We start from the raw sequence: 72089 nt of genomic DNA, 5'->3' as shown, positions 1-72089 counted from the left end.
CCAGCATGCAGATTGACTCCATGAAGACGGTTTCTGATGGTTTGTGTGGCTATATTTCTTCCAATAATTGGTTGTAGGACCCTTTGAATTTCTGTGGCATTAATTGAAGCGTCAGCTGGAACAACGGTAAGTTACAAAATTTTCATTCGGTGTGTTTCCATGTAATAATGTTGTATGTCATGTTTTTTTTATTTTATTGGGTTATTTTACGACGCTGTATCAACATCTAGGTTATTTAGCGTCTGAATGAAATGAAGGTGATAATGCCGGTGAAATGAGTCCGGGGTCCAGCACCGAAAGTTACTCAGCATTTGCTCATATTGGATTGAGGGAAAACCCCGGAAAAAACTCAACCAGGTAAGTTGCCCCGACCGGGATTCGAACCCGGGCCACCTGGTTTCACCGCCAGACGCGCTGATCGTGTATGTCATGTTACCTTGCTATACAGTACTCTTTGGCTTGCAACTGTCCATCAATGCAGTACGTGAAATTTGTCCACTCAAAAGTTTGCTACCCCATAAGAACAACGTTGTACTTGTACACAGTTTTGCAGCTCCTGTAAATTTTACCAAATGTAACTTATAACGTTGTTCCAGCCGACGCTTCAATTGTAGGCCTTCTCTGAGCTAATAATTTAATAATTGAATGTAGCGATCTTGACCTGCTCTAGTTACTCATGGCCGACATTCGCGAGGTCTATCAGAGACTGATTGTCTTGGTAACGTCTCCAGGTCTTCAATACATCACTAGGAGAAAGTCTAGACATTGAGCTGTTTCCCAATATGATAGGCCTTCTACGTACATTGCAATAATGCACATTCGCATAAGTCAGCATTGTCAGACAGAGCCTAAACGGAGCAGAGCGCTCCACTATAACTCGTTGCGTGCTCCGTTGCTTCCACAGACATAAGCAAGTTCACGCTCTGACTGGGCGTCTCTAGCTCCACAACCGGTTTCAGAGCTTACAACTCTGACACTACTGGCGTAAGTGGTGGTAGTCTATGTGCCATTAGACTACTAATGATTTAATGATAATATTATAACAGATTAAAATATTTTCAACTTTTACAACACTATTCACACTTATGGATAACTTCACTTATTTGCAATATTTGAAGCTTATTGCCTATTAGTGTCTTATTTTTTTTCATTAGTATTGTTGAATCAATAACATCGAAAAGATGTTAATAATGAATATAAAAACCAAAGAAGAATGCTATTATATTTGTTTATCACCATAACACAGAAAATGTGTTTCCAAACTTTTTGTAATGTGGGTGTGTATAAAGCCCTATATATAATAATTATAAGTCCTGGTTTTGGTTTTTTATGAAGTTAATATTATTATTCCTAATGTGGAAACACTTAGAAAAAGTGAGCGGAAAACTATCATTGTTCAGATTTATTATATTCACTTACGGATATCGGCCAATTGGAAATGGTAGTCAGCCATTTTGTGTTTGATGTTTATAACACGGATAGGAACTGTTTGGCTCTAGTTTATGCACTGACCTCTCATGCTGTATCGGCATGATCTTTACGTGAATTTATTTTCGCGTGTACATTCCAGATCAAATCAAGCAGTTCCTTTCATGCTCAGTTTACACATCTTGCATATACGAAGGTTAGGTTTAGTTAGTTTAGGTTTTTATTAACCAAGTCCGCGCAAGATCCTGTCGCGAGCCGCATGTGTATAAATCGATGTTTGATGACGTCACATTAATTCGATATTCGATTGTTTTCATTTTGTCTCTGTCACTTTGAGATTGGTTCTGGTGATGGAAGTTGTATGTAATCCCCATTTCAGTTTGGTTGATAGGGTTTCCCCTCTACTCACACTCTTTACCACCCGTGAAGGGAAAGATGCTACTGTCTATCTTACTAACGTTCGACTAATTGAATTTGAACATAGTGGAAATTCTTATTATTGAAAATGCTTACTGGTAATCTATATTTCGAAAATCTATACTAGGCGTTTGTATTTCATTTTACTGTTGTCTATATCAACTGGCACATTAAAAAGCTACTGACAGCAGAAGATAAATGTTTTCTTCGCCGCTAGTTGCTACTCTAAGCATACACAACGCAACAATCTGCACTGTGTCATTCCCCCCCCCCCCGACTTCATAATATAAACTAACATCCCTTAATTTAAGTAATTAATTATTAGTTGAAAATACTGTAAGAACGACACTAAAATATACTGAAACATGTAACTGTCAAACATCTGTGTCACTGTATTTTATATCCACTTATGTACTTTGTTTAATTTTTTATTTTCTTGTGTGTACAACTTGGGGGGGGGGAGTGCAGGTATAAGAGGTAACAGCTACCAGTCTGACTGACGGACTCAGGGCAAGTAGAAGGGGAAAGAAATGCCTTCGCATCCTCTCATCTTGCATAAAATTGCATTTAGTTCTAAGTCTCATTATGGTGGTTTGTGTGGTGGTTGTATTTACGAATGTCGGATATTTAACAGAGTTATGTTCAAGAGGGCATATCCAGATCATCATGAACGCATGTATTGGGTTTTACATGGAAGTGGGAGAAATGTATCCACATCTTCATTAATGTGAGGTAAGTGATCGTAGTTTGCTATTTACTGACTCTTTTGTCGTTGACAGGTTATATTATATTAGCTTAGGAATGTTAAGTTGATCGTTATTGTAAATTGAAATGTAAGTTTGAAATTGTCTATATTTAAAGTGTTTTTTTTTTTTTTTGGTAGGAGACGTCGTTGCACATAGGCCAGTTTTACACTAATCCTAAACATCTTATTAAATACTGAACGAGTTCTGAATTATAACCTAAAATAAGACACTTTCCCCGACACTTATTCATAATAAGGTGAAACGAGCAACGCATTTTGTATTTTTGGTTCAGAGAAAATACTTCGTTTAACCGTGGTCTATATGCAACAACGTCTCCTAGCAAATTACCTTTTTCTGCGCGTTTTCATTTTTTAGGCAAAAATCGGAGGTTTTTGGAATTTATTTTTCTCGAAAGGACAGAATCACACACAGACAGGGGCGACCGGTCCTTTAGGGCAAATATTTCGTTCTCCATAATTTTTTTTCGCATTTGAAATACGTAAATTTTGTTCTGGACAGTGTATTGGATTCATAATTGTCTCAGTAAATTTCGTCACATTACGCAATGTGTCGGTAAAACGTCAAAGATTGTATGACACTAAATATTGTGAGCTTGGGTCCACATCAAAGGGCTCCACAACTTGAATCACTTTAGCGCTCAACTGCCATTGTGCGGTGCGTGCAATATCGCATTCGCTACCGACGGAAATTCACGAAGTTACCCTTACGAGTATATGCTTCATTTGGGGCACATCCAAGCTGGCCCGCCTGATGGGTGGAAACAACTGTTGAAGATATGTGTTTTGTGAGTTGCAGTGAGTTAATTCTAGAAAATGCTTGTGAGTTTAAAATATTTGGGACGGTAAATATCGCAGTACAAATTGATTCCATGGTTAAAATTTCAATTCAGAAACAACGAACAGGACACAAAAAAATGGATATATATTAGGGAGAATAATTGATTCTTTAGTATTTCGCGGAACTCACAAATTATCACTGAGGGGTCATAACGAAAATCAGGGAAATTTGTTAGACTTATCTTTACTTGTCAGCCTTGATAATGTATTGGATGCACACTTAAGTAAACAGTACTTCTGTTTTTAATATACTTCACACACTATATAAAATGAATTATTAGTACGTATGACGTATACATGGAAGATCTGAAGCAGGACATTAATTCTATAGATTTTGTTGCTGTGCAGGCTGACGAAACAACAGATATAACCTGTAAAAGCCAATTTGCCATTATTTTGAGATACATAAAAGTTGTAAATCTGTGGAAAGATTTCTTTTTTTCAAAGAAGTAAACAATCGCATATCTAATGGTCTGAGCAAGGTTCTAAAACGAAGTCTACAACCTTTCAATTTTTTTTTTTTTCTTTTTTGCAAATATTACTGGGTTCACAACATTTTTCTCCACTTCACCTAAATGCAGATGCAGTGACTTACCGAGATCTGCATGCAGTAAGCGCATACCAGCATATCAACCGTTTTGGCAACATGATGGAACTTTCAGTCCTGAGTTGTATCCTCCATTAAGGGTAATAAAGTGGAGCTATTGAAATGTTTCGAAAAGGATTGAAGAGACAGATGACTCGAATGGGCTGATACAACAGTGAGAGAAGCTTTTGGCCTAAAAAAAACTTGTTAAATAATAATGAATTTTTGTTTTTTCTAAATTTCTTTTATGACTTGATGAAACATGTTGATATATTATACAATACAATACTGATGCAAACTGCAAATAGATTGAGCATATCTGATGCATTACAACATTTTGAGTCAGCTTTAATGGAAATAAGAGAGAACACTAACAGATATGAAATAAATGTCGATGATGAAGAAGAATGTTCACAGAGTAGTTCAGATGTTAAGCAATTACAAATTAACGATATATGTCTTCAACTATCCGAAATACCTCGAGCTTTTAATGACTTTTTTTGTGAATATAAGTTTTAATTTAGCGAACTTAATACCAAAAAAGGAATCTTCACATCTGCAGAACATTCATACAGAAAAGGATTCGTTTTTTCTGGAGCCAGTTTTATATACTGAAGTTATTGAAGTTATAAATAGCTTCACGCATAAAATAATAAAACAAGAGATGGATTAACAAGTTCTATTATGAAGAAATGTAAATCTTCCTTATGCTTGGCACTTTCTTAATTTATTAATTACGCATTTCAATTAGGTTCTGTCCCTAGAGGTTTAAAAATAGCTAAAGTGGTTCCTGTCTTTAAAAATGGTGATCCTACAAATTATCGTCCTATTTCAGTATTGCCTGTTATTTCTAAAATTTTGGAAAATGTATGAAAGAAAGACTATATAATTATTTTACAAGAATAGAATTTTTCTACATTCATCAATATGGTTTCCGGAAATCATCATCTACTTTAAATGCTGCTGTTGACATGGTTACTTGTAGAGAACAAGTTATAACGAAAATAAAATTCCAGCAGGTTTATTTATTGATCTTAGAAAAGCATTTGATACAGTTAATTATTCAATTTTGTTGCGTAAACTGGAATCTATTGGTATTAGAGATATTGTTTTACAGTGGTTTCGGAGTTATTTAAGTGAACGGTATCAATATGTCTCAGTGAATAACTTGGAAAGTGATACTCTCTTACTATCATGCGATGTGCTGCAAACATCAATTTTGGGACCTCTTCGCTTTCTAATTTATGTCAATGACATAAAATTTCTTCATTTACATTATATTATATTATTCCGAAAGAATTCAAGTTTAATGATTCTGTAATACAAAAAGTTGCATCAGTTAAATTTTTAGGTTTGATTGTTGATGAACATTTAACATGGGATAAGCACATTTTGGCTGTCTATGAGAGAATTGCTCCAATGTCTAGTATTTTGAAAAGGCTTAAAAGATCTTTGCCTATATCTTGTCTCTTGAATGTATATTATGCTTTTATCCATTCTCATTTAATGTATATGTCATATTTTGTTTGGGGACATAATAAGAAAATTTCTTTGAGACCTTTACAAATTATTCAAAATAGAGCTTTAAGAAATTTATTGGGTTTTCATTATTTTACTCCAGTTAAATATCTATATCAATTTGCTTTCGTTCTACCAGTTGAATCAATTATCAGATTAGGTGCTGCTATTTTCATGTACAAAGTTATTAACAATTTAATACATAGTAATATTATATTCCAATTTCTTACATACTAATTTAACAAGACAAAAAGACAATATATTTTTTTCTCAGCATAGCTCACCAACTTATGGAATGAAAGGACTTAACCATTTTTTAACAACAACTTTTAACCAACTTCCTTTAGAATATAGGATTTTACCAAATTGCCGGTGTTTTAAGAATTGTTTAAAAATACGTTTTTGGAAAGATTATTTATTTCATGATTTCAAACTTTTTCTTCTTTCTTCCCAAAACTTTGTTACAGTATCTTATTATTAATTGTTCTTATTTTGCTTTCTTTCTTTAATAAATTCTTGTGTTATTGTTTTTCACAGACTGTAGTTTCATGACTTTTTCAATTACATTGTATAACATATGTATGTGTTCTTGTATAGTCCTACATATGAGTTATCCTTGTTGGGGCATACTCAATAAATAAAAAAAAAAACGGCGAGTTTAATGTTGAATTTGCGTTATTATGTAGTTGGTTGTTTTAGTTATATTATGATGAACTAATTTTTATTCAGAAACAATTAACCAAAACTAAATAAAAAATACCGCAAAATTTGTGAAATATTTGGCCCCACCAAAAATGATCACGAGCCGCCGCTGTATATAATATAATAATTGTAGGCCGAAATATGAAATAATAGTATTCTGTACGTTAGTAACGAGAGACTAGAACTTAGGTCAGTACGCCTAGGCTACATTCTTACCGAATGATACGATTCTGTGGATTATGTTAGTACAGTCTTCTATATTTAGTGTAACTTATTTACTCTAATATCTCACAAATAAGTGATACTAAATGTTAACAGAACTGTAAATGGGGTTTTCTACAGCACGCGACACCGAAAGAAAGCATGAAAAAAGTGAGGAGTAAAAGGTCTAATTTTCAGAGGAAAGATGGTTTGGAACGTGAACAATTGATATAGGCCTACTGTACTGTAGAACGTCAGTTGACTTATAAATATATTAGAACATAGCTAAACAATTGAAAAGAACTGATTGGTGTAGGTAACCTAAAAGTGATTATTTAATACGTAAAATAAAGAGGTATAACACTTCAAAATCAACGCAAAACTCACATTTTATTTCATTTAGATTTATGCAAGGCATATCAAAAAGCTTAAACTGAACTAACCTAACCTACTACAGATTCCCGCAAAGAAGAACTTAGAAAAAGCAAGTTGGGAGTTTGTGTCGCGTCCTATAGAAAAATCTTGCTCTTTTAGCTCATGTAAAACCTTCCCTCAAACTGAACACGATCTCCACAGCATGTTGACAAATACAGAAAATTAGCTACCCATATTAACTCTAAAGTTGAGAAAGTCTCAACAAAATCTCGAAAAATTGAAAAGCCTCTGGCCTAGAACAGACAGTGCTCTCTCAACTAGGACAGCGCTTTGATGCACGATCTTATCTGACATTTCACGTAATAGGGAAGTGATTTTTGGAGAACGGCAACTATGGACAATCCCTGCGCAGAGTATGACAGGCTTCCACTTAAGCTCATTAGCAGTTCCCTTTCAGGTACAGCACAAATTATGTGTAAGCATTCTTTGGTTATGGAAACCCCAATTTTCTTTCTAAGTGGTATAAAATCTACAACATATAGCTTACTGCTGACATTTTCAGTATTCTTCTCTTCTTCCAAAACTCACACGGACCCCTATTTCGGGAAAATAATGCTAATGTTGTAAATACCATTTCCAAACGCTAATTGCAAGAATTGCAAACTCCCTCTAACCTCACTCTACACTAAAATCTCTTATAGTCTAGAGCAGCGTTGCCAACAAGATTCTTAAAAACCCGCTAAGGCATAGAGCAGAAACCGCTAAATTGATATATTGTAAATGTAAAATAAGATTATTTTACCGCTGTTGGTGTTAAAAAAGATCGTTAAACCCCTAAATGAGCCAGAGAAATTTCACAAATTTTATCCGCTAAACTAACACTGAAAAACGCTAGGTCTAGCGGAAAAACCGCTGTATTGGCGACACTGGTCTTGAGGCTTGTTGAGAGCACTGCCACTGCCGTGGGGGCGTCTGAAATATACTATGATTCAGACGGCAGTGATTGAGAGGCTCTATGACGTGAGATCGGTACATAGCCAACGAGTTAGAAAGAGAAGACTATAGAGTGGCCATGTTGTCCTGACAGCGCTCTTTGCGGTGCCACCGCGAAACACGGCAGATCTGAGCTAAGCGCCCACCTTTGTAAAAATTCGTCTGCTTACAAAGTTGTATAACGGAGGTAAGAACTACAAATAAACGAAGAAAAAACATTCCTGTTGTGTGTGCTCCATATAACTGCAATGTCAAAAGGAAAAACACAACTGATATATCATATTTCATGTACATTTCATGAAGTTAAGTCTATAGTTTTGTTAATTAGCAGCATTTTTTTCATGCATAAATGTGTAACAACGCCCGGCATAAACAAAATAAATGGTTCACTGGTAATGTACTTAAACTAAATACGGATAAAACCAATACAATTCTGTTTCAGACCCAGTGAAAAACAAATAGCAATACAATATTAAAACTGTATTTCGACACCGGCATCCTTTATTTCTGCTCCTTCTGTCCTTACTGCTTATACAAGAAGACGATGAGCTGTAGCTTATAACAAGTAGGCCTATTTCGAAGACAAACGATTAATCAAATAAATGGTTCACTAGTAATAAAGTTAAACTAAATACGGATAAAACCGCTACAATTCCGTTTCAAACCTAGTAATAGCAATCAAATATTAAAATTGTATTTCGACACTCGTATCCAAAATAACGCAAAACTCTGGGGTAGGTCGTATTGTTGTTAGTATTTTGACTGGAAAGACATGAAAGAACATAATTGAGCACCCACGTGCAATAATGGGGTAAGTATGAATATATTTCGTAACTACTTACCCCATTATTTTACGTGGGTGCTCAATTATACACTAATAATTATCTGTGGTGCCACAGCCCTTGAAAGGCTCAGACAGACCAGCCGGCTGTTGGCCTCACGTTCACATTTCGATAATAATTATACTTTACTGTAACAAAAAACTGAAAGCGTGTTTTGTCATGTTTCACCCACGTTACAAGCTTGGAGGTAAAGGTTGTTTACTACAGATAGGGCCTACGTTCATTCTATATCTTATGGTATAGTAAATAGTTTTGCAACGTGTAGAGACTGGGAAATCAATTTAATAAAATCATCCGAATCATACACGTTCATTTTATAGGCAATCTTGCAGGTCGCATTTAAAAGAACCTAGGAATATTAACATAGTCTTCAGTATATTTGCTAGGACTTCTTGTCATACTACATGACAATTTTGCTTAGGTTATTCTTTTAAGCATTCCTTCTAGGAAAAGCTCAAGTGTTTTAAATTTAGCGTACATAAGTTTAGATTAAGTTCCTAGCACGTATTTGACGAAATACTAGGTTTTTCCACTTCAGTTTAACTGATTTATGCAAACGAAATTAAGACAGCTGACGATTCTATTGTCAGTTATCACCACGCCCACTTTGTTTTGGGCGCATAAGTTCATTACCGACGGTCGTTCAATTTTCTTCACACATGGCGCCGCAATGACCACTCTATATCTTTCTCTTTCTAACTCGTTGTATATAGCCCTCATGACTTTGCTACAGCAAAAAGAGGGTAGAAAAAAACACAATTCGTCCAGCTGACTGCAAAATGGTGGGCAAATAATATTGGCTTCTATTACTCACGGGCGTATTTTGCGGACTACCGGGGCTACCGGCGGTAGCCCAAGGAAATTACAAAGGAAAAAGTTTATAATATAACATAATGTAATAATTTTGTATTATTAGTTTTACCATAGTAATTAAAATTAAAGTAACTGTTAGATTTATATGCGCTCTCTGCTCTCGAAAAGAAACAAGTTGTCAAAGCGGCATCGCTGGAGAAACCACTAGCTACGTGAGGTAGCCTGTGACCGTTTCGCTCATGCTGTCCTCCCCGTCCCCCCCTCGACCTAATGTTTCCATCGTGCACTGTAGGCGGGCGAGTTGCCGCTCTCGTGATCGGTTTCTTCGCAGGCGCGAAGCAGCAATAGCTTAGTACGCTAGCAAATGAATGTGATTGTGTTCTTGCAGTGCATTATTTTAAATCTGTGATTTGTTCGAGTGTCTAAGAGTTATATTAATTGTGAATTATTAAGTTTTTAATTTCCCAATTAAGTGATATTGTGAAAAATATGGCAGAACAAGTTTCTGGAGAGGTTTGTGTTGAAAATGACGGTGTAATAGAAGGTTTATTAAAAGTGCCTTTTAACCGTCGTACATACAACGAGAAAGTTGAAATTGTGAAAATGGAAAGACCAATTCCTGAGTTAAATTTGTCCATGGACGTAAAAGAAAAACAGCGAGAGTACACACGCCATTTCACTTCAACATCATATGGTAAGTGTAATTGGTTGTGTGGTACCTCTAAACTGTCTAAACTATTTTGCTGGCCATGTTTGTTATTTAGCCGCGAAACTAATGTGTGGTCAAAAGAGGGGTTTTCTAATATGAACTCCCTTCGAACGGCAGTCCTAGAATACGACAAATCAAAAGCTCATATTTGTAGTAGCATGAACATTGCAAACTTTGGGAAGACAAGGATTGATTTACAGCTAGATCAGCGAAAAGCTCTACACATCAACCAACACAATGCTCTTGTGAAAAAAAAAATCGGGAGATTTTACTGCATCTTATTAACGCAGTTTGCTTTCTAGGAAAACAAGAATTGGCTTTTCAGGGTCATAACGAGAGTGTGGAATCAGACAATAGAGGAAATTATATTGAATATTTAAGTTCCTTAAGTGAATTTGACATTTAGTGGCCAATCATTTTGAGAGTTCAACAGTATTTCGTGGTACTTCTCTCGCAATTCAGAATGACTTAATATTTGCTATACGTGGGGTTATGATAAAGAACATAAAACCTTTTGTGGCCATTGATGTTGATGAAACAAGTGACTGCTCTAATCAGAGTCAATTGTCCACTGTTTTAAGATACGTCGACAGTACTGCCAATGTTCAAGAACGGTTTATAGGATTCACAAATGTCAGTTCGGACAAAACTGCTGCTGCTTTGTTTCAGCATGTGGAAGGTGTTATAGGAGAATACAATGTCGGCAATAAGTTAATTGCACAGACATACGATGGTGCTTCAGTTATGGCGGGAAATATTAATGGCTTAAAAACAAAAGTTCAAGAAAAGTATCCTCAAGCACTATTTGTCCATTGATACAGCCTTGTTCTCAATTTAGTTTTGCAACAAACTACTTCATCCATTCCAGAATGTCGCATTTTTTTTCAAAACACTGTCGGGTTTAGCTGCATTTTTCTCATCATCTCCTAAAACATCAGAAAACTCAAGGAATTTATGAACAAGAAACTCCCAAAAGTAGCACCAACTAGATTGAATTTTACATCTTGGCTTGTAAATACAGTAAAGGAATACAGAGAAAAACGGACTGCTTTCTTTAAAAATACCATTTGTAATGACTCTGAAGAAAACTGGGATGATGCTGTAATTGTGCAGGCTCAAGGATATTTGAATTTTCTCACACAGTTTCAGAATATATTTCTTCTTGAAGTCTATGCTAGAGTGTTCGCACATACAGATGTGCTCTACAATATTCTTCAGACAAAAATTCTAGACATAGCATACTGCTTGCAAGAGGTATCAAAGTTAAAAAATACTATATCCGAGTTCAGACGTAGTGAGTTTCCGTCCATATAGAGTAATATGGAAAATGAAAATTCTTCAGCCAATACAATGGAACCACCATTAAAGCGAAGAAAAGGAGATGATGAATTGAAATACAGGCAGCTGTACTACAGCATACTAGATCGTATGCACATGGAAATTACTGACAGATTTTCTGATTATGGAAAGCTTCAGTTCACACATCTTCTAGATTCTCAAAAATTTTCTGCTTATAGAGAAAACTTCCCGAATGAGGCACTAAACAAATTATTTCAGTCCTATAACAGTCACTTTGATCAAGTACGTTTGAAAAGAGGAATTAAGTGTAATATATTCAGCAGAAGTCTTTGATTTTTCGAACAAACCTATCCATGAAATATTATCTGCCATATATGAAAACCAGCTGAACCAAGTTATTCCTGAAGTCCTTAAATTGGCAACATTAATTGTGACAATACCAGCTGCGTCAGCATCGGTAGAAAGAACATTTTCTGCGTTGAAGAGAATAAAATCCTACTGTAGATCAACTCATACACAAGAACGTTTATCCGGCTTGGCACTAATATCCATTGAAAAGTCATTTCTACAGAAACTTTGCAAGTGGCCCAACTGTAATTTCAAGGACGAAGTCATCAACGTATTTTCGTCCCAATCAAGACGTCTGGAATTCACATAAATATGTAAGGAATTTTATTATAGGGATTTTAAAATATATTTTGTGTAATAATAGGGTCAGTGGTAGCCCAAACCCTTTAACCAGTATACGCCACTGTATTACTGCAGTAATAAATTTAACCTTAAAAGAAACGAACATGTTAAATAGTTTGGACTTCTATGATGACATGAAATTATTATTACTGGACGATTTTAAAAATAATAAACGTTGCAAAAGACCAAAACACGCATTCCACCATGATGAATCGTGCAGAAAACTCGTAAAGCGGTGTTTGGAGTTGATTCACGGTTGAGGTATATATATATATAAACGGTCTTGCTGCAGTGCTCGACTGCAATGGCGGTCTGATTCAAACGCTTATTTTGTCTAGACTAGATAAAGTGACTGTTATTTCTGAATTAGATAAAGTGATTGTTTGTTCTGTGTTCTAAAGTGAAGCATATTCTTTCCTGTGAATTAGTGTTTATAGTTTCTTAGTTTTTACATAAGTATTTTCCTTCTTTCTTAATTCTTTCTCTAATAGAACTTGTGTTTGTGCGATAGCTATGCAAAATCCTAGATCTACTAGCTTGGACACTTGTGAAATAAATTATAATCTCAACACATTATGTGACATAGCGTTAATAAACTGCGATTCAGAAAATATGGAGATTAGTAATCAGCCTAATACTAATAATGATAATTTTGTTCTGAACCAGAGTCTTCTTTAGTTACAAGCCGGGGCATGGGTAGGTTTGGCAACGCAGAGTGGAGGCGGGAAATTTTAGAATGATATTGTGTTTGCTCATTGGTTTCGTTATACGTAACGCGTATTTTCTCAATATTACCTGTTGCACAGAGGTAAGATCAAGATTCAGAGTAGTGATGTAAATTATTACGGGTTCGAAAATAGTGTTTTATTGCAATCAATTAGCTATACTTCAGAATACGGCGTAAGTAGGCTACTTACATACAAAGGGTGCCACTTAAAATAATTATAAAAAACATGTTTTTATTGATAATACGAAGATAAATAAATAAATAAGTAAATAAATAAATAAATAAATAAGATATTCCTTGCACCGAAAATAATAAAATCAATAATGCAATAAAGACGTAAGTTCCTACGCAGTATTCTTAAGTTCCATTCAGTTAACAAATTTGTGGCTAGCAAATTGACAATGTTTTGCGGCTTAATGGTGTTTCATCTGTGAAAGGTTTAGGATATATTTTAATATTATCTTATGCGATTATCTATCGTGTTTTTCTACAAATATTTCAGATGCCTAGAAAGTGCTGTGTGCCTATGTGTCGTAGCAACTACACTTATAATTTAAAAAAAAATAAAAACATACTTGTTTTTTTCTTGATGGTATAAGGGAAAATAAATAAATACTTAAAGAAATGTTACTTGTACCAAAAATAAATAAAATAATGACGTACTTTCGCAATACCCTATTCCAATCAATTAACCATTATGTGGCTAGTATATTGACAATGTTTTGCCGCTTAATGTTGTTTCACCTCTGACATGAAAGGTGTAGGATACCATATGCATTTTAATTTCATGTGATTATGTCGTGCTTTTCTATAAATATTTCAGATGTCCAGGAAGCCAGTTTTAGTTTGAACCTGGCCAGTCACCATAACAATACTGTTATCCTAAATTATTTGTTATAAACTTTTTAAAATATAATTTTAAATAAATATAACTACAGAAAACAAGCTAAGAATGTGAATTACGCAAGTAGGCTTAAAATAAAATGTAAACAGAAGAAACTATTGACATTCCTATTATAATAAAAGTATAAGGATGTAAATACAGTTAAGCCAAGTAAAACAATCTATGAAAAAATGAAAACACATCCCTTCAACATAATACGTAACAAAACGCGGTGAATGTAGAGTATCCAACGCCCACTGAACGAATATTTCACTTTTATCACTGCCAATGTTGCGCTATAATCGTATATGCAAGGTAGGCTATAACAAAAACCTAAACTAACCAAACCTAACCTGTCAAAGAAGCAACAAGTTATACTAAACATGTGTAAAATTGGCCTATGTCTCTATAGTGGGCGGGACATAAGTAACATTGACCAAACGAACAAAGTGATTATATGCATCTACAAATTATAGATAGTTCTGACGTATAGCAGGCATTTCAAATCTTCAACAAAACTGCAACATTTATAGGATTACAAAACAGCTGTTTACAATGACTTTGAAAACCAACGGCGTAACTTTATTGATATAGCAGGCGAGACCCAACAATTTGACTAGAATTCTGATACACACAAACCACAAATAAGAATATAAAAATCTGGTTATACAACATTTAATAGAATAGTCAATTTCTTTGTCATCCATAACCTTAAAAATTCCCAAAGATTGCAACCATTTTATTTTCATTTATTGTCTTGTTTTTTTTTATCACCAACACGTATTTAGTTTATAATATATTAACAATTAACGTTTGGTACGACCGCATACATAATTCCATCGACACACACTTATATTGTAACATTAATTTACATTGAAAATCGGCATTAGCACAAACACGTGTACTGTACGGTCAGCCTCCGGGTGACAGTTAATTACAGTGTTGCCGACGTATGGCCCCGGCTTGTCTGAACCCATGTATTCTTTCCAATGACTCAACAATCAAACAAATGAAAATCAATAAATCAACAGATGAATACACACCAGCTAAGAAAACATTAAAAACAAAGGCTGCTAAACAAATAGCAACATCAATGAAGAATCCTAAACCTATCCAAACTCATAACAAATTTCAAATACTAACTACTGCCACGCCCACAGACTGTTATATCATCAGTAACACTACACCCTGCGTCGGCACATCTACAACTCCATCAAATATTAATCTTGCAATATGTGCAGTTTCAAAAAACACAACTTCTCAACCCAAACCTAAGAAACCACTACCAATCATTTTATTGACCAAAGTGAATTATTTTGATTTTGCAAAACAACTAAAACAATTTCTACGAGAGGAAATCAATGCACAATACTGCCCACAGGGCTTAAAAATCTTTGCTGCTAATAATGACGATTATAATGACATAGGTAATTACTTGAAAGCTAACAGTTATGAATTCTATACCTTAACTAATGGACAAGTTATAGTTCATAAAGTAGTTATGAAAGGTCTACCTGTAGAAACATCAAGTGATACAATTCTAAATGAACTTGTTTTGAAAAAAAATTCGGTCCAAAGTGTCAAACAAATGAAGAAAAAGATAATAGATGACATTTCTGGAGAATTAGTGTCCCTACCCATACCAGTATGGATTATCACTACATATCAAACTCCTGGAACCCCTGACATCCATACTCTAACAGGGCTTTTTAATCTGAACCTAAACATAGAAGATTATAGAAGTTTACAAGGCCCAATCCAATGTTTCAGGTGCCAAGGTTTTGGACACAAAGCTGTCACCTGTTTCGTCCAACCAAAATGTGTGAAATGTGGTAATGCACATTTTACATATAATTGTGATGCAGCCTCTGAAGCAATACCCAAATGCGCAAATTGCAATGCTCAACACACAGCTAATTTCAAGAACTGTCCAAAATTTCTAAAATATACTCAGGGAATACAAAACAAAAGAGAACAGAGCATTAATAGTTTTACTCTTAGAAACCAAGATTTCCCGCGTCTTCCAAATAGGAATCCAACTCCCTACAGTAACCACAATCAGGATACGCTTAACAAACAAAGGGACAATTCATCAACAATAGAAGACTTACAAGACATCTGGAACTTTACAAAAGATATTAGGAATTATATCCAGAAGTTTAAAAGTATAATGTCAAAAATCAAATCAGAAAATAATACTTTGACAAAAATCGGAATACTAATTGAAGGTCTTATAGATATCCTTGATCTTGGAAACGGCAGTGAATAAACCTCTGAAACTAGCCTATTGGAATGCCGATGGTTATGATATTCTAACTAATTTTCTTGAAGAGTTTGACATAGACATATTTTTAATTAATGAGACGCATCTAACAGCCAACCAACGTTTCACAATCCGAAATTATACAACATATCGCACAGATGGACCTCGAGGACATTATGGTGGCACTGCTATAGCTGTTAAATCAACTTTATATCACCGACATATACCTACACCTAACTTTACAAATCTTGAAGCTACATTCATATAAATTCCAATAAACAACTCAAACTTGCAATTAGGAGCTATCTATTACTCTCCAAATCTGAAACTTCTAGACAATGATCTAGCTTTGCTTCATGAAATGTTAAAAAACTACATTCATGCTGGTGACTTCAATTGTAAAAACCCAAAATGGAACTCAAGAATTATTACTCCGAGAGGAAAACAACTTGAGGCACACACTTCCCTGCATAAATATAACTTAATAGCTCCTTCACAGCCAACTCACTTTCCATACAATAATCTGCATATGCCAGATGTATTAGACATTGCCCTTGTCAATACTACTATTACACCTCTATACATTGAAACAATTTCTGCTCTGTCTTCAAACCACGATCCAGTCATTCTAGTTCTAGCTCACATTCCAGCTTCTTCTATATTAAAAAATGACAAAAGAAAAACAGTCGATTGGAAATTCTTCAGGGAACTCGTAAACTCTTCCGTGCCAGGCAATATAATCATTAAATCAAGAGAGGACTTAGATAAAGCTGTTCAAATCTACACCTCCACAATTAGCAGTGCTATCAAAATCGCAAAAACTGCATACAATAAGAACCCAGACACAGCAAAGAACCTAGAAATTCAAACTCTTTGCAAACAGAAACGCTTAGCTAGGAAAAAGTGGCAAATAACTCGAAATGAAACTGACAAAAATATCTATAACAATTTAAAAAACAAATTACACAGAAGAGCTTTTGAACTGAAAATAGATAAATTTGAAGCCGATGTCAAGGATGCTGCATCTTCGAATACTATCTGGAAAATAACAAAAAGACTTACTTCATCTAACAACATCAATAAACAGCAACTCATGCGTACTACAAATGGCATCAAATACAATCCACAAGATAAAGCTGAAGCAACTGCTGAATATCTAAAGGATCATTTTAGTGAACCAACTACTGACCCGAACTATATGATCTCAAATCAAGACATGATTGACAATATTAATAGAGATTTAAAAGTTCATGATACAAGTACTATTCCTCATACAACTCCTTCAGAAGTTAAAAAAATTATTAAGACTTTAAAATCTTCAAAATCTCCTGGACCAGACAAAATTAGTAACTTAGCTCTAAAAAAATCTACCAAAGAAAGCTATATGCCATATTACTAAGTTGTTCAACTCAGCATTGAAAACTCAATATTTTCCCTCATCTTGGAAACATTCACAAATCATTACAATTCCTAAAGAGAACAAGAACTCTATGTACTGTCAAAATAGAAGACCAATATGTCTTTTGAATACACATGGAAAATTATTAGAATGGATCATCCTCAAACGAATATTGCCTTATACAGACACCATTATTCCTCCTTGGCAAACAGCTTTTCAAAAAGGAAGATCAGTAACTCATAATGTAGTCTTTCTCGTAGAAGACATAACCAAAGGCTTTAACAACAAATTCTACACAGTAGCCATCTTTTTGGACGTTTCTAAGGCATTTGATAAAGTTTGGCATTTAGGTCTGCTGTATAAACTTAATAAATTTCTGCCTCGCTCATTAACTCACCTTTTCAAGTCCTCATAGATGGCCAACTATCTTCCACTTATATAGCAGAAGCTGGAGTTCCACAAGGCTCTGTACTTGGTCCTATATTGTACTGTCTCTACACTTCAGACATTCCGACTACTCTCAAAACTAAAACACTTCTGTACGCTGATGACACAGTTATATACAGTGTTAAATTCAGTCCTCAATATGCTGTCTCTGCAGTTCAAAACCATGTACTTCTATTAGAAGAATGGCGTATTTCTTTAAATCCAGAAAAATGTCAGTCAGTAATTTTCTCCAAGTGTTTAAAAAGACCTCGTGACAAAATAAAAATATGCAATCAAGAAATTCAATACAGTGACCATGTAAAATATCTTGGTATTACTCTTGATAACAAGTTGTTATGGCACAAGCACATAAAATCTGTAACAACTAAGAGCTCTCTTAGAATATTTCATCTTTACCCCCTGTTCAAATCTCCTGTTCTCAATCTAAGAAGAAAAGTTATGCTCTACAAAATGCTGATTTTACCAATCCTAACTTACGTTGCCCCAACTTGGTGTTATATTCCAAAAACAGTGTTTCAACCTCTTCAAATTGTTCAAAATAAAGTGCTCCGAATAATACATAATTCAGACTGGTACACAATAAATGCACAAATACACTCTGATTTGGATATGACATTTCTGAAAGACTCATTACGTGAACAAGTTAAGAAGTTTTATAACAGTGCAAATTCAAGTAAAAATCCATTCATCAAGCGTCTTGGCCAATACAATGCAAATTTCTACAAGAAACACAGAACACCAAAATCTTTTTAAGTGAATAACATGCACTTTTCCATAACCTCTGACTTCCTAAAATCTACACTAATGTCTCTGTGCCTAAGCGTTTTGACAGCTGGACATGAACAATATTTGTGCATGATTATTTGAATTTACACTAAAATACGAAAAGGTAGAAAACATATTTGTTTTGGAACTTTATCAATAAATTGCTGAATGTGAAAAAAAAATGCTGCAGTGCTGCACGTTTCGCCTAAAAAACGCACGGTAGACAAGAGAGCTATAATAGGAGCCGGAAAATAAAGAGAAATAAATTTTACTGTGACTGTTAAAGAAAAACATGATATTAACGATTATATAATGTAAACTTATTTTCATTGTTGGGGGAATCCAAACATACAACATACATTTTTTTTCTTGTACGGAGAAGGGACCTTGAGGCCTGAGGCTTATTGTGCTCCTCATCACCACTATTCTGTGAATGATTGGTTAGCCGCGCTCTTGTACTATACAAGTACAGGACGCTGCACAGTGACTTAATCCAGGCTTTGGTAGGAGTGATTACGATATATGAATTAACGATGGCGTCCAACGTCGAAAGTTACTCAACAAACTCAATCAGGATTTGAACCCGGGCCCGCTCGTTTCACGTTCTTATGGCAGTAAAATTTTTTAATAGCCTCCCTATCGAGATAAAAATGAAACTCAAAACATAAGATTATTTAGGGCCAAATTAAAGAAGTACCTAATTTCTCATGCCTCCTATTCTGTACGTGAATTCATGACATTCAACAACGCTTCATGAAATTGATACTAAAACTTTGTGTTGTACTAGACTAGTAGACTATATTGTGTAAACTTCTGTATATATTTCAACTAGACTGTGACTATAAATGGGCCATATTATAGACATTCTTAGCGCGGGCTTCCTGTGGATGATCAGCGAACTAACGTTTTTCGTATTCATAAACCAGTGTTCGCGATATGATATGAATCCTGTACCTACAAGCAACCAGCGGGGCTAGTTTAGCACGCTCGAAACGCGGGCTAGCAAAATGTCTATGAATAGCACCCTTGATTGATTGATTGATTGATTATAATAGAAGCTACGACGCTTACGACACAGTGGCGTAACCAGGAATTTAAAAAGGAAAGGGGGTTAAAGTTTCGGAACCATCACAATTGGCAAATTTGCTCTTAGCTTACATGCAATATATTTAAAAGACAATAATTATTGTTTTATGCTATGAAATTTAAAATCAATTTAGACTCCTCAAAAGTTGTTACCGGTACAAAGCCAAATCTGTTCTCTGTTGTTGGAAAGTGAATCAACAAACGCCAACCATAAATTGTTTATTCTAGTTATTGAGTAGAGAACGATAGCTTCATAATTTATTTGAAAATCATCAGCCAATTTAAAACAACTAATCAGTAGAAATATAAAGCATTTGTTATTCTAATTTCTAAATATTGGTCATTGTTGGTAGAAACAGTCAAACAATATTTTTATTCCATTATAATCTCAACGCCGATGGTGGATTGTTTCTTTATGCTTCAAATCTAATAGAATTTTAAAATATCTCTTGAAAAGTGGTGGGGGAGGCTTCAGCCCGGTGAGATCCCCTTTGTCTACGCCACTGCTACGGCATGATAAATATTTCTCCCTCCCTCACACTTCGGTACACCACCAATCTCTCGCACTAGACATCACCCTAGATCATATATATAGGACATGACTATGCACACCCAACTGTGGCAAGTTGGCAACGCTGCCAGCACCGGTATCGTAGTTTCCATAGACAAATAAGACCCCCCAACTCAATGCATTACCTTCAACACGCTATTGACGCGACGTCGAGACACTTGGCGGCAAAACATCGGAACTACATCTCGTTACACATAGCGGCAGAATGCGGAACTACACCCCTTGTTATACGGCCCGATCGGTATTACAGGTATCCATTATGCCAACAGAGCACGATCGGTACTGCAGATACCTATTATACCAACACATACTGGTATTTTTCATATCGCCAAAGGAGTGTGTAAATGGTTTATCAGTTTAAATAACATGTTTAACCACAATATTTATATCACATTTTTGTTTTAACATGTGAATATAAATATAATGGTTGAACATGAAACTGAAAACCATTAACACACTCCCTTTTTTAACACCATCATTTAACCCTTTTATTAAATTAATTGATCAAATTTGACTAATAAAAGTTTTTGCATCTTCTAGATCAAATATGTAATTGAGATACAGGAAGCGAATAGGATAGGATACTTCTCTCCAAAACACCTTAAGCACTATTTTTAAATAATGTTATGTATCATGTATTGGAAAATAAAAACAAAGATTGACTTTGGAATATTGACTTCGAAGTTATTATTGGTCAGTTATATAATTATAATTTGCTCTTAATTTTTTTATGTCAAACATTAGCTTGAAAATAGTCATAAGATGTTTTGCTGTGACATAGTATAACGCACGTTCATAAACATTTATAAAACACCACTTTATTTGTTTTACACCGTCAGAGCTGAACATCTATTTTTAAAAGTAACTGCCATTAGTTTAATATATGGATATTAAAAATCTAAGTACTCAATAATCACCACTGATAAAGAATACAAAGAAAACTATTTGTCTACAACAGACATAAAATTAACTTAGACTTTTAATAAAAACACCATTAAGAAATACAAGTAAAAAAATTATTTTTCATTCTCTGATGTATAGTTGATTTAAAACACTGAACATATTAGAAAAAGTGCAATACAATTTATTAGAGATAAGTCGATACTTCGCAACATTTCCTAATTTTGAGCTTTGATACTGAGTGTTTGATTTGGTTGTGGCCCCATTGCTCAAAATATGTTGTTGTTGTATTCTAATGCCAGGAGTTTGACAAAGTCATTTGACCTCTTGCACTCCAATATTTTTCGAAGATATTATCATGGCCAGCCACTGAAGCACAGATTTTGAGGTGTTCCGAATCCATTTCTTGGTTTGAGTTGCACAGTGGGCAGTTAGGGGACTGACTGCATACTATAATATCATAAAATAAGCATATTTTAATTTGTTTTCCATACTATTTGTATATAAACGTTAAAAAATCTATCTACCTGTGGTACAGTTAATCTGGAGAATTATGGAGAAATTACTACAGTAACATTTATTTACAAAATGAACTTGGTGAAATCTCTACAATAACATATATTTACACAATTAACTAAGTGAAATTACTACAATAATATTTCTTTTCACAAAATTAACTTTGTAAGTCAACACTTACCAAAGATTGGAAGTTAATGCAATTGCATAGGCTATATTTGTCATAAATATGTGAGTGAAATTTGAGTGGACATTTCAGAAATTTGTTTTGGATGAGGGAGTTTTATTTCAGAATATTGGCATATTTTAACATTAGTTTGCTTACATTAACGTAATGACAGCATACAATTAGCATATTTTAATATGTTTTGCATAGTATTAATACATATTAACTAATGAAAATCCAATAGAATTACGATCATGTGATATACAAATTAGCGTCCTTTATTTCACCAAATCAAAACTGTCGCCAGTGGCTAAATATTGGTTCTTTTGAATTCGCGGCCTTCGCGGGTATTGAAATTTCCCGCTAATGACGTCATTCAAGGTGAAGGGAAGTCTATTTTCTTGGCCACTAGGTGCCAGCCTAGATCAATGAACTTGGGTGCCAGTAAAGGATTTTGCCAAGCAGTTCAAAACTTGTGCAACAGATGGAAGAAGACTGCAATGGAAGAGATTCAGCTATATCACAGTCTAATAGATATATAGATATATATATATTAGACTGTGGCTATATCACAGTCTGTTGCTATCAACGAGTTGTCTTCTCTTTCTAACTCGTTGGTTGCTATATTTTGAGAACAAGGAGAGAGTTTAATCACTGTATGTACAGTATACGTGACAGTAGTTTCATGTTACAGTGAAATCACAGTTCGATCACTGTTCCACTGGTTAATGAACAGCTCACTCACCGGTGAGAAATCGCTGCTAGTGATTTTTTTTCCATCTCTAATTTATGTATGACTTTCCTTTAATTTTGCGCGGTAACACTTTCGATTCTGCGTCTCAGAAATTTGCTGGTTTGCCAGCTTGCAGAAGTGGCGTTTATGAAGAACTGAGAGCAGTGACAGTGAGTGCGACGTGAAATAACGGAAAAGGAGAAAGAAGTCTGGAGGGATATTTTTGAACTGTAGAAAGATATGCCTTGTTTATGGGACATTTCAAACGCAAATTATCTGAACAGAGATATGCGTAATCAGGCTTTAGAAATTCTTCTCGAAGAATACAATTTATGTAGTGCACACCATGCCAACACAATAGGATCAACGTTATCAATATGCACACCTATGTTTTGTCGAAAATATGAGAAGAGTTTAAATGTTTTCTTATTTTTAAGAGGTTAGGTACAGCTTACAGCAGTAAAATTTTGGAAATATTAAACATTTTCTTCCTCCATTACTGTATCTTGTACAATAACGAAAATTAATATGTATAAAACACTGTCCTGCTTACTTACTTACTGGCTTTTAAGAAACCCGGAGGTTCATTGCCGCCCTCACATAAATCCGCCATTGGTCCCTATCCTGAGCAAGATTAATCCAGTCTCTATCATCATAGTCCACCTCCGTCAAATCTATTTTAATATTATCTTCCCATCTACGTCTCGGCCTCCCCAAAGGCCTCTTTCTCTCTGGCCTCCCAACCAAAGACGTTATAATAGTATACAGCCGAGACTGTAGGGGCTTGCTCCCAACTAACACTCTATATGCATTTCTGGATTCGCCCATACGTGCTACATGTCCTACCCATCTCACACGTCTGGATTTAATGTTCCTAATTAAGTCAGGTGAAGAATACAATGCATGCAGTTGTGTAACTTTCTCCATTATTCTGTAACTTCATCCCTCTTAGCCCGAAATATTTTCCTAAACATTTTATTCTCAAACACCCTTAATCTCTGTTCCTTTCTCAAAGTGAAAGTCCACGTTTCACAACCATAAAGAACAACCGGTAATATAACTGTTTTATAAATTCTAACTTTCAGATTTTTGACAGCAGACTGGATGATAAAAGTTTCTCAACCGAATAATAACAGGCATTTCCCATATTTATTCTGTGTTTAATTTCCTCCCGAGTATCATTTATATTTGTTACTTTTGCTCCCAGGTATTTGCATTTTTCCACCTCTTCAAAAGCTAAATTTCCTATTTTTATATTTCCATTTCGTACAATATTCTCGTTACGGGACATAATCACATACTTTGTCTTTTCGGGATTTACTTCCAAACCTATCTCTTTACTTGCTTCAAGTAAAATTTCCGTGTTTTCCCTAATCGTTTGTGGATTTTCTGCTAACAAATTCACTTCATCCGCATAGACAACTGTCTTTCTGCTACATGAAAAAAATATTTTTACGGTTAAAAAAATTATTTACTTTTTTTTTTCTTTCTCAAAATTCAGTTCACTGGGCAGTGATGATGCGTTTCCCACATAACTCAGAAACTATCCAACATTCTGCGATGAAATTTTTTGTGCGTATTTATGCATGTCATGTCTACAATATGATGCAAGATCACACAATAAGTTTTAATGTCCTGTTGTAATGTTTTAATGAGCAGCATTTGTGGCCCGGGCTATGTCCAAGCGATACTCAATCTCCTGCCAAACACGCGAAAGCATCTCCGGTGTGACTAGTACTATTGCTTCGTAGATTCGGCCACGTAACTCTGCAATATCGGAAACAGGAGTGCGATACACTTCGTCTTTCACGAAACCCCACAGAAAGAAATCCAGTGGGGTCATGTCCGGCGACCGTGGTGGCCATGACGTAGGCCCACCTCTCCCAATCCAACGGTCAGGGGATGTGTCATCGAGAAAAGCGCGCACATGGTTAGCATAATGTGAGGGGGCCTCCGTCCTGTTGAAAAACTGTTTCTGGTGGTAGTTGTCGGAAGCGTAATTTCGCAGAATATCCAGGTATGTGTTACCTGTCACTGTGAGCTCTTGTCCGTTTGGGAACGACGTTGTACACGCTGACTGACTTAAGTTCATCTAGCCATAAAACGCATTCTGCTTCCTCTACTGTGGTAAACATTGTTCGGTTGTTCACTTGGTACACGCACAATTTGCATTCCTAGCTCTGAGAGCAAGACTGACTACATACGCTGTGCAGAATGAGCTTTTTCTCGTTTTCTCCTCGTGCAATGGTATGCACACGCGTAACATGATATTACGTAACAAAACTTATTGAGTTTCTCTTTCTAATTGTGAAAACATTGAGGTAATAACTGTAATCGTTTCAGATATATAATTACTTCTTTTTCGTCAGGTCTTTCCCGGAGACACTGTATTTTTTTTTCGATATTTTTTTTAACGTTAGCATCTCTTGAATATTGTTTTGTGTAGATTTTGGAATATTTTGCATACTATGTAATGAAGGAAGCTGGCATAAAATTTGAAGCTACATTGAAATCTATAATAAGAGGGCTATACGCAGTGAACTCATAGTATAGAGCTCACTGGCTATACGTATTCTTTGTCGTGGCAAGTACAGTGAAGTGTTACGGTGTTAGCAAGTGTATTAATACGTTGAAAACATGAATACGTTAAACGATTTAGTGTGTAATCTTTTGGAGACATCGTTCTCTCAGTGTTCTGCAGAAGATAAACAAGATATTTTAAAATACGGCAAACCGAAACCTCACATTAATATAACTTTGGAGCGAAGTGTAAGGTAAAAAATTTGAAAGCGATCTGAGAAACGTAATTTTATCCCTACGGATTTATTTGTTGTGTGTCTTTTTTTAAGGAAATGCATTGGTGAAAATCCTTAAATTTGTATTTATTAACCTACTAGCCGTACCCGTGCGCTCCGCTGCACACGTTAGAAATAAATATAAAGTAATTACATAATTAAAATAGGACATTTGATCCAGGGAACATTCGTGTTTGATAGATGGATAAATCGTGTAATATGTTACTTAATTTAAATTGCAGCCAAATAATTAAAATGCGATCATTTTGGTCCAGAGACCACTCATTGGTGCAATGACAATTCCTTTAACATGTTTCTAATTTTCACTACATGCAACCATAGTTTAATGAACATTGACATCATTTAGATTTAATGTGTATACTTTATTTTACTTGTTATAGATTTCCATTGAATTATGGTAATAACTTAATTTTAACCCTTGTTTTCTACGTATTCAGTAAATGGCGTTTGGCCCACTATGGTTCTGAACCCTTCAAATAACTTGAATTATATTACATAATAGTACATTACATATATTATATTATATTATATTATATTATATTATATTATATTATATTATATTATATTATATTATATTATATTATATTATATTATATTATATTATATTATATTATATTATATTATATTATATCATATTTTATTACTATTACCACAGTCTTATACATACAGTCGCCCAACTTCAACACTTTTTTTTGCCAACATTCGCGACACTAGCGCCCAAGCGGCAGGCAAGGCACTGGTCATAGGGTTGATACAGCCAGCACGTGCTTTAAAGGGATGCGAGATGTTATAATAACGTTTTAATCATGCGTCGGAATAAAGGCAATGTGTGCAATGACGAAAATTGCAGTAACAACAAGTTTAAATCTCCGAATTTGTCGTTCTTCAGATTCCCTAAAGACCAAGAGAAAATCATAACTCAGTCATAACCAATAATCCACGTTGTAGATAGCCTACGTATTGTGTTCTATAAAACATTGATTAGTTATCGGTTACCTATTTGTATGTCAGGAAGAACAGTTTAAATAAAAACAAAGTAAATACCTGTTACAGTATATTATTTTTTTTGCAGAGATCATATGTGTAAATGTGTAACCATTCCGATTTTGGATAATATATCTACAGTTTTTAATGCAAGTAATTCCATAATTTTTGTATTCGTGTTTTTTTCTTTATATTTTTAAAAAGTTGAATGTTATATAGCATTCAAGTAGGTATCATGGTATTAATTTTGCAAGAATTCATGGAGTATAGTAATCCTTTTGCAAAATATTCACTTCTTGAATAAATCCAGACTGTGTCGATAAATTTCTGATGTGTTGGTGTAGATTCATGTGGCAGTCGTATTAAGTTCTCAAGAAATAAAAGAGCCTTTTTAAATTTAATATAAAAAGCAATCTTTTCTGTAATAATTTGCATGACTGTTATTGGTGTTGATTTTACATTCCCAGTGATTATTTGAGCCGTTCAGTGCAGAAGTGGTGTAAGTCAAAAGCAGGTAATGAGGTTTAAAGTAAGAATTCTGTAAAATACAGCGCAAAGTAGCAATTAATATATCCTTCGTTCTATTCACCGACTATTAATAGTTTGAATACATTCAATATTAACTGCCACTTTGCGTTGTATTTTACAGTATGTTTACTTTAACCCCTAATTACCCATTTTTTACTTACATCACTTCTGCTCTGAAAATAAAATTAGGCCTACATTTTCTGAGTTAATTGAAGTTACAATTTTTTTAACAAAATTGTGTGTTCATTTATTTGTTCTCACCTACGTCATATTAACAGTAAGTGTATGTAAATTACGTATTATATAGGTAGGATAAGTTAAACTTAGGCATTATGTGTGAAAACTGGAAATGTAATGTAAAATGCGGTAAACTTGCCATAAAAATTTAAACCATAACATCAGCGCTATTTGTGACTCAAAATAATAAAGGAAATACAGGTTCTTAAGAAATGGAAAAATAATGAACTTCATATTAATGTTTAAATCCTCCCCTTTTCTTTATTTTCAAGTTTACCCCAATTTGCGGTATGCAAAATCGTTAATTTCTCAGGAAATCGGGAGAGGAGTTCACCACGCGATGTACCCTACGAGATATGCCCTACAATTCTGAAGCTACTAATTTTTACTCTTCTCACAGGAAATACAAAGTTCCAATGATTCATAAATATATTTAGGAATGAATGAATTAACCGACCACGCACGAACAATTATATTATTTCAAACCATGATACATGATCAGAGCCATGATTCAGTTGTAAGGAGCAGAAAGAATTACTTTTATTCCCAGCTTCTGAAACTTGTAGATTAGCTGCGTGTGAAATTCTTCCAGGATTCTAAAGTAGAATTAATAAGAACCATATACACTTATTGTATAGCATAAAAATATAAAATAAACTACGCAAAACCTGTTTTCTGTTGTGTTATCATAAGTCGTGTGCACACTTTTAACTTGCCTGCCGCTAGAGGGCTACTGTCGCGCCAGCTGTCAAATGTTGGCATATTTTATACGTATGAGTTGCGTGACTGTATCTATTAGACTGTGCTATTACATTACATTATATAAGAAGTTACTGTAATAACATTATAGCATTATGTCCATCTAGAGAAACTACACTTTCCAATGGTGAAATAATAATTAATTATACAAATCGGTTAATTTTGCTTCCGATATTACTTCATACAAACACAGAAACATTCTCTGTAGGCTATCTTTCATAGCTTTCGATTGTTGTGTCCAAGGCCCCTTATAGACGAAGTCATTTTTTTTTATTTCATTATACGGCCTTAGATGGCATATATTTTAATTTTTAAACTCATTTATCTCATTAAATATCAGTCCTATCAACATTTTTCAAGGAATAAAACTTATCGCAAATTATTTTTAAAGAAACTTTTGTTATGTAACATTTTTCACAAAAATCAATAATAAGCGAGATATTTCGATTTATTTAATTCAGGCACCCTTATAACACCCCTTTTAAATAATGTATTTTGAATGCAATATAGCATAAAATCTAAGTTACAACGAACTTAATATAAATACCAATTTTCATCGAAATCCGTTCATCCATTATCGCGTGAAAAGGTAACAAACATACAAACATACAGACAGACAGACATACAAACAAAAATGTCAAAAACGCGATTTTCGGTTTCAGGGTGGTTAATTATATATGTTAGGACCAATTATTTTTGGAAAATCGAAAATTACCAGAAAAATTTCGGCTACAGATTTATTATTAGTATAGATGATCTTCAAATTTCTACCAGAACATGAAAATGCCATGTTAATACAACACACCAAATTGCATTGCTGTATAATGTACTATTTCTGACATATTATTTTATAATTAAATTTTTAATCGCTAAATTTATATATTTCATCAATATGCAACATGCAATGAACAGTTTCAAATTTCTATTAATATTAAATTTAATAAATTTAATTTAATATTTCCCTCACAGAACCAATATAAACAAACTGTTGTTACTTAATTAAAGATATGCTAACTCAAAAAAAATCTTTTATATACAAGTTTAATGTTAAGGTCATCCTCTAAGATTTTATTTTAGGCCTGTAATTGATAATTAACGGTGCTTAATTGTTACATTTTATTTTTATAACAGTATTCATATTTAGTTCATTATTATATTTATTTGTTATTAATTTTCGGATCCTCGTGGTTATCCTTAATTAAGGCCGGACGATTTATTTTTCTTTATATCGCTCTGATTTTTTTTTTTTTTTTTGCATTTTATATTATCTGCCAAAGATTTTCAAAAATTATATGATCATTATTAGCACTAAGAAGAAAGCCCAAATTAGATTTTTAGTTCAGTATTTATACACAATTCGGTTGTTTACGACAAACTAAACAAGATAAGAAAGATCTTAATATCGTCATGTTGGATATGACTCAGGCTTAGACAACGTGGGTTTTGTACATCTAGAACAAACACTCAACACGCAGCCTTTACCGACTCGCCTTCGCGAATTAATAAAAACTTTAACCAAAGGAAACTTCACTACCATCCATTCTTCAGGCTCAAAGTCTGATGGTATCGAACTCAAAAGAGGGGTCTTTCAAGGATCTCCATTGTCCCCTCTCCAGTTTAATTTATCATTGATTTCATTATTAAAGAACTGACAGAAAAACATATCATTGACCAATTTGGTTTCCAAATTAATTCCGATTTAGACAGTCTTACTATATCAGCCTTTGTAGATGACATAGTTGTCATTGGTAAATCCATGAACGCAGCACAAGAGCTCGTTATGATGGTTACATCTTTACTTCAAAATATTGGCCTACAACTCAATGTCCATAAATCGGCGTCAATTAATATTCATAAAGGAAAGCTACTTGAAAAGGATTTGTTTCTTCACCATGACTCGTATATAAAGGCCATTGGACCAGAAGACACAATAAAATATTTAGGAATAACTTTTAATGATGAACTGCAGTTTAATTCAGAAGAATTGATAGTTTCCCTTCGTCAGGATCTTAAACTTTTAGTATCGACATTCGACACCTATGTTGCGGCCTGATCAAAAACTTAATATTGTTAATCAATATATCTGGCCCAAGCTTATATATCCCCTGCAAATGGCTCCCTTACATAAATTATCTCGAAGTTTTTTTGAAGATGTTGATAAGATCCTTCGAAGCTCTGTTAAAGACATGCTTTTCTTTCCGGATGATATTCCAAATAGCATGCTGTACGCTAGTAAAAAGCTAAAAGGACTTCAATTAATACGCGCTTCGTGGGAAGCTTTTCTTCAACATTGTAACATCTGTCTATCATTAATCAGAGCGTCGACCTGGTTAGCAAGTTGGTATAGCGCTGGCCTTCTATGCCCACGGTTGCGGGTTCGATCCCGGGCCAGGTCGATGGCATTTAAGTGTGCTTAAATGCGACAGGCTCGTGTCAGTAGATTTACTGGCATGTAAAAGAACTCCTGCGGGACAAAATTCCGGCACATCCGGCGACGCTGATATAACCTCTGCAGTTGGGAGCGTCGTTAAATAAACCATAACATTTAACATTTAATCAGAGCAGATAATCTTCATGTTAACATGATGAGACAGTTAGATGTCGAACTCAAATCGTCGTGTGATTCCCTCTGCCTTTCTTTTCCCGAAGACTACTAAAGCTACAATTCGAAATTTTCGAGAAGAATTGCGAGGTCGTGAATATGAATCATGAAAGACCCTTTCAGGACGGGGAAAAGGTGTTGGGATGTATAGCGAAGTAACAGCCACCAACAGTTGGATTGCAAACAAGAAAGGAGTTTCGACTAGTGAATGGATATCTAGCCTGAAAATGACAGCAAATTTAGCAGCTGTTCGTTCCGTTCCCGGCAGATCTCTCGACGGTACCGGTGCAGACATGGCTGCCCGGAGATTGAAACTTTAGCACACGTCTTGGGATTCTGTGAACAGGGATTGCTCTTGAGGAACTCTAGACATCATCTTGTAAGATCCAAAATTGCTGCCGCATTAAGAACTAAGGGCTGGATAGTAGAAGAAGAAATCTCCTGTCTAGCTGAAAATGGGTCAACAAGACGAGTTGATATTTTAGCGTACAATGCTGCCACTAAACAGGGCATCATTGTGGACCCCACGATACGTTTTGAAGTAGGATGTCATCAGTCAGCCGAGGTCCACCTTGAGAAGAAGTCGATCTATGAGCATACAGTCAACTATTTCAAGCTGAAATATGCCTTAATTCACGTTGAGGTATTCGGCTTGCTCATAGGTGCTCGAGGGACTATACCGGCTTTTTTCGAAGAATTTCGACGGAAATTTGTTCTGCCAACATCTTTGAGGGATGACATTGTGATAATTGTGTTAAAAAATCCTGCCCAGTTCTAATTAATCACATGGTGCCACATTAATAGCAATTGTAATGTTTCACGCCCTTTTCTTTGTTTCCCTTTTTTAAAATTCAATATCTACGTTTATACATGTATAATAATTTTTTTGAGGATATACTGAGTCCGTAAGGGCTACCCTCAATAGGGGGCAGTTTAATATTATTATTATTATTATTATTATTATTATTATTGTGTTATACTACTGTGGGTGGTGTCATGTGATTAGTCAGTGTGTCTAAGGAAATATTTTATACTAACCGTACCCGTGCGCTCCGCTGCACCCGTTAGAAATAAATATAAAGTAATTACATAATTGAAATAGGAAGTTTGATCCAGGGAACATTCGTGTTTGATAGAAGGATAAATCGTACTGTACTACGACTCTCGGATAAAGTTCTAGTTTAAACTTATCCGGCAGATGGCATATTTATCCGGAAGTTGGGTTGTAATTGCGTACTACGACTTTTGGTTATGTGCAATCTGGAGGCTAAACTTCCAGATTAGCAATCCGGAAGCCAGAGTGGCAGATAGGCGTTATCCGGAGGTTGGAACTCAGTGTTGAAATCAAGATGGCTGCACGTCGTACAACTGGTGATTCGAAGGATCAATTTAATTTTGATACTGATTCTGATGATAAGTTCTGGAGCAGATGCTTCGTTATATCAGAACAGCAAAACGAATTAGGCTGCGTCCAAATAATTTTGAAGAGTGGGATGACGAGAATTTTTTTAGACAGTTTCGAATAATGAAACCTACTACATGAAATCAATGATCAACTGAAACAAGACACAGATCGTAAGTACACAGTTAATAATAAGCTACACTATTTCGGTAGGTATTACATTAATATTTTGTATATAATAGCACTATAATAATTATTTTGAAGTACAGTAACCTGTAATAGGCGTACAGTAGAAGTGAGGTTAGAATGTTGCTTCATGCAGGTGTTCTGTTGCCCTTACAAGGTATTAAGGTGATTGATATAATAATATAGGGCAACCTACAATAAGTTTCAAAATACTTTTATATAAAAAATAATAACCGTATATAATATATCAAAATCCTTTATATGTTAAACTATCATTTCTTCACAATTGCGTTACCACTTTAAGATACAAATGTATTCACATATTTGGCTTCTAGTCAAGTCAATTGTACCGTAAACGAAAGAAAAATTGAGTGCCGATACCAATTTCCCAAATAAAGGTGGAAAGTTGCTGTGAAAGTGGAGTCCGATGGAGAGGTACGGGTAGGCGGGATCGCTCTATCGAGATAGAAGGGGTAGGCGGCAGGAAAGGGCAGCACATTCATTTCATTAACTGTGTTTCCTTACTAATTAAAGGGAAAAGACAAGTTTTCGTAAGATCGAGTTAGTGACAGGTTAGGTTAGTATGATTTGCATATATTTACAATTGTCTAAAAAAAAAAAAAAATGTCAAAACTACATCCAAACTTCTCTCTTCCAGGCTATCCTGTAGGGAGTCCTTGCCTTCTTTTGGTAACGCTATTGTAAAGATTTACCGGTAAAGGTGTAACCAAATTTATTGTTTATTCATTTTTCCAGAAATAATGCCTTACCTCCAATGGACCAATTACTACTGGTATTGAGAGTCTATGCCACTGGGAGAACATTGACAACAGTAGGAGATTTTTGTGGGGTCCACGAAGTTACAGCAGGAATTGTTGTCAATCGAGCTAGTGCTGCACTTACTGCTTGGTTTAATTGAAGTGATGACTTTTAATGCTTCATTGGGAGTAGTTTTATTTGCTCCAGTAATTAAGTGCAAGGCTTGTTTTTTTTTTTTCCGAGGGATTCTGTCTCTCTTTTTGATGCTGTTAAGAGTACTTCTGAATAGTATTTTAATACAGGTTTTGTGTACATATTATAGGTCTTGATTAAAGTTTTCCTAGAAATGTTTCATTTTGTGTCTGCTAGTTGTTTAATCAACTCTCCGAAGATAGATTGGAATACCAATAAGGCATCGCTCATGAGACAACTGTCAGGAGATAATGTGGTAGGGTGGCAAGTTCCCTTCTCCTTCCTTGCATATATCGCTCGCCAGTAGGAGTAGGCCTAACATATTTCACTAATCAGACTTAAGATATGCTTGCTATATATTATTATTTAACAAACTGTAACAGTTTATTGAATTTTAGACGTGACAGTTTTTCTTCATTTCCTGAAAGTTTTGGAATTGGCATTTATGTTTTGCAAGGGAGCTGTTTCATTCACGCTAGGCCTAGTGATTCATGTATGCAAACATATTCATATCGTTACTTTTTAAATATATTCTATTGCTTGGATCCCTCACAGTGATCTCTTAACAGGCTAATGCACTGTATCTGCAATTCAAATTTATTTTACATAAGCAAAATATGGTAAAACAACATTTTTCAAGAGGCACATTAATTGAAGCGTCGGCTGAAACAACGTTATAAGTTACATTTGGTAAAATTTACAGGAGCTGCAAAAATGTGTATGCGTACAACTTTGTTCTTATGAGGGTAGCAAACTTTTGAGTGAACAAATTTCACGTACTGCATTGATGGACAGTTGCAAGCCAAGGAGTATAGCAAAGTAACATGACATACAACATTATTACACGGAAACACACCGAATGAAAATTTTGTAACTTACAAAGTTGTTCCAGCTGACGCTTCAATTATATTCAGGTACTCTGTGAATGTGTACTTAAAACAAGAGAGATGGACTATAGCTGCAATTAAGTTTAAAATTTATTTATTTATTTTGTGTAAACAAAACACGACATTTTTCAGGAGATACAATAAGCATAATCATTTATTACATCCACTGTCTCATTATATATGCTATGGTACATGTCGTATTTACAAATTAATAATATGCAGGCTAATACATAAGAGTACATAGTAACTGTAATTAAACACAACACAAATACATATGCAAATACACAAAACTTGGAAAACTGTGGCAGAGCCAACTTCAGCTATAAGCCCCATTTGTTAGAGATCTGCACGGGCCATAATTCTTAGGCCCAGCCTGATCTGAACCAGACCCGAACCCAACCAGAAACCTTAGATTAGCTTATAATTATCACTTGACTCGAACCTAATCCTGAAGACTAGCAGATAAAGCAGAGACCATAGGGATCAAGAACAGCTGCAAGAGATTATCACTCCATTAGAAGGATGAGAAGAAGTAATCTCCCAGTCATCCAGGTCAAACAAATCTGGTCAACAAAATTAAACATATTTTTTGTTAAAACATAAAGAATGGGTGATTTTTGTAGCATTTACTTTCTGCCACTAATTGAAGATGTCCTTGTAGATGGACCACCCATTAAAGAGGAGGAAAAAGTAATGTAAAAACTCCAAATGTTACTTTTGATATTCCAAACCCCATCTCTTTCCAAACATGAGGACATGACTTACTTTTATTTCAAATCATTCTTTGTTATAATGTTAGCATCCAACTTTTAACTAATGTATTTTTTAAAGAAATCACTGTAATAGTATTGAAGTTCATGCATTTCCAACATCTCAAGTACAATTAAGTAAACATTAAACTTACAGTTCACAGATGGAGAAGGATTTTTCGATGTGGCTAGTGCATTCCTCAGAGGCTTGCTTTTTTTTTTTTTTTTTTTTTTTTTTTTTTAAGCATCCTTGGGGTGTAACTCGATCAGCTATTATTCCATTATCAGCTGAAATATTTAAGAGAGGGATATATGCTTATATTCAGACCTTTCTGGGTTTAGCCTACACTACCTACACTGAATAAACCAGTAATTTCACTTAGAACTTACTTTCATTACAATGTGTAGACACCCGTACAGTGGAAGACCTTCATCTGCTGCACCAGCTAACTCTGTAATATTTTAAGAGTGGAATTAACTCTTAAGATATTTAATTCTGGAGAAAGATGATGTTTTATCATAAAGGTGTGGACACTTCAAAGTCAGCAGCTGTAACAGTATTGTATTTTCTAACGTGCTATTAATCCAAACTCATTTTTAACAATAAGAAAGTAAAGCTGCAATAAAAAAGAGAGAGAAAAAACCAAGCAAATAGTTCTATTGTAAATAGAGTGTAGTCAGTTTCTGTTTTATCTTATGAAGAGATATTTTTCAGTTTTTCTGTACACAAGAAATCATTCACAAGTTTCAAAGTGAGAATCCTCACAGTAGAATTGAAATACAACTTAACATAATGTGGCCTAATCTGATTACAAACCCATTACGGAGAAATCTCAAAATAAATTCTTCAGTTTAGTGTACTTTCTATTTTAGGCCTACATTTATAAATTTCAAATTCCCACTCAAATCCCACATAATATTATAATACAATGATGTTTACTTTTTATGACATCCATTTCTTGTGACCATTTCATCATTATGTACAATTTATATTTTAACATTTTTTTTTTTTTAATTTTTGCATCTAATTTATCTACTGCTTGCTGCAGATTTCATATAGTATGTGTGTTAGTTTTATTTTCAACATGTTGGCTGAAAATGTGTTTACATGTTACAGCTATTTCAGATTGGAAAAGTAAGCATCATACGTAGAATGTGAAAGAACGTTTTGTAGTATAAATCAAATTACCTGGAGATATTGTTGGGATGTCCAGTTTCACTTCAAAAACTAAAGAATTGCACTGTGAACCTGAATGGTACTGTAAATAAAAAAGAAATAATAGTATTATAATGTAATACCGACATTAAATTAAATTTGTATAACAATTTTCAAGAATCTAATATTTTTTTTTATCTCTAAAGCTCATCATCTCTTCTTCTGACTCTTAATTCCTTACACACTAACCTCATTCGTGTTATTAGCTGCACTGGTATCAGTGGAACTTGGTTTAGTTACTACTTCGGTTGTAACAAAAGTAAGTAAATAAATAAATGAGTGAATGGATAAATAAATAAATAAAAAGAATTCAAACTTGTGTTATACAATTTCCTCTGCTTATTATTTAATAATTGTATAATTTAACATATAAGTGAACTTATGCATTGAATATGAATCAAAATCACTGAGAAATCACTCAATTGATAGGAGAATTAAATCACTTACCTTGGCTAAGTTTGGATTTGGTTTTGCTTCAGTTGGAGGGGCTCCAATTGTTTGTAGCCTGCATTGTCTCTCTGCAGCAGCAATTTTATTTGTGTTCTTTTCCAAGAATTCAAATTTGCTTCTCAGCTGTTTTCAGGTCCTTGTATTTGTGCTGATGTTACTATATTCTTCCCATGCTTCATTCTATATTACTAAAAAGGAAGTAAAACTAGGTTAATTCCATATGCAACCTACAACATTAGAAAATATACTGTATTTCTCTTTTTCCCCTTATCTGAGTTTCTATACCTAAATAAGCAAAAGCTTTTAATGGACGATTGTCAGTACAATATCAAACATATGACTATACTGTACATAGAAACTTTGGAAAAAACTTAATATCTGCTGTTTCTGTGTTATTTTACGAGGTGTTGAATGTGCATTACAAACAGATAACTTAGGCCTATTGCATTTTTGTGGAAACGTCTCTCCACCTCATGCTGTTCTTTTAAAAAATAATGTTAGGCCCTATCTGTGATCGAATGGTATTATGGGCCTAATACAAAATATCCGCCCATTTATTAACAGTAAAATACGTAGGCCTAACATACTGCAATATTGGTAATTTGCTAGGAACAGTGTACCTTGCTGTACTAATGTTGGTTAGAAATCCCAGGCCAAAGACATTATTATCAGTACCAGTGAACTTTTCTTTTTTAAACGAGTTATTGTGCCTTCGACCCATGATTTGAAGCCGTGAAGTACACTATTTCTAGGCCCTATTCACTAATAATGTAGGCTATACAACAAACTGAAAGCACACTTAATATTAATTGCAATACAAAAATAATTGCCACCTACACTTCTTGTGCAGTTACACATGAATAAAACAATGATTATGGAGAAAAACGCACTTTTGCTGGAACCCGCACCCGTCCTGTTTGGGCCTACTAATTAAAACCAAAATACTATCATATGGTAGGAATTATTACTATTCGAAAAGAAACATAACCTTTAAAATCTTACCTTTTGCTTCCATGTAAAGTTTCTTCATACAGTATGTGTAATTTTCTGTTCTTCACTCTGTTATTTTTTGGCTGGAGCTTCAGTATTATAATAAATAATAACAATAATGCTTACAATAAAACCTCAAAATAAATAGTATCATATAAACACGGAACATAAACATGAAATACGCGGGGAAAGGTATACCAACGCAATAAATTTCACTACATTTTCAGTAACTTCATTGCCAACGTAATAAAAATGTTACTATATCATCCGTATAACAATCCTGCAGTTAAAATCTGCTGGTAGTACAGAACAAAATATTTAACTTCCAGATTGCGAAACTGGAGTATACGAATCTGGAGCTTTAACAGGCGATCGTAGTACAGGCCCTTAATGTGTTACTTAATTTAAATTGCATCCAAATAATTAAAATGCGATCATTTTGGTCCAGAGACACTCATTTTGTGCAATGATAATTCCTTTAACATGTTTCCTAATTTTTATTACATGCAACCATAGTTTAATGAAGATTGACATCATTTAGATTTAATGTGTATATTTTATTTTACTTGTTATAGGTTTCTATTGAATTATGGTAATAACTTAATTTTAACCCTTGTTTTCTACGTATTCAGTAAATGGCGCTTGGCCCACCATGGTTGTGAACCCTTCAAATAACTTAAATTATATAATATAATATAATATTATATTATATTATATCAGAAGTTACTGTAATAATATTATAGCATTATGTCCATCTAGAGAAACTACACTTTCCAATGGAGTCATTCCACGTCAAATCGCACAGCAATAAAACACGACCTTCTCGGAAATGGTCGAAATTTTTCATGAATTCCAGACATCAAATAAGGAGATCCGTATTTTTTTTATTTTCACAATTATTAATTATTTGTTTAGTTATGAATATTTGAAGTTACGCAAATTATGCGCGCACTGTTACATAAACTCGCGTGGAACTTTGTGTCTACGTATAATTGAGATTTGCGGTTTGGCGCATTTGAAAGACGAAATACAACACTTTTTATTACTTTAGGCCTATCACAAATAAATTTAAAATTTGGCCTATTTTTTTTAATCATTTCTTTTTCAAAGCAAAATTACTATATTAAATAGCCAAGTTAAAAATCTGAAAAAAATATAGACTTGTTCGCTGATGTATTATCCGTAAACTACTGCATTTATAAATATGGGATCGGCACCCGTACATTTGTAACAATTTATTTTCCGGAGGCATGCACGCGCTCGCGATGCTCAGCTAATGAACTGCTTGCAGCCATAGGCTAGAAGGCTGCCCGTGGAAATTTCCCGTTGCATCTGATGTCACTATACTAATCATCAAATGATTAATACCTTAAGGAACAGTAAATATCTTATCTAAAATTATTTTATTATTGTCAGCTCAGGGGGAAGCCCTTCACAGTTTATACTGTAATATAGCCAAGTGTTTGATGACAGCAAGACTGGGTAAGGCAGTAAACTTTATGGCAGTAAACAGATGGCATGAGAGAAAAATAATCAGTTTGGGTTTGAATTTCGCGCAGTGACGTGACTTCTATACAACATGAGTGATGGTAAAGATCGCGTAATATATAACAAGTGTTTAAATCCATTTACCATCCTAATCACGCTTTTAAAAAGAAAAGTACACTAAGACGCGTAAGTCGCGACTTATAGATAAAGCTCAATTTAAAGGAGTCTTTGAGTGTGCAAATATGTGATTTGTTCCGTAAAAATCAATCAATTTCCGCATAGGTCAGGTGAAATTATATGTGAAGCCGGTAGTTCTTGTGATATTAATAAACATGAATCAAATGAAAGTGCGGACAGAGAAAGTGATTATCCCAGTATTTCTTCTAGCAGTTCTATGGATACAGTGCTAGAAATCAGTAATATTGAGGAATTAAACAAGAGTTTGATGTCAATAGAATCCCCTATCAAGAAAAGAAAGATACAACAAAACGATACCCCCGTGAAAAGTTTCAAAAGTAAAAGGCTCCCTAGCATGTTAAGTTTTTCATGTAGAAGATGCATCATCATCCATTCAAAAGTCAGCCATATTTTATTTTTGACGAAATGCAAAGAAAGTACAACCTGAAAATTACATAGTTATTGCAGACTTTTCTGAAAATTATTCATTTGTAATACAAGATTCAATACAAGGTGTGCATTGGAACATATGCCAAGCCCCAATACAGTACAATTTTAATTTTACTTCCTGCTTTATTTTATTTTATATTCTCTTATAGGCCTATTAATATTATAACTGAACTGTGACCGAACACGAGCGCTCCTCATCCGGTCTCAAATTTTGTTAATACTACTGCATCTCCTTTTTTTTATATTGATTGTATTATTTTATTTCTATTTCTCTTATTTGTAATTATATTCTTTATACTGTATATTTAAATAAATAAATAAATAAATAAACAAATAAATAAATAAATAAATCCTTTCGTAGTATATTTCAAAGGAGATACAGAAATTCGTTACAAAAGTAATGTCATCTCAGAAACCATGAAACATGACACCGATCCCTTTCACTTTTTTCAATTCGAAGCAATCAATTTCTTAAAGCAAGAATTCAACGATATGAAAAAAATCATCTACTTTTCCAATGGATCAAGTTCACAAAAAAAAAAATAAATAAATAAATAAAAAAAAAAATAAAAAAAAATAAATAAATAATTGCTTACATGAAGACGATTATGGAATTAGTGCTGAATGACACTTCTTTGCAATGTCGCATGGTAAAGGTCCATGTGTTGGCATTGGAGATGCTGTTAAAAGACTTGCCACGAGAGTTAGCCTATACAAGATCCTATAACAACACAAAAAAAACTGATTAGTCACAAAAAACATTTCTAACGTGTCATTTATATTTTGTCCATTCAATAAGCACAAAAACCACACTGAAAATTTGCAGGCCAGATACCATAATCTAAAACCAATAACTGGTACATTAAAATTATATTCTTTCATTCCGTTGTCAAAAACTGAAGATTTAGTAAAACAATTTTCTTTCAAGAAAGAAGGTAGGCGAATGAAAATTTAAAATGTGAATGAAAAGAAACATTTGAAAAGCATAATGTACAATTATTTGAAGATATCATAATAAGTAAATTAGCAGTGTTTCCTCGAGTAAAACTTGATCCGTACTGGGTGTAATGTTGCAACGTTCAGTCAATTATCCAGCGCCGATAAACCTCTTAGCGCGCTTTAACGCTTCCCGTCCACTGCTGCTGCGCCGACCGCTACACATTCTGTCATAAGCAGGCTTCGAGACTTCGGACCCGATAGAGCAGTTCAGTGGGAAATCAGCATAACGGCGTACTGAGTATAGTGGTAAAGCGTACAGTGGATGGGGGTACTGTAGAATGAATGACAACAAATACGCAAAGGAGAACGCTCTGAATTTGAAGGTTCTGACGAATAATTTGGTTTTCATACAAACCTATTTTCAAACTGTGTCTGAAACTATTACACGGTTAGAAAAGTCAGAGCAAGAGATGTCGGAAGCCTTCAAATTAGTTGAGGAAATGACACAGAGAATTGAGACACCAAGTACACCGGTTGCTGAATGTGTAAAAAGAAGTTGAAATCAATTATACGTAAACATAACGGATTGAACATATGGAACATTGAGTAATATAAACAGCAAATTAGTGGACATAGAGTCACCCGAGAATAAAGGACTGTCTCTTAGAGACTGCAATGATGTTAGGTTTTTTTCGTTTTGCTCCTATCACGTCATGAGACGTAGAGCGCAGCTTTTCACAGTACAAACTGTGTTTGGCAGATAACCGAAAAAGATTTACGTTTGAGACACTGAAAATGTATCTTGTAGTACATTGCAATTCGGTACTGTAACTGCACTTACTAAAGACGACCAATAGGATAAATGAAGACATTAAAATTGCTACATGTTTATTTCCATCATTAACACTGTGTATAATTAAACACAAATGCTTATAAAAGACAGGAGATTAAATAATGCTTTCACATTCTTTTGACATTGTCATTGTATAATGTATATTTACTTTCAGAATGTACATATGTATGTTTCCCCATACTACCGTACTCTATTCTAAATAGCAACGTTGTTACCTCAACACATCTCTAACTTTCACTACCTGCAGCGAGTCAACAACCTATAGTACATGCACAGTAAACTTATTGTATCGGGTCCAAAGTCTCGAAGCCTGGTCATAAGTAATTAAATTTCCATTAAACTATTGGAGATCCCATTCTGATTTTTTCTGGAATTATTAAGAATACTTCAGTGCACCTAGTAGGCATTTTTTTAGATTTTTAATAAGGCTATTTCACATTGATGTATATGTTTTAAAAATTGAATTATAAAAAAATATTTGAAATAATTATATTAAAATTAGTTAGTAAATATTTAATAAAAGACAGTACATTAGGCTTTTAAATGCATGTTTCAAAAAAATTTTAACATCAATATCGTGAGAAATATGACGCTTTAAATGTTGCATTGTGCGACATTTTTAACGAATTTTAACATGTAATATTTTAAAAACATGTGGACTTAGGAGGAAATAAAAATACACTTGTTGGTTTATGAGACCCATAGAGTTGGTAAAAAAATATAAACGCAATCAGAAATATGAAGGTCAAAATTTGTATAATGTTGTGCGATTTGATGTGGAATGACTCAATGGTAAAATAATAATTAATTATACAAATCGGTTAATTTAGCTTCCGATATTACTTCATACAAACAGAAACATTCTCTGTAGGCTATACAAACACATAAACATTCTTTGTAGGCTATCTTTCATAGCTTTCGATTGTTGCTGTCCAAGGCCCCTTATAGACGAAGCCATTTGTTTTTTAATTCATTACACGGCCTTAGATGGCAGTTATTTTAATTTTAAAACTCATTTATCTCATTAAATATCAGTCCTATCAGAATTTTTCAAGGAATAAAACTTATCGCAAATTATTTTTAAAGAAACTTTTGTTATGTAACATTTTTCACAAAAACCAATAATAAGCGAGATATTTCGATTTATTTAATTCAGGCCCCCTTATAACCCCCTTTTAAATAATGTATTTTGAATGCCATATAGCCTAAAATCTAAGTTACAACGAACTTAATTTATATTCCAATGTTCATCGAAATCCATCCAGCCATTATCGCGTGAAAAGGTAACAAACATACAGACAGACATACAAACAAAAATTTCAAAAAAAGTGATTTTCGGTTTCAGGGTGGTTAATTATATATGTTAGGGCCAATTATTTTTGGAAAATCGAAAATTACCAGAAAAATTTCGGCTACAGATTTATTATTAGTATAGATTAAAAATGAATGAAATGAAAACCTAATCGACCAACCCTTTTTGAAATTAAAAGAGAAATTGCACGTTAACTTAAGAAATTAGAACGTCCTACACCAAATTTAAATATTGAAATTTCTGGAAAAAGTCGAGGAAATCATGTAGCCTACTAGTAATTTTAATACCGAAATGTGTAATGGAACGATTAGTTTTTTGCTGCGCTCATGAAAACGCTTTCTCTCCCATCCTTGTATTCTGTTCAGAGGAGAAAATACATGGACAAAGACCGGAGTGAAGGATTTAGTTAATTTGATTTAAAAAAAAAAAACTAGAAAAGCATTAAAATTCCAAACTCATTTCAAGTCAAACAGATAATGCTAGAGGTATTAAAATATTCTAACACAGCTTGATTCTGCGTATTGGATTAACATTCAGAAACAAGATGAAAATGTTTATAAAATAGATATGGTCTATCTAAAATAATTAACTGTGTGAAATTCTGTCCCGCATTTGAATTAGCGATGCGAGGACTTACCGAATCAGAAGATTCAACAAACCGCGGTATATTTCGGGGTTTGACTGATTTTACTCCACATTTAGATTAAATTTCCAAATATAATTTATAGGGCTCGTCACAATTGAAAGAAACTACGAAAACAATTAAAAATTAATTGCTGGGTAGCAATAAAATTATGGGAAATTTCTCTTCACTGCCACCAAAACATGACGCTGAAAGTTTGGTACAAACTATCTTAATGGAATATAGGCTTAACGGAAATTCAGCCATTATTGAGCCACATAAATTAATTGTGTTGTGCTGGTTAATGGCGGGGTTAACGTAATGAGTGGGAAACACGGAGAATTTGTATTGTGTGTTCCACAGCTCATTTCTTGTGGTGTTATGCCAAAGAATTAAATTTAATAATGCAACAAACATGTTCACAAACTAGTCAAGTTACGATACTTTATTACAAATCTGTAGGAACTCCCAGCTCTTTGTTTTATAATTCCGTCAGCCGGTTAGAAAAGTTGGCGTAACGAAATTCGGTATAGTTTAAAGCGTTCGAAGATAGAAAGTTCCTGTTGGTTATTCATTCAGGTATCAACATGTGGGGCACATCTCCACTACGTGACTAGTTGTGTCAGGTGGGATAGGTGTAGAGCACGGGGTGGGTAGGGCGCGCGGATGGTTGAAGTACAAATATAAATATAAATATAAATAGTATAAATATGTGTGTATCAGTGTTATCGTTTGTACTTTGAGAGTTAGCCAATGGAGATGCGTGTACCCACGTGTGTGACCTTATGAGATCAATATTCATTCACATCATCACCCCGCTGCGTCTCATTCCCCTGAGACTTTCTCTTGGTTGGAGTACAGTATCATTTCCATCATCTCTACTCAATCCAATTATTTCGTCCATAGTACTGTACTCCAACCACGAGAAAGTCTTTGGGGACTGAGACGAAGCGGGGTAATGCTGTGAATGAATGTTGATGTCATAAGATGTCATAAGGTCACACACGTGGGTACTCGTATCTGTATTGGCTAGCTCCCACAGCACAAACAATAACATTGATACACACACATATTGATACTACCCTAGTTACAAAATTAGATCACTCTTAGTCTCCTGGTCTTTTAATCTCTCCATACAGGAAATAACATATGCAGGACAGCGCATGGTTTTTAAACTGACGTTATAACGGTAATATTATCTACTTCGCTCCAATAGATGACGCAATAGTAAGCATATTCCTTTCACGGTTGACGCGCACTGTTACAGAGACAGGTGGCAAGTTCGGAGTTACTCGCTCCCTCAGCCATTTCTCGCGGATGGTGGATTCATTTCTTGGTGGTAGTCATCAGTAGTTTAGCCACATTTATAAATGAGAAGACCACTATCAAGAAATCCAGTTTCGCAACCTATAGGGTAAACATTGGTAATTTCGTGATAATTTCATGAAAACTAATTTAAAATGCAAATGTGTAAATATATCCTTATTCCGATTTTTACATCTAAAAGACGATAACTTGCTGTACAAATCTGGAGACATAAAAGCGTTCTTGAATATGTGCCAAAAACCACTTTTACAACTTAAGCTGAAAGGTTGGTTATTTCGTGATAACCTTGGTAATTTCGTGATATTGCATTGATAATTTCGTGAGAGGTAGAAGAATTGTGGACAAATTCATTAAAGTCAAATGAAATTCTCATTTATTGTTACAAGACTTCAAACATAGTAATTCCGTCTAATATTCATAGCAAGAAAACATATAAATACATATCAACACATAATAAGAATGAAATCAAAGTAAAAATTGAAATTGAAAAGGGAACACTTTTATTACGGACTTTACTATAGCCTATATTACTAGGGTAACTCCAAAAGTAATGCATAACGTTTGTTTAAAAATTATATTTTTATCCTACAGCTTTGCTATTTTCACAGAATGTAGATGCATCCTTAAGGAACAAAATGTCACTTTTCCACATAATCCCTGTCCCTTTCAACTGCCTTACGTAACCTAGGAACGAGGGCCTGTAGACCAGCACGGTAGAAGTCTGGACCAACACGTCTGAGCCACTCTTTAGCAGCGTGCACAAGGGAGTCATCTTCTAACCCCGTTCCGCGAAGGGATCCTTCAGTTTACCAAAGAGATGGTAATCTCACAGTGCCAGTTCAGGACTGTAAGGCGGATGTTTCAGTGTTTTCTATACGAATTTTCTGATCTGGTCTGTGGTCTTGTGACTGACATATGGCTGTACGTTGTCGTGCAATACCAGAACATCCTGCTTCTCCCGATGTCGTCGAACACGACTCAGTCGAACTTGAAGTTTCTTGAGAGTTGGAACATACCCGTCAGAATTAATGGTGGTTCCGTGTGGCATGATGTCCACAAGCAAGAGTCCTTCTGAATCGAAAAACACAGTAGCCATAACGTTTCCTGCCGAAGGTGTACATTTGAATTTCTATTTCTTTGGTGAATTTGCATGATGCCACTCCATTGTCTGCCTCTGTCTCCGGTCCAAAATGGTGGAGCCATGTTCCATCTTCTGTCACAATTCTTGCAAGTCATCTAGCACTTATCATTGACACTTAGCATGATAACAAATCAAACAGAAGCTACACTGAACCCATTGCGTCTCCGTTTTCTTTTTTGTTATCACATCTTGTCTTCAGATTTCTAAAATTCCTATTGTAATACAATTTATACTATTTTAAAAATTGTAACACTTAATGCTCAACAAAATTTCGCCTCAAACAGCTAAGATTTCTATCAGAAAAGCTAAGTCTATATGGCGACTACAGATGTATCTAAAATTCCAAAAACATTTCCTAAAATTTCATGAAGATACAATCAATCTTTGTACCAAATATCATATGCTTATCTTTAGTAATAAGCCTGTAATGTAATTACAAACATCCACAAAATTTGTATGCCTGAGAAGTCGACGCAAAGTTGCTCTCTCCAAACATAAAACCTCACTGAAGCAACTACAATAGTCACACAAAGCTTAGCTGTATGTTTCTGGAAACTGGACAACATATGCAATCCCTTGGTGGAAATTTGGATCTCGTAACACCATTGGTTAGTTCACAAAAGAGCAAAGAAAAAGTATCACGAAATAACCACTGCCACGAAATTACCAATGTTTACCCTATCTACTATTATAAACTTTTTGGACGTGTTTCCTTCTAACATCTTTTCCTTTCTGCCACCAATTGTGGAAAGTCAAATCGGTGACTATCGAAGACTCACAGAGACTGCCCTAAAGCGTTTAACTTTTGTGATATTCCTGCAACGCCGATCAATAATGTTCTGTCATTCTCGAATGAGTCTTCGATCCTATAATCTCTTCCGCAGAAATCTCATGCTTTTTAGCATAGTATTAAAAAGCATTACAACATTTTGCTATTTCTTTTCCCTGTAAATGCAAACTGTGACGTTACGCAGAGACAGAGATTTAATGAACGATCAGTACAGGCTATGGAGCTGTTTTTGAACCGATGATACTGTATGTTATCTCAGGTCGGCATATTGCACGCATAGGTCGCGAGGTTACCTTCTCCTAGCCCCACTTCTCCGCTATCACAACTCGCTACTAAACGTGGCCTATCAATAAGAGAGGTCCTTCATGAGTTATTCTTGCGCCAAGGTTTCAAATTTCGACTTACAAGATTAACTGGGAAAGGAAAACAGTTGAGATGTACTGTAGAGCAGGGTCGGGCAACTGGAACATGTAAGAGCTGTGAGCGGTATAGACTCTAGTGAGCGGCAGCTGAGAGCACTGTGCTGGCTTTGTCACGTGGGCAGAGGTGGATTCATACATCTGACTGCAGTACGATAGCACTTGAAATTCAACATGACGAGATCGATTGTTAAAAATATAAAGAATAAAAAAAGCTTGTAGAAATGAAAATAGTCCAAAAATCTAGTAAATCAACCAAATAAATGTTTAATCGATTTTCTTAATTACTTAGAAAATGATTGATCTAAAATAATTCATACATGTAACATCGCCTGTCTCCGAATTGTAGCGAAGATACCCGAAGGGAACTTTGTTTCAAGAGAGCGGCCACTTTTTCTTTTGAGAACTGTACCTATTTTTAAGAAGGGGGACAAGACTAACTGTGATAACTTTCGAGGAATATCACTTTTGTTGACGTTGTACAAAATTTTGTCCAATATTCTTGTGAGAAGATTAACTTCGTACGTAGATGAAATTATTGGGGATCATCAGTGCAGTTTTAGGCTTACTAGATCGACTATTGATCAGATTTTTTGTATTCGACGGATATTGGAGAAGAATGGGAATATAAGGGTACAGTACATTAGTTATTCATAGATTTAAAAAAGGCATATGACTCGGTTAAGAGACAAGTACTATATGATATTCTTATTGAATTTGGTATTCCCAAGAAACTAGTTCGATTAATCAAAATGTGTCTCAGTGATACGTACAGCAGAGTCCGTATAGACCAGCTTCAATCTGATGCTTTTCCAATTCACTGCGGGCTAAAGCAAGGAGATGCACTATCGCCTTTACTTTTTAACTTCGCTCTAGAATATGCCATTAGGAAAGTTCAGGATAACAGACAGGGTTTGGAATTGAACGGGTTTCATCAGATGCTTGTCTATGCGGATGACGTGAATATATTAGGAGAAAATCTATGAACGATTAGGAAAAACACGGAAATTTTACTTGAAGCAAGTAAGAAGATAGGTTTGGAAGTAAATCCAGAAAAGACAAAGTATATGATTATGTCTCATGACCAGAATATTGTATGAAATGGAAATATAAAAATTGGAGATTTATCCGTCGAAGAGGTGGACAAGTTCAAATATCTTGGAACTACAGTAACAAATATAAATGACACTCGGGAGGAAATTAAACGCAGAATAAATATGGGAAATGCCTGTTATTATTCGGTTGAGAAGCTTTTGTCATCTAGTCTGCTGTCAAAATATCTGAAAGTTAGAATTTATAAAACAGTTATATTACCGGTTGTTTTGTATGGTTGTAAAACTTGGACTTTCACTTTGAGAGAGGAACAGAGATTAAGGGTGTTTGAGAATAAGGTTCTTAGGAAAATATTTGGGGCTAAGAGGGATGAAGTTACAGGAGAATGGAGCAAGTTACACAATTCAGAACTGCATGCATTGTATTTTTCAGCTGATATAATTAGGAACATTAAATCCAGAAGTTTGAGATGGGCAAGGCATATAGCACGTATGGGCGAATCCAGAAATGTATATAGCGTGTTGGTTGGGAAGCAGGAGGGAAATAGACTTAGATGGGGAATAATATTAAAATGGATTTGAGGAAGGTGGGATATGATGGTAGAGACTGGATTAATCTTGCACAGGATAGGGACCGATGGCGGACTTATGCGAGGGCGGTAATGAACGTTCGGGTTCCTTAAAAGCCATTTGTTTGTAAGTAAATATATAAATGGATGAGCAAATATATAAATGGATGAGAAAATATATAAATGGACGAGTAAATACATAAATGGACGATTAAATATATAAATGGATGAGTAAGTATATACATAAATGGGCGATTAAATATATAAATGGATGAGTAAGTACATAAATGGACGATTAAATATATAAATGGATGAGTAAGTACATAAATGGACGATTAAATATATAAATGGATGAGCAAATACATAAATGGACGATTAAATATATAAATGGGTGAGTAAGTACATAAATGGACGATTAAATATATAAATGGATGAGTAAATACATAAATGGACGATTAAATATATAAATGGATGAGTAAGTACATAAATGGACGATTAAATACATAAATGGGTGAGTAAGTACATAAATGGACGATTAAATATATAAATGGATGAGTAAGTACATAAATGGACGATTAAATATATAAATGGATGAGTAAGTACATAAATGGACAATTAAATATATAAATGGGTGAGTAAGTATATAAATGGACGATTAAATATATAAATGGGTAAGTACATAAATGGACGATTAAATATATAAATGGATGAGTAAGTACATAAATGGACGATTAAATATATAAATGGATGAGTAAGTACATAAATGGACGATTAAATATATAAATGGATGAGCAAATACATAAATGGACGATTAAATATATACATGGGTGAGTAAGTACATAAATGGTCGATTAAATATATAAATGGATGAGTAAATACATAAATGGACGATTAAATATATAAATGGATGAGTAAGTACATAAATGGACGATTAAATATATAAATGGGTGAGTAAGTACATAAATGGACGATTAAATATATAAATGGATGAGTAAGTACATAAATGGACGATTAAATATATAAATGGATGAGTAAGTACATAAATGGACGATTAAATATATAAATGGATGAGTAAGTACATAAATGGACGATTAAATATATAAATGGGTGAGTAAGTACATAAATGGACGATTAAATATATAAATGGGTGAGTAAGTACATAAATGGACGATTAAATATATAAATGGATGAGTAAGTACATAAATGGACGATTAAATATATAAATGGGTGAGTAAGTACGTAAATGGACGATTAAATATATAAATGGGTGAGTAAGTACATAAATGGACGATTAAATATATAAATGGATGAGTAAGTACATAAATGAACGATTAAATATATAAATGGGTAAGTAATATTGATGAGTAAGCATACATTTCATTAATACATTTTTTAAATTGCTTATTAAGTATATAAATTGCTGAATAAATGTTTAAATGGATTAATAAATATATAAATGGATGAGTAAATGTTTAAATAGTTGAGAAAATATATAAATGGATGGGTAATTATATAAATGGATGAGTAAATATATAAATAGGTGAGTAAATATTGAATGGATGAATAAATATATGAATTCATTAATAAAGATATGAATTCATTAATAAATATATAAATTGTTTATTAAACATATAAATTGCTGAATATATGTATAAATGGATGAATAAATATATAAATGAATGAGAAAATATATAAATGGGTGAGAAATAATAAATGGATGAATAAATATATGAATTCATTAATAAATAAATAAATTGCTTATTAAATATATAAATGGGTGAGTAAATATACAAATGGATGAGTAAGTATATAAATGGATGAATAAATATATGAATTCATTAAAAAATAAATAAATTGCTTATTAAATATACAAATGGATGAGTAAGTATGTAAATGGATGAATAAATATTTAAATGGATGAATAAATATATACATATGAATAAATAATGGTTGAATAAACATATAAAGGGCTACCAAACTTTAATTTCCTTTAATGTAAATTAGAAAAATATCTTATGATGAGTTGCCAGACCTATGGAATGTGTTCCACTGTATTTATTTTTATTTTTTTCTTATTTTCTTATCTAAATCGTGTTTATTTATCACTTAACGCCACTTTGTTGTTGTTTTTCATTACTAATCTATTTTTGTGTACATTTTATTGAATTTTCGGTTTCTGGTTTAATTATGTAAATCCTATTTAATTTTAATCTAATACTAATATGTATACTAATGTGTTTATTTTTATTTTTACTGTGTACATTACCGGCTTCTGTTTTTATGTGATTCGTATTTGATTCTAACAACATTAATATGTATTTCACTATGTTTATTTTTATTTTATGAGGTAAATTTTATGTAACTACTTCTTTTGATCTCATTATGTACCTATTGTATCAGTATGTAATTCCGATCCAGTTTTATGTTCAACTGTGTAAGCAAGTTTTAATCCTGGTTGAGTGTAAGAGAAGGCCTTACGGCCTTAATTCTGCCAAGTTAAATAAACCCATTATTATTTTTATTATTATTATTATTATTATTATTATTATTATTATTATTATTATTATTATTATAAATGGATGAATTAATATGTAAATGGATAAATTAATATATAAATGGATGAGTAAATATTTAAGCGGACGAATAAATATATAAATGTAAGAATAAATATATAAATGGATGACTAGATATATAAATTAATGAATAAATATTTGAATGGATGGATATATAAATATTTAAATGGATGAATAAATATATAACTGGATCAATAAGTATACAAACGGATGAATAAATATTGAAATGGTTGATTGAATAAATAAATAAATAAATAAATAAATAAATAAATAAATAAATAAATGGATGAATAAGTAGGCCTATATAAGTGAAAAAATAAAATATAAAAATAAATAAAAATATAAATGAATGAATAGGTTTATAAATGAGTGAATAAATGATTGAATTAGTGTGGGAATAAATGAACGAATTAATTAAATAATTAATTAAAAATATAAATCGATATCCACTGAATTTAACAAGACAGCTTCGCGAAATAACAAACTGGTCATCAATATGTAGACCTACTCTGGGAATCCCCGTTCGTATTTGATTCTAACAACATTAATATGTATTTCACTATGTTTATTTTTATTTTATGAGGTAAATTTTATGTAACTACCTCTTTTGATCTCATTATGTACCTAAATTGTATCAGTATGTAATTCCGATCCAGTTTTATGTTCAACTATGTAAGCTAGTTTTAATTCTGGTTGAGTGTAAGAGAAGGCCTTACGGCCTTAACTCTGCCAGGTTAAATAAAGCCATTATTATTATTATTATTATTATTATTATTATTATTATTATTAGTAGTAGTAGTAGTAGTAGTAGTAGTAGTAATCATCATCATCATCATCATCATCTTGTAACAGAAAAGTAACATTCTACTGGTGTTTATATGGCTACTCCCAATCTCTAGCTGTTGGAAATGTGAAGAAAGATCTAGTATATTTTGCTAGGCATATTTTTACAAAACATACTGTAGAACAAACATTTCCACATTTAACTGACATTGTGTAGGCTACAACTAATGAGAATAATCCTTAGGACATCTTGTGTTTGTCGAAGAACAAAGCTCATAACACAGTTCAACGCGCTATTTGTCACATCATCCTCGCTGCCTACAATCCCTGCCGCTAGATGGCACTGACGAGTCATTAGCCACTTTTACCGTGAACTTTCCGGTATTATCATTGTAGAGTATTTGACGATACTTAGTGAAACAACAACTGCGGTCGCTATGGAGACGATGCATGACAACAATAGCAATGCCGTTGCTGTGTTACATACGTTCTGAGTAAGCCAAGATGTTCAGATCAGCTCTGAAATTCGTTACGCAAAATGCAAGAATTCGGGAGTTAGTAAAACCAGAGAGGCTGGTTACAACCGCCATAACAACGATCGGTGTAGGCTCTCTACTGGACACAGGCTACGGGATTTATTGCATCGTGACCGGGGACAAAGGCAGGGTACCTCTGGGGGTCCACCCGAAAGAGGTGATACTGAAGGACAGACATAGGCGGCCCCGTCTGCAGGAGGAGGACCTCAATTCCCCCTCCGAAAAGGAAATCAAGGTGACCGATTACAGCAAATACAAGCCTCGACCATCAGAGCCAGACTACAACGCCCTTGCTGGCCAGGACGGGGAATTGGCAGCGGAAGAGACGCCTGTGCTGAGGATCTTCGTACCCCACGAAAACAGAAACACCGGGCGCTTCACGGTTGTGGAGGGGGGAAGTTGAAGAGGGTCTACACAGAGGATGAAATTCCAGAACATCAGGACCAAGATGAGAAGAAGGGGGACGACCAACCGTCCTCCCCCCCGCCCCCCCAACAGTAAGGTATGAGCTTACACATTCAACTTACTGGATATATATATTAATGTCAACATTTACATCCATGTAATGTGGACCTCACAATTTTGTATCCGGTGCCACAATTACATTCATTACAGACGCTCTTATATTTTAACTTTTGACTCTATTTAAATTGATCAGTATTCCCACCTTTAAAATCTAACAACTTAATTTAAAACATTCAAAATTGACGATTTTAGGACTCTGTTCTTGCTTTTCAGTATACTTATATCGAACACACACTGTTTCTAATAATACTTGTTACTAAAACATACTACACCATTGTCCAATATCTTCGTTATTATGTCTGTTTCTTGTGTACGTTTCATTTTCAGAATTCACTAATTTTCTACATATTATACTTCGCTATCCAAGCTTGCATCCCCCACCATACTCCTCACCTATTTTCATTATCTCTATCGTTTTACCCTAGATCATATATACTAACAGATGGCTCTTTTATATAGGCTTTAGGGTTTGCAGTCGAGGCCGGCTTGATGTAGTTCAATAATCGTCAACAGATGACACAATCACCAACACCATCACGAGACACGAACTCTAAATCGATTATTTCTTGCTTACGAGATAATCTCGGTATGTACCATAGACAAATAAATAGAAAGACCCCCAACTCAATGCATTACCTTCGACACGCTATTGACGCGACGTCGAGACACTTGGCGGCAAAACATCGGAACTACATCTCGTTACACATAGCGGCAGAATGCGGAACTACACCCCTTGTTATACGGCCCGATCGGTATTACAGGTATCCATTATGCCAACAGAGCACGATCGGTACTGCAGATACCTATTATACCAACACATACTGGTATTTTTCATATCGCCAAAGGAGTGTGTAAATGGTTTATCAGTTTAAATAACATGTTTAACCACAATATTTATATCACATTCTTGTTTTAACATGTGAATATAAATATAATGGTTGAACATGAAACTGAAAACCATTAACACTCTCCCTCTTTTAACACCATCATTTAACCCTAGATCATATATAAAACAGATTGACCAAGCTTATATTAAATTTAGACGCAACTGGAAAATAACGGACGCTATGCGTCGCTAATGTCGAGAAATGAGCTTGCAATAACAAACACTAGATGGCAGAGTACCTGAATAGTACGTAGAGTAATACGACTGTGGGATGACATTTTTACGTCATGCCACCTCCAAATTTCTTTCTCATTGTAATGTGAGGTTATGTTACAATAAGACTTTGATGTGTTGCTAAATTGTAGTATACAGAAGCTTGTTTTACCCAAATTCATCAACACACTTAGATGACATTTTGGTACATGGCTGATATAATGTTGTTTGCGTTCAGTATATAATCTGTCATCATTTGATGTACGAAATCTAATTGTTTTTAATTTTCTGTATACAATACCTCCCTAGCAACAATTATCACAAAATACTAAAAAGATCAGATTTGTCTGCGTTTGTTGAATGCACATCATGATGCTCAAGAAAAGGCACTAATTTATTTTGTGTGAACAAGATTACAATTTTTGAATATGAAGGAAAAGCAGGTATCCCTCTTCTGAAATTTATCCGAAAGGTGAAGAATTACAACTCCCTCCCCCAAACTTGTTTCCTCTTTTCCTAGGCCCATATGTTTTCATTTTACAGGTGTATTATATGATGCGATATGGAAGCAGATAAATAAAAACTGTTCGTTTCTCGTCCACATTAAATTCAACGTGTTCATAACGTAGACCTGATATATTGCTTCATGTAGGCTACACAGCTGGCAGTGTTCTTTTTACGAATAAGCGGTCGTACTAATCATTTTCTTTTCATCTGAACTATTGCTAGAATATGCGTTTGTGTTTTTATTTGCTCTGTATGTTGTTAAATAACTACTGAACATCGTCTTTGGTTAACAAATTGTTCTAGTATTCGTTTTATATCAGTCTTACGGTATTGAATTATGTCCACCGCCGTCTGGATTGTAATATACTGCCTGCTCTATGGTAAAATTTAACATTGGAAACGCCGTATAGCAATGTTTCTAGAATTTGCCGCTAGAGCGCGACTGTGACTGCACCATACCGCATCATTTCTAATCTGCAGGTGTTAAAGTGTTGAGGCGATTGTTAGTGATTGTATGATTAATTATTACATCTAACTAAGCTAAATACTCGTTTAAGTCAGTAATGATGAAAATATTGATTGTCTGTGCTCTAATTTGTGTATATAAAGTTTGTGCAAAGTCATAAATTATTGCGAAACGTGATATTAATTTTCGACATGAATTAGGTGCTGTGTTCCTGTTTAAAATGGTGAATTGTTGTGTTCCCCTTTGTAAATCTAGACAAGGAAGTTCACATTCAAAAGGAATAAAATATCACGAAATTCCCTCAGCAAAAGAACTTAGAGAAAAGTGGCTGGCGTCTATATCCAGACAAGGTGCCTGTAAAAGTAGCAGGTGGGTTCCAACCGATTACTCACGTGTGTGTAGTCTCCATTTTCGTTCAGAAGACTATAGAGAGAACTGCAAGAAAAAAGTTTAAAGCCTGATGTTATACCAAGCATTTTCCCAGCTTACCCCAGTTATCTGCAATCTCGGAAGATTACACCTCGTAAGAAAAGAACCACTTCAGTGAAAAAGGAAAGTGAGGTAGAACTTTGCGGGAATTCTGGAAAGTACTTAATTATGAACAAATTTTTAATATTTGCTTGAATTTTTTATCTTAGTATTGTTGCTAGAAGAAAGTTCTTTTTTTTTTTTCAGATGGGTCAAATAAATTCCACACAGAAACTTGTGATGAAATTGAATACAAGTGTGAGATAGGAGTTCAAGTTAATCTCAAAGATGATAACAGTTCTGCATGCTCAAGAAGGGAAATTAATAGGCGCCGATCTAAAATTTATAGACTAGAGAAAAACATGGCAGCTATGAAAATTGAATTGAAAAAAAAATGCATCATCAAGAATTAGATCAACTAACGGTTATAAAAGAATTAGCTGAAGAAAAAAAAATAAAAAAGCTGTATATTTACTTGACCAAATAAATAATTTTGGCAAGAAAAGGCCTGAATGGTCAGAATTAAGTATCCGTTACTGTCTAGCATGGAGACTAGTGTCACCCAAGGGTTATGATCAAGCGCGAGTGTCCAAATTAATATCAGCCCCTTCCCGAAGCACATTGGACAGATACATAGGGAATGTTGATTGTGATGTTGGGATTTCTCCATTGGTAAAGAGCAGACTCCAAATAGAATGTGAAAACCTGGAACCCATGGAAAAGATTGTTTCAATTATCGCCGAATAAATGGCAATAAAAGAACGGCTTCTTTACGATAGAACAAGTGACAAGTTCTTCGGAATAGTTAATGCAGAGGGTATATATGATGAATGCGTAGGAAAATATCCAACGTTGGCAAATAAATTACTTTGTTTTGTGGTGAATGGCCTCTCAAAAAGATTCACAATACCAGCAGCTTATTATCTTGTTAAAGGTTTACAGGGTCAAGAGTTGTATCAATTGTTTAATCAAGTAATCAAAGCAGTAGAAGACTGTGGATTCTATGTACTGAGAATTGTGACAGACAACCATAAAACAAATGTCTCAATGTTTCGACAGTTTGGAAATGGAGATCTGAAATTTAGTGTTCTACACCCTTGTGATCCTCAACGTCTGCTGTTTCTAAGTTTTGATTACTGTCATTTGATTAAGAACATTAGGTCTCAATTCCTAGACAGGGATATGGCTGACGGTGATGGACTAATAAGTTCCAAATATTTGAAGGAAATATATCGTCTGCAAGCAAAGTTGACAGTGAAGCCCGTTCGATACTTAACCAAAAAAAAAACATTGAACCTACAAACTTCGAAAAAATGAATGTATTAACGGCTGTACACGTTTTCTCTCCTGCAGTCACTGCCACAGTTGAATTCATGAAGAGTAACAATGCCCGTATCAATACCAATGTAGACTTCTCAGAAGCTGGCCCATCTGTACATTTCATGAAGTGTATATATAAATTTTTCACTGTGCATGACGTAAGTGACAGAACACAGCATATGAGACAATGCAACCTGAATTCCATGCAGTTTTATTCTGTAGCTGATGAAAGACTGCAGTGGCTACAGGAATACTTCGTTGGATATATAACAAGGATTCAGGCTGAATCGAAACGGGCTAAATTGAAAGGGCTAACCAAAGAGACGACAGAGGCACTTCTGTTCACTGTGAACTCTACAGTTCATTGTATTATACATCTTTTGAAAAATGGATTTTTCTACGTCTTCACAAGAAGATTTTCTGGAGATCCAGTAGAGGCTCTTTTTAGCACCGTTAGACTGGGAGGTGGTAGTAACGATATAACAGATGCACATATATGCAACATATATGCTATCAAAAGAATATTGAAGTCTGGTCTTATGATACCTTCCAAAGCAGCCAATGTCACTGGAGATAATGCATATTGTGGAGAAACCTTTCCAACTGGTGGCAATAGTATCACTGATACCGGTACCGAAAATGACCTTGTTCTTCCTGATCATGTTTTGATTCTTTTGGACAAACTTACAGTACCAAATGACAGAGTAGACATTAATTTAGAAACTGTCTCCCAAGCTTTGATTTGGGGATATTTAATACGCGTAATTGAGGAGAAAGTAAGTTGTGATTGTTGTATTAGGAATATATCTATGCCTAAAACGTCGACGCCATTAAATGAAATTATCCATCACCAAGACAGAGGAGGGCTTAGATACCCAAAATCGACTTTTGTTGCCTTAATAAAACATTTGCAGGAGTTCGTTGAAGCCGCAGTACCATATTGTACTAAGTCTTCTCAATTAACAAAAACAATTCGCACATTTGCGCATTCTCCTCTTTCAGAATGCGCATTATTGAATTGCAGTATGCCAAATCATCAACAGATGGTTAGCCACATTATAATAACAAAGTTTGTACGACCACTACTAGCAAATATTGGAAGGAAAGAAACACAGCTTGCATTTCGACCAGTGTCCTATTCAAAGCCTCAGTCCAGGAAAATTCTGAAGTTGTGACTTCAAGGGATGGACATCATTTTTGCCAGGTAAGCTTTTATCTCTGGTATACATTTACACATATTATCTAGTTTAATTAAAGGAAAACTTGAGAATAATTGTGTTTATTAAGCAGAGTGCGTTTAAATTTCCATTATAACTAATGTTACGTATGGTGTTGTATGACCTGCTATCTAGCGGAGATTTTTCAGCAGACTGTATACGCAAAATGGACGTCATAGAGCAGGCAGTATATTACAATCCAGACGGCGGTGATTATGTCAATAACGTGGGCGAGATATTATCAGGCTGGAAAATTTGCTCTGAATGCATTTTTTTTACACAATTTTCTAATTTTCAGCAGATTTACGATACCCTGTGCGGTTTCTCTGCCAATGCAGAGTTAATTGCAATATACGGTAATTCTGTTATTTTCCTGACACTTTTATATCCGTTCTCAAACGTACTGATTTAGATTCTTTACCCTACTGTAGGTATTTTGCTCTCTACAAATCATCGTTAGTCAAATGAAATAGCCTATAATAGTTGTTTGCAACGAATTAGTAGACAACCTCAATCCCTCCTGACCGCCTCCCTTACGAATTTCTTTCTCACTTTAATTAAATTTACTTTATACTGGTCCTTAAATTACTGAAACTAGTATTGAGGTAGTTACGGTGATTTCTGAAGTGAAAATCGTTCAATTTATAAGGGTGAAATCAAAAATAACTTTTGTAGCCTTTCCTTGTCCTTAATTGGAAATTTGAGTAACTTCATATGACGACAATATTTCTTCCTTCTTCTACAGTTAACATAATCGCAGATGGGCATTTCTAAATGAAGTTTGTTACACAGAAACCTTTGAGACAATATTGACACTTGAAGTTCTTTATATAGTTCATCTATAAGAGTTAAATTAGCGCTGAGGTAGTTTCCTTCATACTCAGCTTATTCACCTTACATACATGAGTCTGTAACAGGTTAGGTTTGGTCAGTGCTGTCATGGTAATTTTTTTCTTGGCCATACACCCCACCCCTTGTTTTCTCCCTTGAAATATATTTTACTCTCCTCTCTCTATTTCTCCAATTGTCATTTAATTATTTTTTTTAATACTAAAGAAGAAGTAAAGAAATTGTTTTGCTTTACAATTTAATTGTACAAGTTTGATTTAAAGAATACACCATGTAGCACCACCATAGATGCACACTTGTCTCGATGAATCTTGGAGTGTATATTTGCAGCACTTCTTGTTTTTCAACCATTATTTTATATAATTCTGGATTCCAGTGCTGAAGAGGTTGATAATTTTTGTTTATGAACATCAAACAAAATAGGCGGTAGGTACAGTAGGAACAGGAAGAGATGATCTAAGATCTGTATAGATCTCCACGTACAAAACTTAGGCACCCATATGCCGTATGGCTCCTTACAGACAAAATTTTCATTTCCCCATACGATTAATTAAAAAAAATTGTAGGTTCCATACGATATATGGCTTCGTGTGGCCTCCATGACAGCATTGGGGTCAGTTAGTTTAGGCACTTTTACACCTTGCATGTACAATCAAATGCATCTCCACAAAAAAATTCCTTATAAATTGAACGGTTTTCACTTCAGAAATCACAGGAACTGCTTCACCCAGGTAAGTAGTTAGCAGTTAATCATTTAAAGCTCTTGTTATATTATGAAATAGCATCACACAATGCTGCCAAAATAAATGTTCCCAGTGTTAAAATTACAGAGTGTAAATTTCGCTTAGGACAGTTTTTGCTCTGGAAAATTAAAGGAAACAAACAGTATATCAAACCAGCAGCTGAGACACAAAGCACCTGAAATTCGAAAGTGGTTAAAAATTTTTATATTTCGTTCTTTCTTATTTACCAGCAACAGAAGTACCGATATCAGATTTTTTGTAGAGCTAATATCAGAGAATGTTTTGAATATTATTATATTCTGGAAAACTACATTGGCACATCAACCTCCCCTCCCCCAGCCTGAATTCTGGGCTGAAGCACGAAAATTTCGAAATGTACAAACTACAGATGCGGCAGAATATTACCACAATGGTCTTCAGCAAGAATTTTGTAAGACATATCCAAATATCTTCATGGTCATTATATGTATTAAAGTAAAACATATACTACATGTGAAGTACCTACTAAAAATGAGAGAAATAGAAATGGGAAGGACAATAAAAAAAGTGGAATGGACAAACACTAAGAAACTATTCATCTTGAATCACTATGAACAATAGGACACTTTTTTTTGGTGTTAGTGGTATAGAATATGAAATTAAGTTGCACCAATAAGTTTTTCGAGTTTAGCATTACTTTAAGTATTTATTGTCCCCCTGTTGGAAAGATGGAATTACTTTGTTTGAAACTTGATGAAATTTTATTGTACCTTAACTCAATTTATTAAGGTACAATAAAATTCAAAATAATAACTGCAGGCCATTTTAAAATAAATCTGTTGGATGTAAATTATTTCTTAATTTATTAGGACCATAAAGGTATTGTTACAAGCGATAGATTGAATCATTTTTATCTTAATAATTTTATGTAGGATGATTATTTCGGGAATTGTTATGCTCTAAGTTGTGAGGATATTTTAATACTTTTTTAAAATACCGTAAAGTGGGGTGACTTTGAACGCCGAGGTGACTTTGAACAGTAATTTAGCGCCCTTCTAAATTAAATGCTGTACCCTATTTCGAAAAAACTGAACTAATTTATTGACAACTTAAACAGTTTTTTCGCAATTGGGTACAGAATTTAATTTAGAAAGGAGCTAAATTATTGTTCAAAGTCACCTCAGCATTCAAAGTCACCCCACTTAAGGTATAAATTTGGAATATGTTTCCAGTTAGTAAAGAGTAATTCAGAGAGACAGAGGTGTCAAGCATATTTATTGACACATGCCAGAATTATTAAATATGAAAAAAAGAATTCTTGCACTAACATACTGTTTATAAAGTAACCAAATCTTAAGAAATACAGTATATGTACTGGTATTCTATATAAAGGCATAGGAGTGAATATAAATCTGTTTTAAGGAATTCCTATTTAATATTCCTGCTATAGGAACATGACAAAATAAATACAACGCAGCATGGAAGCTAATTCAACTCTTATCGAGTATTGTTGATGAGATGTGTTATGAAGGTAGACCGAATCATTCAATATAAATGTATAAATAGGACGAATAATAATAGATTAATTTCAGTGTATGTAGTATCAAAACTGAAAGCGGTAACTAGTCTATGAATGATGTCTTAACAAGTATAAATAAAATGGACTCTTGACAAGAGACACACATTTGGCTTCAGTAATAACTAGGACTTCAAGGAATTTATGGTAGCTCACCTGTCAGGCAAAACTCTGAATAGTCAGCATTGTCGAACTATAGAAGCGCGATTAAAAAGTATTTTTTTCCCCACCCATTACATATGATTGCTTTTTTCAAGTCCCGGTAATAACATTATTAAATTAATTATCCCATATATTTGGGTGGTGCCTTTCTTTGTTTCTGACATAATTTATGAGAGTTTCTCTTTTACACTTCAATAGAGAAATACAACTTTCAGTGGACAATGAACGTGTAACTCTAATGGAACTCTAAGAACCACAGCATTAATGTTTCCTTCTTTTCTTTCATGCCCTTTAGTTTTTGTTGCAGATAATATCATGCTATTGGATAATTATACATGCACCTTTCTAATAAAATTGGCATATATTTCACTGGTCTCAGAAGTAAAATTAAATGTATAATAGCTTCTCGGTGCAAAATATTTACTGAAAATTATTGTAGGATTTGACTAGAAATGTCACTTCTCAGGCAAGGTTATTCGTGGATGACTGTATAATATACAGAAAAAATTAGTGATAAATCTTATATCACCGCCTTGCAAAACTAGCTTGACGTTATTGAAAACTGGACTACAACAAATAGAATTAAAATCAATGTGAGCAAAAGTAAATCAATATGTATCCTTCTGTAAAACACAAAATTAAATTCGTCTCATATACCAATTAAATGGATCACCAGTGTCACAAGTAAACACTTAGGTACTGTATATATTTTAGTAACAAACTGGTTGAAATAAGTCACTAATATTACAAGGATAGCCTGGAAAACACTACATTTCTTTATGCGTATTCTTAAGAAAGCTAATCGATAGTCAAAAGAATTAATGTACATAACCCATGTTCGGTCCACTGCTGTGGAGTAATGGTAGGCACATCTGACTGTGAAATGAGTGGGCCCGGGTTCAAATCCTGATTGGGGCAAGTTACCTGGTTGAGGTTTTTCCGAGGTTTTCCCCAATTGTAAGGCGAATGTCATGTAATCTATGGCGAATCCTCAACCTCATCTCGCCAAATATCATTTCACTATCATCAATTCCATCGAGGCAAAATAACCTAGTAGTTGATACAACATCGTTAAATAATCAGTTTAAAAAAAGACGTCAGATAAGCAGAGGAAGTTACAAAAGCTTGTAGTGGCGAAGAATTTAAAGCGTCTGTGTTGTTAAAAAAAAGGGAAGTACTACAAATGGCAGAAAAAGTGGATAGCTTATATTGATGTATTTGTTACGTGACATTACACAGGAGATATCACCACATATAGTTGTAAACAACCGTGGATATTTTAAATCTGAAAGTGTACTTTAGTGTAATTTTTTTATTGGGTTATTTTACGACGCTGTATCAACATCTAAATTATTTAGCGTCTGAATGATATGAAGGTGAAATGAGTCCGGGGTCCAGCACCGAAAGTTACCCAGCATTTGCTCGTATTGGGTTGAGCGAAAACCCCGGAAAAAACCTCAACCAGGTAACTTGCCCCGACCAGGATTCGAACCCGGGCCACCTGGTTTCGCAGTCACACGCGCTGACCGTTACTCCACAGGTGTGTAATCAAGTGTTGCTTTGTATAATAAGAACTGTAGACACAGTGTATACGGTAAATCTCTATATGCATTTGAAAAGGTTAGTAATCAACTTGACAGAAATGTTCGTGTGTCACAATATAATTTGTAATATTTTATTTGTTAATGGCACTGTTATTTTTATTAAAGTATGCGATTTAGCAGTTACATGTACTTCACAAATGTCTCAATTGTTTCAAAAACAATTAAATGCATTTATGACATTTGGCACAATAATATGACCATTTTCCATTTTGGTAATAAATTAAGTGGCAAGAAAATGTTCATGTGTCACACCATATAATATTTAATATTTTTTACATTATTAATTATTCCTTTTCATTATGATTTTCTGTTTATATTTTGGAATGCTTACGTTAAAAAACAGTGATGTGTCTTTCATGAACTCCTAAGTATTTGATTAAGTATCCTGTGAAGATCATAGTTACTTCGAAAATGTTACGTGTGTGACTATGGAATGACCCGTCAGTATTGTTAGTATTGTTACAAATTACAAAACCTGAAACTGTTAGAATGGGATCAGGAGTAGTGACAAAAAATGTAATGTTGTAGGCCTACATCAACATGACTATTTTAATCCAGTTTCTAATAGTTTTTAAGGTTTGAAGGCCTTTTGAGGTAAACAGTATTGAACATGTGAGGGAAGGGCTATTTCTCGGTAATGGATTAGGCCTGTATATTTTATAATATTATTAACTATATATTGTTAAAGTACCTAGTAAATATCGTAATATGTATATTATATAATACTGTAAACGAGACAATATCACAGGCTGCAAACTAGATTATTCTTGTTTTTGTATAATTATACGAACATGTCTGAAATAAACAAGACTACCATTGGTTAGGTTAGGATAGGATTAATTATATATTGTAATCAGGCTATATGCACAAATTTTCCAATATACTACTATCATAACTAAATAGGTAATGTTAACATTAATTTTCATAAGTTTTTGTGGTGCAAATTAAAATAATTCATAGTAAATTATAACAAAACTCCGACATTATAATTATGAACGTCAAATTCTCTTATTTTATTTTTCAGTGTTTAGTCCCTTATTTCCCATTGTTCTTTGGATTTATCATTAGTGAAATATCAATTAACGGATAAATTATGTTATACACTCAGTTGATAATATAAATAATATTCACGACAAATATATAAAAACAGAAGAGATAACGAATCATAATTTAGGCCACCGATAACTTTATAACATGGGCTAAAAATTCTAGGTAGGCTTTGCGCGAGACTCTGCATTGTATTCTATTCAATACAAAGGCGTACTTTATCTTATCTCTCCGCTTCGCCCACGTGACAACTATAATTAGAACTCCCTCGTTCCGAACTTGCCTAGGTCATATAGGCCAATAATATTTATCCATGGTCATCAAATGTCGACAGTACATACACTGCCATCGTGATCTAATACAGGCCGTAACGCAGACCACGTGACTCGCTTAACAGCTGATCGCGAAAGGCGGTCTTTCAACCATATGAATTAGTTGCAGTGCATAAAGAATAACATATATTTCTCTGAAATGCAGTGTAATTGCGTCAGTAAAATTTTAAACAGTGATTGTGAGACACTTGAGACACAATTTACTTGCAATTTAAGGTATAATATTATTTTTGGTGTTAAAATTACGTTGTTGCAAGCAAAGTTCGTATGTGTATTACCTGCCTTTATTTCGATTAAATATTGCGTCCTTATGTGGTTAAGTGAATTTTTGGTCTTATAAACAGTAGGCTAAATATGTGTAATAATATATACGTGAAAGTGAAACATTGACTGGCATGTGAAGTAAGTTGTGATTAGGCCTAAGTGCAGCGTTACCGATGTTACTCTTGTCTAATCCATTATTGTTAGTTTACCGTATTTGTCTTATTAAATTTAAATTATTGCGCCCTTTTTATTTGTGAACAACCTACATTATACGAGTAAATAATACGACGTTTGATAATATACACAATTTGAACTAAAAACGAGATACATATAGTATATTACGAAAAATTATACCCTATAGTTTTCATTACTGTTACAGTATCTAGAATTGTAATTAGTTGAAATAAAGCACTCATGCTTCATTACGAAATTCTTGCACATTCATTTATGCACGTTTCAACAATTTTCAGTTGCATCGCACGCATATTTTAATGTGTTGAAGTTATAGGTTATGTTTATTCTATCAGTAATATTCGCAATTATGCATTATAATTAAGCATAACGCTACGTATAACTTATAAATGCAATTTGTCTACACTTCAATTGTATTTATTCGTTTCAGACGGTACTCCAGTCTGAAGTCTGATTAGTTTAATATGTTACTAGGGCTAAACTAGCGCTGAGGTAGTTCCCTTCGTATTCATACATCTTGCATATACAAATTAGTTCGGTTCGTTCAGGATTTTAATATGCCTTGCTTATAGGATCAAATGCATCTCCACAAAAAATAAATTCAACTGTTTTCAGTTCAGAAATTACCGGAACTATACCTCAGCGCTACTAAGTAATATAACGTATGTACATATCATAGGAGGGACTGTGGTGAATTTTCTACCTATAAGTAAGGACTGTAACCGTGTTCTGAAGTTTATCCTAAAATATATTCTTCTTTATTAAATCTCAAAACAGTTTTCGTTCTCAACTTTAACCTAAAATGTTGACGCAGATAGGTTATGTTAACATGGTAAATTCTCTTCACATAAAAATAACACAGTTTTATTTATTATTCCTGCCACATTATGCAACACATAAATGGAACTTATGCACATATTACATTGAATAAAAATTTAATTGTATTATTTATTTGTTCCCTACTATATTGGGTTGTAATGAATTGTATTTATCTAATCTACCAGGTTAACACACAACTGTACATACACTAATTTCATAGGAGGGACTGTGGTAAATTTTGTACGTACAAGTAAGGAAGGTAGATGTGCTAAATTAAAATCACAATATAAATAATTCTTCTTTATTAAATCTCAAAATAGCTTCCATTCCAAACTTAAAATGTTGATGCAACCAGGTTATGTTAACATGTAAAACTCTGTTCACATTAAAATAACACAGTTTTGTAATTATTTCTGCAACATATTATGCAATAAGAAGTGTGAAGGGGTCTTATACACACATTACACTAAATAAAATTGAGCGCCGACACGCTATAAAGTAATATATTTCACTCAGCTCCGTATACTCAAATAGAAAAGCCCGACTCATCGAGTGACGTCACACAACCTGCATTACGGCCTGGTCTAGATCACGATGGCAGTGGTACATACCGTTGCTTACGAGAATATCTCGTAAGCGAGAAATAATCGATTTAGACCGACCAGACCGGTTCAGAGTTCGTGTCTCGTGATGGTGTTGGTCATTGTGCCATCTGTTGACGATTATTGAACCACATCAAGCCGGCCTCGACTGCAAACCCTAAAGCCTATATAAAAGAGCTATCTGTTAGTATATATGATCTAGGATTTAACCCTTTTATTAAATTAATTTATCAAATTTGACTAATAAAAGTTTTTGCATCTTCTAGATCAAATATGTAATTGAGATACAGGAAGCGAATAGGATAGGATACTTCTCTCCAAAACACCTTAAGCACTATTTTTAAATAATGTTATGTATCATGTATTGGAAAATAAAAACAAAGATTGACTTTGGAATATTGACTTCGAAGTTATTATTGGTCAGTTATATAATTATAATTTGCTCTTAATTTTTTTATGTCAAACATTAGCTTGAAAATAGTCATAAGATGTTTTGCTGTGACATAGTATAACGCACGTTCATAAACATTTATAAAACACCACTTTATTTGTTTTACACCGTCAGAGCTGAACATCTATTTTTAAAAGTAACTGCCATTAGTTTAATATATGGATATTAAAAATCTAAGTAATCAATAATCACCACTGATAAAGAATACAAAGAAAACTATTTGTCTACAACAGACATAAAATTAACTTAGACTTTTAATAAAAACACCATTAAGAAATACAAGTAAAAAAATTATTTTTCATTCTCTGATGTATAGTTGATTTAAAACACTGAACATATTAGAAAAAGTGCAATACAATTTATTAGAGATAAGTCGATACTTCGCAACATTTCCTAATTTTGAGCTTTGATACTGAGTGTTTGATTTGGTTGTGGCCCCATTGCTCAAAATATGTTGTTGTTGTATTCTAATGCCAGGGGTTTGACAAAGTCATTTGACCTCTTGCACTCCAATATTTTTCGAAGATATTATCATGGCCAGCCACTGAAGCACAGATTTTGAGGTGTTCCGAATCCATTTCTTGGTTTGAGTTGCACAGTGGGTAGTTAGGGGACTGATTTACTCCAATTCTATGCAGGTGTTTGTTTGGCCAGACAGTCATGGCCTGTTGCCAATCTAAATGCAGCTACAGACGATTTTCGTGGTAAATCGGGAATTAACTGTGGATTATGATGCAGAGAGTTCCATTTTTTCCCTTGAGATTTGTGTTATCAAATTTTGTTTGTTGAAGTCTAAGTATGTAGATTTAATAAATCTTTTCACAGAGTAATACGTAGATTTAGTAACAGGTCTGTAAGTAGCAGTGCTGCTCTTCTTTGCTAAAGCATCAGCATTCTCGTTTCCCAGGATTCCACAATGGGATGGTATTCACTGGAATACAATTCTTTTATTGAGTGATATTAATTGAGAGAGCATTTTAGTTATTTCTGCTGTTTGAAATGAAAGTATGTATTTAGAGACTATTGATAGAATAGCTGCTTTGGAGTCTGACAATATAACTGCATTCTTAAATTTATTGATGTGGCATAGAAGATTCCTGAGACTTTCACTTATTACAATGATTTCTCCGTCAAAACTTGTTGTTCCATATCCAAGAGATCTATAAAGTGAGAAGAGACAAAATATTGTACCATATTTACTCTCTTCTTAGCAGATGTTATACAAGCATTCCATTATAAAAAATTTAGTTGCTTCTGTACCATTAAAGTAGTCCCGCCCAGAAATCCGATTGGGGGACTATTTTGCTGCATAGAATTGGAATATATCAGTCTCCTAACTGTCCACTGTGCTACTCAAACCAAGAAATGGATTCGGAACACCTCAAAATCTGTGCTTCAGTGGCTGACCATGACAATAATTTTGAAAAATACTGGAGTGCAAGAGGTCAAATGACTTTATTGTCAAATGTCTGGCATTAGAAAATATCAACATATTTACTCTGGTCATGATAATATCTTTGAAAAATATTGGAGTGCAAGAGGTCAAATGACTTTATTGTCAAACGCCTGACATTAGAAAACAACAACATATTTACTCTCTAAAAATTCTAAATAATGCACCCAAATCTCACCAGTTGCAGAAGCTACAGATTCGTATCGCTGCCACTGGACTCCCTCCTATGCCCTATAGGTGACACAACTGAAATGCTCATTGTACTAGTAATTATTATTTGTAGTTATATTACTATGTAATGTTAACTTAGGGTCTTAAAGATCGTTAGATTTATCATTGCCCTATATATTACAAAAATTTTATTGCTCATAATGTAGAAGTCAAGTACTCTACTTTTTTTTTTTCAGATGAATGAATGAATTCCCCTTATTTTCCTTCAATTAACTGAAGAAATCAAGACATTAAACGAAATGAGATAACAATGGTAATAATAATAATAATAATAATAATAATAATAATAATAATAATAATAATAACAACAACAATTCATTCTAGTACCGAGGTCATGGAAAGCATGGGGCTCTACCTCCATGCTCCCCAAATGCCTTCTTGGCATGTTACGGGGATACCTTTACCTTTTACCTTTAATAATAATAATGATAATAATAATAATAATAATAATAATAATAATAATAATAATAATAATAATGAATGAAGTCCATTACCACACACTTGTCAACAAAATTAAACACAATTTTGTTAAAAGATAAAGACAATGAATGAATCACTCAATGAAAGAGAATACAGGTTCAAATTGATGCCACAGTGAAGTGCAATGAATGAAGCAATTATGTTAGGTGGTGAAAAAGGTTAATGTAAGTAGGCTGGTGATGAAGTGGGTCGTAGTTCTTGAGTGGGATACCAAGCATCCCTTGATGGAATGGCCCCTCTTAGTAAGTTACATCTGAAGTCACTGTTATACTGATTACTGCGAAAATGGCTTGCACATATATAGGCCCTTCTGTAAGGATGAGGATTTTCTGCCACAGCTGCCCACATGTGGTATCTGTTACAATCAAAATTCTATTATTATCTTAAAAAAAATACACAAACCAGGGTTGGTATTAATTTAAATTAATGATTTAATCAAGATGTAAATAAAATAATTTTCATTTTATTTACATCAAATAATTGCTACTATTTAAATCACAGATTAAAATTATATGCACCTAACATGATTAAGACGAGAAATTAACTTCCTGAAAAAAAAAAAAAAACTTTTTACATATGACTGTTCTGCTGCTTCTTAAAACTATTAGCAATATATATGAGTAGCACACTTGCATCTCTGCAATGAACAAAATATTTTCTATGGTGAAATATATTTTTCTTCCTATGAATTCATATAAAATTTCACCACAGAAAAATCTTTGTTTATTACAGACATATAATTCTAGCATTTTCTGAAGAAATGGACAGGTTTTGAAAGTTTGCTTCTCATATGTCTTTTCCCAACTCCTAATTAAGGAGCAACAGAACACATGGTACAGGTAGTCAAGTAGAGCCTACTTTCGGAATCACCACCTAATTAAAGCACAGTATGATGCTGAGGATTGAAATGAATAGTTGTAGCTCATAACAATATTAAAAGTAAAACTTGCACAATGCCAAATGGACTACTTATTTATTCTGAAAACACACAATGCTAAGCTCTTCTGATAAATTTATTTGTAAATATTAATCTCCCTAAATAGTTTAATTCTTTTCTAATGAATAACAAACTGAGCATAATATCTTGCCTAAGTCTAAGCTAATTATTATTATCATTAAGTGCAGGTTATTAGTGCTGTAACTCTTCATGTATTAATAATGAGGCCTATGTGTAAACATAGTAAATTATTTTTCATTATTAATTACTTAAAATAACACATTAACAAAATACACAATTATGTAGGAACTAATGCACAAATTAAGTTTAAATGAATTACAAAAGAAGGCAAAAACTCATTTTAATAAACAAATACGAATTTGACAAATAATTCTCACTTAAATTTAAAAATCACTACAGTTTACCAACCCTGACTATTTACTGATGATATATAAGGATATCTTTGCATTGAGCTTATGCCAATGCCATTGCTTACCTTTTAAGCTGTGCTGCATTACTTGGCGCAGGAAACAGGAATAACCAGGTCTCCTCATTACTATCCGATTTCTGACAGTACACTGCAGCACATTCACAGTGTAAAACTCCGCCATTTGTCTTTCTATTAACTGAAACAAACCAGCAGTAGCCTAGTATCATATAATGCATTAATAACACTACATTCATAGAACAATTGAAGGATTGCAGTATAATCAATGTTTGTGAAATATTCCTGGAAGAATTCTATCCACGAGTCTATAAAAATAATATCTCCGGCAATTTAACTCTTTTTATTTTATCAAAATTATTCCAGTAAAGGTACTACTGTTAACTGTAAAGTCAAATTTCTAAAATATATCTTTTCGGGAACAACACTTCTTCACTATTGCGTTACCAAGCTAAGGTACCCCGCCATCCTTTGGTAACGCAACTGTAAAGAATTACACCGGGAACAACATATTTAGTCATATCAGATTCTGTCCCACGAATTTTAAGATGTCTGACCAACTTAACTTAGCTATATACAAAAATAAGTTGTTCGTTCATACCCAAAGTGTATATAAATAAGTTGTTCGTTCATACCCAAAGTGTATATTAAGGCCGGGTGCACACAGAATCAGACGCGACGCGACGCGGCGCGGCGCGACGCTACGTTTTGCTTTACAACGCCTCGCGACAGCTTAAAACTGTCTGCTCGCGACAACTGATTTGTTGGCTGTGTGGGTTTGGAAAACTGGCCTAGGCTAGAAAATGGCGTCAATAATAGAGGACTATCTATATGAAAAATTCTATTGTAGTTGCTTATTATTTCCTAAGGACGCAAACTCCTAAAAATCTATGCCATTGAAAGAGTCTTAAAATTAAAACGTCATTTTTTATGTTATGACCAGACATCGGATTCTAGGGCAAATGCCTATTTTGTTTCTTTAGGAGAAAAGTAAAAATAATTATTAATATTTGTATTTCATGGAAATTGAAAGGTATTCAAAGAGTTTTATAGTGCCCTAAAACAGTTATTAGAGCCTAATTTGTTAATATTCGCCTAAAAATGCCTAACTTACTGTAAAGTTTCGCATTTTACTCTTACTTTTTATAATTTATACATGCATTCACTGCGAAATTTAAGGCATTTAAAAAGTGGAATGTTTGCTTCACACCGGCCATGAAACCATTGATAAAGGAAACAAAATGTTTTGAATCTCACGACACTCCCAATAGATTTCACCGAATTTAACATGTTTGGAGGCATAAATGCCGACAAATAACCAACCTTAGTTTTGAAGCAGGCAACAATCACAACATGTGCTGCTACCGATTCAGAGATATACTATACTATAAAAATGACTGTTTTCGGTCTGAAACCGATTAGCTGTACTGCCCTTCAGAGTGTCATAAAATCACAATTTTTGGAGAAAGAGTGTTTTTGAAATATTTATGAAAAGTCGTAAAACTGCGAATTACTAGGGTAAACCGTTACAAAATATTTAAAAGAATGGCCCTCCTAGTGTTAACACTACCAGGAAATGCAACAATAAGTGGAACTTTGTATTTTTGTCCAATTGAATCTCAATAACAACGGTTCATTTGAATGCTCGTTAACAGTTGCTCTTTCCCTCACCTTATTTGTGTTGAGAAGTTTTGAGCGGTAGGACGTTTTCCTGTGAAGTTTAACGCGATAATGCCGAAAAATAAAAGTGCAAAATCTACATTGATCCGGCAATGGCTAACAGAATATTCAGAATTCACTTATGATGGAAAAATAATATTCTGCAAGATTTGTAGCAAACATGTATGTAACAATAGTTGAAATATATAAATTCTATTAATTTTAATGGGTAGGCCTATAATA

General features: G+C 34.0%; 1 protein-coding gene and 3 long non-coding RNA genes across 8 annotated transcripts in view; 1 reads left to right on the top strand and 3 right to left on the bottom strand.

Moving 5' to 3' along the window:
* mRpL20 (mitochondrial ribosomal protein L20) overlaps nt 1-7541 on the bottom strand; it is a 12350-nt gene extending 4809 nt beyond the window's left edge. Inside the window, exon 1 of the mRNA XM_069843285.1 lies at nt 7378-7541. Coding sequence (XP_069699386.1) covers nt 7378-7464 — 87 coding nt within the window. The 5' untranslated portion in view covers nt 7465-7541. The remainder of the gene's footprint in view (nt 1-7377) is intronic.
* A 24179-nt stretch (nt 7542-31720) lies between these two features.
* Nucleotides 31721-36069, top strand: LOC138711966 (uncharacterized). The gene is made up of 2 exons (XR_011335559.1): nt 31721-32169; nt 32903-36069. It is a non-coding gene; the product is annotated as an uncharacterized lncRNA (long non-coding RNA).
* LOC138711965 (uncharacterized) lies at nt 34097-38039 on the bottom strand. Of its 5 annotated transcripts, none has more exons than XR_011335557.1 (6): nt 37402-38039; nt 36397-36579; nt 35923-35992; nt 35124-35185; nt 34889-35021; nt 34097-34547 (listed from the first exon to the last, which is right to left on the bottom strand). It is a non-coding gene; the product is annotated as an uncharacterized lncRNA (long non-coding RNA). The 5 variants fall into 5 exon arrangements; XR_011335558.1 differs by lacking the exon at nt 37402-38039 and adding an exon at nt 37237-37376; XR_011335556.1 differs by lacking the exon at nt 37402-38039 and adding an exon at nt 37237-37376 and having other exon boundaries at nt 34098-34547; nt 36397-36587.
* Nucleotides 38040-69171: 31132 nt separating this feature from the next.
* The window catches only part of LOC138711964 (uncharacterized), an 8592-nt gene continuing 5674 nt past the window's right edge, over nt 69172-72089 (bottom strand). Inside the window, exon 3 of the long non-coding RNA XR_011335553.1 lies at nt 69172-70368. This is a non-coding gene — a long non-coding RNA (uncharacterized lncRNA). The remainder of the gene's footprint in view (nt 70369-72089) is intronic.

This window comes from Periplaneta americana, chromosome 13 (assembly GCF_040183065.1).
Source record: "Periplaneta americana isolate PAMFEO1 chromosome 13, P.americana_PAMFEO1_priV1, whole genome shotgun sequence".
Lineage (NCBI taxonomy): Eukaryota > Metazoa > Arthropoda > Insecta > Blattodea > Blattidae > Periplaneta > Periplaneta americana.
This window is presented reverse-complemented; position numbering and strand designations above follow the sequence as displayed.